Raw genomic sequence first — 72,089 nt, 5'->3', positions numbered from 1 at the left:
AGTTCATCATATAATCATCATTATTGCCTTTCACTTGCACGACCGAATAGTGTGAATAATAATAATAGTGCACGTGCATTGGACTAAGCTGGAATCTGCAAGCATTCAATAAACGGGAAAAGACAAGGCAATATGGGCTCTTTTATCAGATAAACAATAATGCATATAAGATCCACTTCAAAAATTTAATTATGGTCTTCTCCTATCGACCCCCAAAGAAAAGAAAAGAAATAAAACTATTTACATGGGAAAGCTCCCAACAAGCAAAAGAAGAACATGAAATATTTTTGGGTTTTCTTTTTAATTACTACTACAAGCTTGGAAATTAGACTGATTAAAAGCTACAACTAATTTTTTTTGGTTTTTTCTTAAGGTTTATTAAACACACAAGAAGAAAGCATAAAAAGGAAATTAAACTAGCATGGATGATACAATGAAAAAGTATGAGCACCGACATCTAGCAATGAGTGTGTGAACATAAATGTAATGTAAGTGGGAAATATGTACTCCCCCAAGCTTAGGCTTTTGGCCTAAGTTGGCCTATGGCCACGGTTGTCCTGGTGGATATCCATAATAGTAGTTGGGGTCGTACTGAGATGAAGATGAAGAAGGCTCCGATTGCCACTGGCTGACAATCATCTCCGGATCCCACTGATAATTAGACTGTCGTGAGGGATAAAATTGTGGTTCCGGCTCTGGCTCCTCGGCTAGTGCAGGGTTCCAGTAGGCTTGAATAGCTTTCAACGGAACAAGGTACGTGCCTGAAGATAAATCAAACAAAGAAGGAGCAGGCAGGGTAATAGTCTCAGGATGATGTTTATTAAAGAACAATTGATATTTAAGCTCTCTTGCCCTATTCTTAACAATAAAATAATGTGCCACCATACTTTTATAATCTAGTTAAACACGGGGCAACACCTTTTCTTCCTTCTCTAAATGCCTAATAGGTATGTTAAAATGTGCACCTAGGCGTGAAGCATAGATGCCTCCAAAGATGGGCCCCTTGGTATGGTTCAGACTTAACCGTTTGGCAATAATACTACCCATACTAAAAGTGTTATCACTGTATAAACCGTGGAGCAGAATAATAATATCAAGGATACTAAGGTTTCCACAGTTTCCACGACCAATTAAGCAATGAATAGCAAATAATGCAAAGTAACGTAAAACAGGAAAATGTATGCTAGTGATTCATGCATCGGAAACCTTCCTTGTTTCCCATACAGTGATAGTATCAATAAACCCCTCCACATCATTGCGATGTGGTTCTTTTGTATTGCCCTCAAAAGGGACTAAACAAATCCGACAGAAATCATAAAGTGACATCTCCTTATGCTTATCATATAAATGAAACTCCACCATAGGTGGCGAGTTCCTAGAATGGAAATGAAAGTTTTGCACAAAGGTATTTGTGAGTAAGAGATACTGATCGCATTGGTCATGGAGGAAAGCGGTGAGGCCTGCATTCCTAGCCATTTCATGAAAATCTTCATACATACCGGCTGCTCTCAAGAAATCATCAGAAGGCGATTCACACGCCTTAATCTCCGCGGTGCGCGGCAAATTATACTTAGGCTTCGGTGCCTTTTCCTTCAAGCTTTGGCTCGATGAGCCCCTCAATAATCTCCTCATCATTTTCTGAAAAATTCTGAAATTTTTAGTAACTTAAAAATAAAAGTAAACCAAACTCGATAATATCGATAGCAACTACTCCTACAAGTGCCTAGGGCCTATATCATGCATCAAAACTACTTTTGACCATATAAATTTGACATGCAAGCTCAAGAACAGGGTCACCTTAAGCAGCAAAAATTTGCAATGAATAAAGCACTAGAACAAAAACTAATTGGACCAATGGAGGAGTCACATACCAAGGAACAATCTCCCCAAGCAGTTTTGTGAGAGGTGCTTTGAGCAAGGAGATCGAAAATGGCAGCAAAGAGAGCTAGAACTCATGCTTGAGCTGGATATTCATGTTTGGGGGAGGAAGGAGTGTATGGGTGCAGGAATAAGTGGAGGAGGGCCACCATGGGCCCACGAGGCAGGGGGCGCGCCCAGGGGGGGTAGGGTGTGCCCTCCACCCTCATGGGCTGGTGGTTGACCCCCCTGCTGTGTTCTTAGTGCCAAATATTCTCAAATATTCTAGAAAAAAATCATATTTAAATTTCAGGGCATTTGGAGAACTTTTATTTTTGAGGTATTTTTATATTGCATGGTAATCAGATAACAGACAGAAAAATATTTATTTTAATTTTATTTAATATAAATAACAGAAAGTAAAAGTGGGGTACAGAAGGTTGTGCCTTCTAGTTTCATCCATCTCATGATCATCAAAAGGAATCCTCTAACAAGGTTGATCAAGTCTTGTTAACGAACTCATTCCGAATAACATGGAACCGGAGAAATTTCGAATAACACTATGTTACCTCAACGGGGATATGCACATCCCCAATAATAAGAATATCATATTTCTTCTTGACAGTAGGAATAGGAAATTCAAAACCTCCAAATATAATCGATGGAATTTTTCCAATAGAGTTGATACTATGAACTTGAGGTTGTTTCCTCAGAAAGTGTACCATATGCTCATTACCATTAACATGAAATGTGACATTGCCTTTAGTGCACTCAATACACTAGAAAAAAAGACACATCCGTGACATTTTGGGCCGAACGGAATTTTTTTCTGTCATACATATGACACTTCTATGACGATAATTGTGACAAAACCCGGTATCATCATAGATGTGGTGGGCTCCTACTTCGATGACAAAAAATCATGACAGAAAATGGGCTTTTCGTCCTGGGCGGGCCGAGACGCAGCTGCATGACATTCTTTGGGCCGTCCATGACGGAAAAAACCATGGTAGAAACGAGGGGGAGGAAAATTTTGGGGAGTTCCCGGTTACGGTGGGAGGTCGGGGGCCGAGCGATGCGCGTTTCTCTCATACACGTATGCGCATATGTGCGAGGCGTTGGCTCTAACTGAACCCGAGCGAGGCGTTGGGCTCTAACTGAACCCGAGCGATTGCACTACAGGCTACGCGTTACTGAACCCGAGCGATCGATCGATGGCTGTTAACTGAACCTGATCGAGCGATTCATTGGCTACTGCTGCTAACTGAAGCCGATCGATGGGATGAACAGTGAGCGTTGCGGGGGGGGGGGGGGGGGGTTGGATGAACAGTGAGCGGTGGCGTTGCCTCTAGATGAACAGGACCCCGTGGTGTGGTGGAGGGCTGGATGAATAGTAGACGGTGGAGGGGTGCCCGTGGAGGGGTGGATGAACAGGACCCCGTGGTGTGGAGGGCAGGATGAACAGTAGACGGTGGAGGGTGCCCGTGGAGGGGTGGTTGAACAGGACCCCGTGGTGTGGAGGGCTGGATGAACAGTAGAGGTGAAGGGGTGGTTGAACAGTAGCCGGTGGAGTAGCGCGCGGTGGAGGCTGGATGAACAGGAGCCCGTGGAGGCTGGAGGAGGTCGACGGTGGATGAACAGTAGCTCGTAGAGGCTGGAGGGGGTCGACGGTGGAGATGAACAGTATCCCGTGGAGTCCCATTTTGCGGTACGCCACACCCCTCCCGATGAACAGGACCCCATTTTCGACCGTAGCGCTCCAACACAAGTCCGTTTCCTCCGTTTTGCGGTACGCCACACCCCTCCCGATCAACAAGACTCCCGTTTCGACCGTAGGAGGTTCGTTTCCTCCGTTTTGCGGTACGCCACACCCCTCCCGATCAACAGGACCCCCGTTTCGACTATAGGAGGTCCGTTTCCTCCGTTTTGCGGTACGCCACACCCCTCCCGATCAACAGGACCCCCGTTTCGACCGTAGGAGGTCCGTTTCCTCCGTTGTGCGGTACGCTAGGCCTTGTTTCCATCGCCTCTTCCGTCCAAGCCCTCCCGATGAACACGACCATGCATTCCGTTCCGACCCATGAACACGACGACGACGCTGTTTCTCCGTTCCGACCCAGCCATGTACACGAGCCCTCGCTGTACGTATGCGCGAGTAGGCGTTCGAGACCCCGCCCGTATGTACACATATGTGGCCGTATTTTCTTTCTTGCACCCTGGCCGCTGTACGTACGTGTACATGCTACGTGCGCACGTCTACTACGACACGTGCGCGCCTCTACTACGACACGTGCGTGCCTCTACATCGACCATTATGTACGTACACGTTCGTGACCAAAATGTCAACGCGACATACGCTTCGACCAGGTGGGTCCCGACTGTCAGGCACTTCCTTGCCTGTGAAGATGTAGCTGGTGGGTCCCAGCAGTCAGGGGGGCGAAATACGGTGGTCCGTCCGGTGGGTCCCCGTTGTCAGGTGGAGGAATAATTATTTTGCATGTAATAAGAGCCACTTCCTTGCTGCGGCCGTGGACCCAGCTGTCAGCCTCTCCACGTATAGTCCACATCCGATGGAAGCCGTTCCTTGACCACGTTGACCATGCCGTGCCGAGAGCACCAGGGCGATGGATGACGGCGAGGCCTAGGAAGGGGACGACGAGGAGCCGGGGAAGACGCGGCAGTGGATGCCCACACGTAGAGGAGTACGAGGGCACTGGTTCGCTGCGGTGTGAGGCTGCCGTCACCGCAGAGTAACAGGGGGTGTGGGTGAGTAGAGGGATGGCCTGGCCAGTGGTGGGAGTAGTAGGGGGCGGTGAGGCCTCCGCCGCATCGCAGCCGGCCACGGGAGGCAGGAGCACGAGGCACGACCAGTGCTGGTTTGGGCGGCTGGAGCAAGAAGACCAGAGGTTAAAGAAGCACGACGGCCGTTGGATGGACATCGTACGGTCACTGGAGCTAGAATCGTGCATATTGACTAAGTTGACAAAGCCCTCCGTCCCCGTCAACTTAGTAGGCCCACAAGTCAGCCTGCCACTATACTGGGTCCCAGCTAACAGGGGGAGTATTCATTTTTTTGTGCGTAATAAGGAGGCACTTCCTTGCGTGCGAAGATATAGCTGGTGGGTCCGAGCTGTCAGCGGCGGTAACGTTTTTTTCGCGAAATACAGAGGCCCTTTCGGTGGGTCCCAGATGTCAGGTGGAGGAATCATTATTTTGCGCGTAATAAGGAGGCATTTCCTTGCGTGCGGCCGTGGACCCAGCTGTCGGCCTCTCCACCTAAAGTCCACTTCAGATGCATGTCGGTCGTTGACCACGTTGACCAGGCCGCGCCTAGAGCACCAGGGCGGTGGACGACGGCGAGGCCTAGGAAGGGAATGACACAGAGGCAGGGAAGACTCGGCAGTTGTTTCCCACGCGGAGGGGAGTACGACTGTATGAGGGTTTACTGGTTCATCTGCCGTCGCCGGAGAATAACAACAGGTGTGGGTGAGTAGAGGGATGGCTAGGCCAGCGATGGGAGTACAGTGGGGTGGTGAGGCCTGCGCGGCAGCAGAGCCGGCCGCGGGGAGGAGGGAGCAGGCAGTCCCGCCGGCGCCTGTTTGAGCGGCTGGAGCAGGAAGAGCAGAGATTGAAGAAGCACGACGGCCGTTGGATGGCCATCCAACAGTCACTGCTTGTGCATCAACCTTTTTTAGGAAAGCCTCAAATCTGTGGGAAACAACATACAGCCCATCTGCCATTATTTCTAATAATTTACAGCCCATTTGCTAATTATTAAGGTTTTTTTGGAGCCCATATTCTTTTTGTTAGCATTACAGCCCATATTGTGGCCACGGTTAAAAAATTATACGAAATTTTGCATATTTCGGTGCGGTCCAAACTGTTTTTAATCCCGAAATTTCGACTCACATTCAAACTGATTTTAAAAATAAATGTATATCAATATAAAATCCAACAAATTCTCCACGCATAAAAATTAATGTAATTTCAAATCTCGAAATGAAAAAAAGATATTTGAAACTAATTGCCGGTTTGATGTGTTCTAAAAATGTACAACCCATTTCTCATTACTGATGGGCCATTTTCTTGGCCAGCCGAATGAAAGCTCTCCTCCTCGTCTTGAAAGATTTGCAGCCCAACAGGCCTGACAAAGCGACTTACTTGGCAAATCACAAAAAAACTGGGCTGTGGCCGTGGACCCAGCTGTCAGCCTCTCCACGTACAGTACTCTTCCGATGGAATGTCATTGACCACGTTGACCATGCCACGCCGAGAGCACCAAGGCGGTGGACAACGGCGAGGCCTAGGAAGGGGATGACGCGGAGCCGAGGAAGACGCGGCAGTGGATGCCCACGCGGAGAGGAGTACGAGGGTTCACTGGTTCGGCTGCGGTGTGAGGCTACCATCCCAGGCCGCTAGCGCTGGGAGTAGTAGGGGCGATGAGGCCTCATCGGCAGCACAGCCGGCCACTGGAGGCAGGAGCAGGCGGTCTCCCCGGTGCTCGTTTGGGCGGCTGGTGCAAGAAGAGCAGCGATTGAAGAAGCAGCAGGACCGTTCGATTCAAATCCAACGGTTATTGCTGCTAGAATCGTTTGTTGACTAAGTTGACAAGCCCTGCGTATGCGTCAACTTAGTAGGCCCACAGGTTAGCCTCCCAACCGGTGCGCCCCAGATGTCAGATGGGAGGAATCATTTTTTCGCGTAATAAGGAGGCAGTTGATTGCGTGCGGCCAGGCCAGCGGAGGGAGTAGGGTGGGCCGGGGAAGCCTGGGCGGCATCATAGCGGGCCACAAGAGGAGGGAGCAGAAAGTCCCGCCGGTGCTAGTTTAGGCGGCTGGAGCAGGAAGATCAGAGATTAAAGAAGCACGTCGGCCGTTGGATGGACATCCAACACTAACTGCTGCTAGAATCGTGTGTTCACTGACAAAGCCTTTCGTAAACAAGTCAGCCTCGAAATCCGTGGCGTGCACAGCCCATTTGCTATTATTTTTATATTTTTTACTCATTTTCTAATTCATATGGAATTTATTGCAGCCCATTTTCCATTTTTAGAATTGTTGGCCATTTTCTGGTCAGTACCAGGGGTCAAAAAATTAACTAAATATGTGGGAAATTTTGAAAATTCGCAAATTTTTGCTGGGGAACAAAAATATTCTTAATCCAAAAATTAATAGCCATAGTAAAACAAATTTAAAAATAAATTAGTACTATGTCATGTTAAATCCAATGAAATACGTATAAGATATCAGTGAAGAACAAAAACAAAAAAAGAAACTTATATCCCATTTGCTATAATTTTTTGGAATTTTCAACCCCTTTTGATATTACTTTTAACAGACATTGACCATACTCTTAAGCTAGGCCGGAATGCATCCCTCCTTGTCTTGAAAGATTTGCAGCCCAGTAATTCGGAGAAAACAAATAGGCCTAGCTTAGGTATTCTTCAAAAAGAAATACTGGGCTAGCTATTTTCCCAAAGAACTGGTGCATGAGCATTTAGCTTTATTTATTTATTTATTTACTTATTTATGTTTAGGGACCATGAGCATGTACATGGGTCAGATTCATGTGAGAGCCTCCCTTCCAGTTAATTATGGGCTTCTCTATTGGGCCTTCATCAGTGGGCTGCATGTAATCAACAAGTGGAAAATGTGTTCCAAGTTTCAAAAAAAAGTGTTCCGTACGATAAATAGTATGCTCTATGTACGGTATGGGGCACTAAAGGATCGAACCATACAACGACTTCCAAAACATTGTGTTTGTCGTTCTAACAACACATTTATTCAACCAACAGACGAAATATACTACTGATTGTACATTGAAAACAACAACAGCAGCAAACAGACGAAATATACTACTGATTGTACACGTCCGCTTAGTAGGCCCACAAGTCAGTCACCAAATCTGACGGGTCCCAGCTGTCAACGGGATGAATAATTTTTTTCGCAAAACAAGGAGGCACTTCCTTCCATGCGAAGATACAGCCGGTGGGTCCCAGCTGTCAGGTGGAGGAAACATTTTTTTCAGCTTAATAAGGAGGAACTTTCCTTGCGTGCGACCATGGACCTCGTGGGTCCCAGCCGTCAGGCTCTCCACGTAAAGTCCTCTTCCGATGACTCTTGTTTGTTGACCAGGCTGCACCGAACGCAACGAGGCGGTGGACGACAGCGAGGCCCTGGACAGGAATGACTCGGAGATGGGAAAACGCGGCAGTGGAGTCGCAGATTGAGAGGAGGAGAAGGGTTATAACTGGTTCTGTTGCGGCGTGGGGCTGTAGTCTATGGAGAATAACAGGAGGTGTCGAGGGGTGGAGGGATAGCCTGGCCGGCGGTGGGGTAGCGCTTCGCAGCGATGCGTGCTAAGCAGAGCCGCTAGCCGCCGGAGGCCGGACCAGGCGGTCCCGGCGACGCTGGAGGAAGAAGACGAGAGATTAAAGGTGCATTCCGGCCATTGGATATAAATCCAATGGCTCTGGATGACACAATCATTTGTTGACCAAGTTGACAATGCCCTGCGTAGGCTTCGACCTATTGGCCCACATGTCAGCCTGCAAAAATGTGGCATATATTTAACCCATGTTTTCTAGAATGTACAGTCCATTTGCTGGGCTGGGTGAACAAATAATTTCGCGTCAATCAGGCCCATTTATATTTTCTAAGAAATCCCAGCCCATTTGCACTCCTTGAAATACACGTATTAGGTGGGCTCGTTATATATATGTATAATGTTATGTTAGAAGGAGCAATTAATATCAAAGAATAAACCGGAGAGGCACATTTTTTATATATATATAATTAAGAAATTAGCGAGTTATTGCTCAAAATAAAAATGAGCGCGTTATTATTAAATTAGTCCTTAAAATCTTCGCAATCACCAGGATTTTCCTTGCGTGTGAGTCAAAAACAACCAGGATTTTCCTTGCCTGTGAGTCAAAAACAACCAGGATTTTCCTTGCCTGTGAGTCAAAAACAACGAGGATTTTCCTTGCCAACTTCCGTTAAACATTTACTTTTATAAGTTGGGATGTTTTTATAATGTATATATAAGTCTCTATAAAATATACGATAATAGTAATAATATAAATATATATAATGTGGTTAGAAGGGAAAACATAAATTGGACACGACATTACTTTTATAAGAGACCTGCGTTTTATACCCCACAGTAGGCATACTAACAAGTTCACACACAAATACAACAGAAAAGGTAAACATTCATATCAAACTCAAGTTCACAGGACACGTTCATATCCATAGCCAACATTCACAATCAACAACTCAAAAGATTCATATATACACAAGCTCAGCATATCTATGCATCCAAATGATTGATAGATCACACGACAATATTCATACATAATTTACAAAAAGATTCAGATATACACATGTTCAGTATGTTTATGCATCCAAATGATTGAGATCACAGCCAATATGATCCATGGACGAACTTTAATTACCTAGGGTACGGACTGGTAAATGGTGTTCAATCGGAGGTACTTCTTGCTAAAATTAGTTCTTGTACGAGTAAACTTTCGAGTACATAAGAGGCAGCACAGACAATCTGAACTTTGCTTGTAGGTTTATCCTCAAATAGTGGCCTCGTGCCGAGGGAGGTTTGAGCAACTTGGCCACTACTTTCATCCAACCAGTTTACTGGCTCATCTTGGTCCTGTATCTCGCCAAAATTCTACATTGCAGACGAGAAAGGAGGCGGTTGAGAAAATGAACCACCCAAATTTTTTGTGCAGTTCAACTGAAATGGAGCATCCTTGGCGTGCAGACTGATTAAGTGCCAGATGAATATAAGCGTCAACCAACTTGTCTGGAATCTTTAGACTCCATGCCATATAGTTCGCTACCATATGTGCCGATAACCAAAAGGCACAAGTTGGGACCAAAGACTGGACTGCGTTTTTCTGGGCTATGCACCAAGCAATATTTTTGGCGTTCACTCTCCTAACACTTGGAGTTTGACAATTGGTTGACGCCGGTTGATACTCGAATGAATATAGGCACTTCTTGTCAACATCTGATCATTTTGTGCAGTTCTACTAAAATCACCCGATGTAATGATTTGCCTGCGAGTTCAGGCTCCAAATTACTCCTTTATGAAATCGGCAAACAGTAGCACAATACCAAATTACCAATACATATGACAGGCACAATAATCAGGATAAAGACCAGTACCAACCTGTGTGAGGTAGCATATCAATTACTATTTCCTTTGACTGGAAGCCGAGATAAGCCAAGCGACTGACAGCAAAGGAAGAAAGCATGCGGAGTTTAGCGACTGACAGGAAAGGACGGAAGCTGTCGAGGCAATGAAGCACCCAAAGTTTTTGTGCAGTTCCACCAAAATCGAGCATCCCTGTTGGCACATATATTGAGAGAGTGAGATTACTGTAATAGTGGGACTAGTTTATGAAACATACACTAACAAATAGAAGCACCCTCATTATCTTAATGGGTAAAGTTAGCAACATAGTAGTCTTGCTTAAAGAGAGGTATTAGTTTATTTAATCAGTGCCAATTAGCTCAACTCAACACTCAAAGCATTGCCATTTATCATAGGTTGCAAAACTTTAACGTGCAAAGATAAAGGAGTTTCTCATGACAGTAGCACGATACAAATAGAGATGACAGCAAACTAATATGGATGAAGGCCTTAGGCCCGTACCAACCTGAGAAAAAAAGCTTATTCATGTAGTCCCATAAGAGATGATAAAGCACTCACTGGAATCACACAATAGTATATATTTTTGTGCACTTCAAATGTATGGTTGAAATCACTCTTGTTTACCAGTGCTGAGATTATATCGAAAGATTATCAAGAACTTCCAGCAGAGTTAAAGCACTGGCTGGGATACAGTTCATTGTATTGTCTTGTGTAGTTCCATTTAATGTATGATTGGCACAACATGATCCCTGTTTGCACAAGTAGGAACAAGGTGAAACCTTCATTAGCTTAGTGAGAAAGGATAGGAAGACATTAGCATATTACTCAACCAGTAGCATCAAATTCATGATGGACAATACGCAAAACATTGCCTCATTGAACCAATGGCAATAAATTGACATGCAAAACAATAGCACTATTATGTCATGACACTAATAATATTCCCTCCCTGCTCCACCACATGATTCACCTCCATAGACAAACATACACACGTACATGATTCAGCATAGGGTCCTACTAAAGATTTGTTTAACTCCAACAGGAAAATTAGGCAGTAATAAATTAGTGGTACTTAAGTACTCCTAATTAATTAAGTGAGACAGCAGAAGTGGAAGGGCTCCCTGGAGGATCGTCTCACATGTAAGGTAGTCGTTGCCGGAGCCCTTGAATGGCCTCGACTTGAGGCCTCTGGCTTCAGCAAGATCGCCTTGGCACTGTTTATTCTTCTTCTTCTTCCTCTTCATGCTCTGTTTCTCTTTCTCCTCACCAGTTGGTGAAACCAAGTACATGATTGGCCTTCTAATTCAGAATTGGTTTTGTCAGTGAGGGAGTACAAGTGTACTAGTAAAAAACAGCATTATTTTCTCATGGCAGTCGGAAAATAGAGATGAACACATGCATTAAATATCATTCTTACCTAAAGGAAGGTTATGGCGCCAATATGGATGATGAGGATTGGAACACAGATCTCCCTTTGTGCAGTTCCACCAAAATGAACCAACTGTTCCATTCTGACATTCCAGTTAAACAGCACAAAAGTCACTTCTTTTAAGAAGAGTTTTGTGCAGTGCACCAAAAGGTCACAACAGCAACCAGGTGAATTGGATATCCCTGTTTGCACAAAAAGGCACAGAGGAAACAGTCAGAGTCTCAAACAATTACAGGCAAAAACATTTGGCTAAACTTGTCATGGCTTATAACAGTGGCATGGCTTCATTTTTACCAGGGACATTAGATTAAGAACAACTAAGGCTGCGTTCGGTTCACAGGTTTGGTGCAGGATTTTCGTAGGAACATATTCCTACGATATTCTTTCCCTTCCAACCGTTCGGAACACGGGAAAGGTGAATAGTGTTTCATAGGAAAGCTGGTCTGGTAGTACTGATTCCATAGGATTAGAAACATCCACGCGCTGCTCATTTTTTGGGTGGAAGCCCGAGGCAGGCGCTCGCTGCCATGCGTTAGACAGGTTGCTGTGCTGTGTTGCCGGAATAAAAAAATCAACCTATGTGTGGTACGTGAGGTGAGGACAAGAGTAGTCACTGTGCAGCTGAATAAACAAATAGCATCTCATACTGCCAAGCATGCTACTCTAAAAAAACAAATCTGTACATTTCATAGTCCATCCGAACACATTCTCTTGAGAGTTTCCTCCGGTTCGCTGTTCCATAGTTTTATACCTACATTCCTTTCCTATTCCTCTATTTTCATCAAGACCTATGTTTTCTGCCCCTTTATTCCGAACGGAGCCTAAATATTTGGTATAAGGGCATGGGACAGTGGGTGCACCAGCAGTCCAACACCATGTACGTAAACAGGGGCATAAAGTGGTGATTCATAGTTTGTTGCCCCGAGAAACAAACATCCAAGAAACATATCTGGGTTGGTCCCATTTTTGTTCACTCTAGCCACCTACTCCTATGTGTGGATAGCAAATCCAGTCCTGGTCATACCACTGTGTACAGCGTTGCCCGTGTATTTCCCTTTTCGACCAAGAGACCGGTTGGATGACCAGTCTGTACTACTTTCACCCCCTTTCCTTCCTGTTTGTACCAAGTCTGATGTACATACTACATTCCCCCACCCCCACTTTATTTCTTGTTTGAACCAAGTAGTACAAGATTCGACTCCATGAAGTAGCTTTACCTCTAACAATAGAAGAAAAAAATGTGACGTTGGACCATCCGATCGAGAGGGGCTGAGAGGTAGAAAATGATGCACATGCAGCGACGTAGCGAGCTGGGGAAGTAGAGCTAAGGCGGTTTCGAACGAAGATATACCTGAAGGTCGTCGGGATGTGGATAGGTGGGCGGCGGGAGGCCGGATCCGCCCACAGGCAACGACGAAGGGATCGGAGGACCTCCCGCGCCGGCGCTCGGCCAGAGATAACGGTGCGGCCGGCAGTGGGTCTCCTCCCTCGCTGTCGACGACGGCCTAAACACTGCCCCTCCTCCCCTTCACCGGCGGAGGGGGATACGTCCGGATCTGTAACCAACGGTGAGGATAGAAAGCCAGTGTTTTTTGAAGGGAGAAAGACAGTGTTACTACCCCTATCTTGTTTAGATCTGGAGAGGATGAGAGTGTGTGAATAGAGCAACCCTAGCAAGCAAGCGCGGAGGCTCCGGCCTATATATACGTAGTGAGCAACCCTAGCAAGCAAGCAACCCCTATCTTCATCAACTCGTACAAGACCGAGAAATTTGATTACTACAACGCCCTCTCCCTCGCGGACTGAGCTCCGGTGCCTTAACTGCACCTGCCTTTGGCTGCATGACAGGAGGGCCAACCACCTGTTGGGCCCACCTGTCATAGATGCAAAGGCAGGAGCAGTAAGTAGAAGCTTTCGCTACATGCTATCCCTCCCGCACGAGGTGGACGGACATGCAGCAGTGGATTCGATACTGTAGAAGTAGGAGTAACATCATTGTTCGTCTTCTCGAAGAGGCGAAGAGCCAAGCGCAACCCGAACGTGGCAGTTGCGAACGCTCGCGTGGTGCGGTTCCTTGGAGTACTAGCCAGGCTCTTGCATGAGACAAAATTGCTATTGTTTAACAATTAAACTCCATTATCCATTGGTTGATACTCATTCTACATAGGTCCACGCGCTTAGCACCGTTTCCTCCTGGGGTCACCAATGTTTATTTGCTAATTAATAGCATTGCATGCAATGAACTAGCCATTGCAAGTCATTAAAAGCATGCACACCTCTCATCTCTTATTGGTTGATATGTCAAGAAACAAGAAACAAGGTAGAAGTTAATGCACCGCGCCTAAGTGTTTTGGGACTACGTATTTGGTTTTCATAAGATGACTTACACACCTAGACGGAGGGAGTAGTATAGCCCTGTAAACCGGAAAGGAGTATTTGCCTTTCTAGAGATTTCAACAAGTGACTAGACTACACCGTGTGCAGTACTCCCTCCCTTCCGGTTTATAGGGCTCAAATCTCAAATCTCATGAACCAAGGCATTTTGCGATTGGAGAAATGTATCTCGTACTTTACAAAACTACCCTAATTAAACTCATGCATTAATTACGTAGTTCTCTCGTTTTCCTCTCCGCCTTGGTCGCGGTGCACAATATTGAGCACTCCTACTCCCTCCTTTCCGGTTTATAGGGCTTATCTCAAAATCTTAGTTTTTTCATTTTATAAGGCTCAATTTGGTTGTTCCCCATCACAAGTTCAGATTCCAAGGTGCATTAAATAATTGCATGCAGGTATTAAGAGAAAATTGACCAATGCATGTACTTTATGCATGCATGCATTGCAATTAATACATTGGTAAACATACATTTTTGAAGAAAACAAGAGCATTAATTGGGTGCTTTTGCAAATTACAAAAAGGATTCCACCACTCACCATCTACCTTGGTTGGTGAAAATTTTGAATTGAGCCCTATAAACGGGAAAGGAGGGAGTATATGACTAGCCGCTCTATCTACATGCGGGACATTTCAAAGCATCCGGGCCCGCGTGCCATCCACCAAATCACAGCGAGGTGCTACAGTCGAGACTCACATGTCACCCCGGTGTGGCCGTCATGACCCGTCATATCACAAAACCACACCTTTACCAGCAGTGGTAAGGTGGCCTCCAAGTTGGACTGGACGAAGCAACCATCATTTCACTAGAACGCTCGTTCAAGCCCTTTCTTCCCTTTCTTGAAGAAAACCTCACTCCATGCTACTCACTTCTGCCATTTTTCTTCTGTACCGACGAAGGAAAGGTGGGTGAATTAGTTATGCTGCTATATTTTCATTCCAAGAATCTTCTTTTTGTGAAGCACCGATCGATTCTCACATCCTATTCTTTTCCCGTTTTCATTGCGATTGTGGTTTCCTTTCGATTGCTTTTTGTTTGTCAGTTCATTGATGGATCCTGGAGCACAAGGCAAAGAGTTGCCGGCGGACAACCCACTGGAGACAGCGATCTCTAGGAAGCGAGCACCGACCAACGAGTTGACCATGTTGGCGGGCCAACCCATGGAGACGAAGAACTCCAAGAAACAAGCACTGGCCCAAGAGTTGAGGACGTTGGCGGACGAACTTCTCAAAGAAAGTTGGAAGAACAGCAATGGCCCCACCGTGCCTACCCAGGAACTCTGATTGCCACCTATGTGAGGCTCAAGACCGAGTTTGAGGAGATAGTCGCCGTTGAGAAGCAGTATTCCCCTGGCAAGGTGATGGCCCCCATCGAGGACGAGGAGATGGCCCCCGGAGGGATGAGATCCCCCGGTGAGCTGCACAAGGTAAAAAATAATGGCTTATTACCATAGTTGTGGTTTTTGATTATTTGCAATGTGCTTGCTAATATGTTAGGGTTGTGCAGGTGCCGGTGGACGTCCTTGATGATTCCGATGTCGTGGCCCGTCCTGTTGGCATCGCCCCAGAGATCGATTCCGATGCCGCTGTCCATCCTGTGGACATCGCCCCAGAGATCGATTCCGATGTCGCGGTCAGTCCTGCGGACATCGCCCCAGAAATCGATTCCCATGCCGCTGTCCGTGCTGTGGTCATTGCCCGAGAGATCGATGACAAGAAATAGTTGGTCGCGCTAATCCTTCAGGGTAGTTTGCATTGCCCTGTGTTTAATTACCAGAACGATGCGTGTTATCAAACCATCTTAGGGCTAGTGCACTGTCTTGTGTGGGCGGATCTTGCTACTTTTGTTTGATAGTGAATCATGCGAACCCTCTCCGAGTTATGGAAACAGATGTATCCTCACCAGCTTTTGATGTAATATATGGCATGATTAGATGTAAGTTTGAACTGTTTATCATATCAGCAGGGCTTGTTTGATGATTCTTGGTGTTAGTAGGCTAGCTACTGTGCGAGCTATAGTACTTGCAAAACACTCACCGAAGAGAAACGTTGGGGCTGATGAGCTCGTGGTACGCTTATACTTATCCCTCGTCGATCGACCAATAGCCCTAGCTCCTAAAATTGTAGGCTTAGCGATCGATGACCTAGGCGGGCTAGTTTGGCCTAGTGGGTTTCAGTGATATGACGTGCAACACAAAATCATAGCAGTGCAGAGACGTACTCCCTCCGTTCCAAAATAGATGACCTAGGCGGGCTAGTTTGGCCTAGTGGGTTTCAGTGATATGACGTGGTACAGTGCCGTCCAGTCTTCGCGTGTGGTAGCAGTATTGCGGGTACAGTAAGTTTTCTTGAAGGAGCAGAATTCAACGAAGTCATGATGGTTCCTTCGTCCGAACAACTTACAGTGGGAAAGGTTGGGCCTGCGATATGACCGGGGTAGACCAGGATAATTTTGTGCATGGCAGGTGGACCAGGATGGTCGACGTCCCACATGTCGGCGAATGAAAGTATTCTTTCCGATATAGAGGACGAGCAACGAGTATTCATTGTTTATTTTTGATGAAAGCTATTGTCTCCACTGTTACGATGGAGGAGTGTGAAACACGGCAGCCCAGTGAACTTGGCATGTGCACCACTCCCTCCTTCCTCATGTAATGCCCAGGTTACAGCTTTTTCTCACTTTCTCTCTATCTATTTCCTCTCAAATGTTTTTTACCTTTCTTTTTTTAGACACAATTGTTTTTTATGCCTTTTTTAGAATTATTTTTTATACCTAGGAGCACGTGTAGAGACGGGCTCTTGCAGAGCCCACTCCTTGACTTTGTCAATGCCTCTCTCTCCTCCACATAAGGAGTACTACTTGCTATGCATGCATGCGGCGGGCAGCTGGCGTCTTGAGGGGCTAGGGCGGTGAGAGTGGGCTCCGGAAGCGGTCCGGACTCTAGCATAATTTTTGGTTTTTACAGTATTTCTTTCTCCATTGACAGGTAGGCCCGCGTAGATAGATAAAGAACACGAGCTGATGAGGCGCATGCGGACTGTTTGACTAGTCAACCAGACAAATACAATCTATACGCTGAGCCAGTGACCATATAATCACCATATCTCATATATAATGATCAAAGTGAGCTACCAAGACAAGTTTGATGACCGCCAATGCATTTTACTCGGTAATAAATGACCAGGATTGAAGGGGAATCCAAATTTGCTTCGTCTTCTGTCCTTGAGCTCTTGACAAACCAATGCACTATACGGTTGTCCGGCCACTCCACCCCAGAGCTCTCACCAAGCGTCGTTCATGCCATCGCGCCGCACACTAACCGGTAAGGCAGCGATGGCATCCCGCCACGCCGAGTTCCTCGCCGCCCATGACCGCACACAAAATGGTAGGGAAGCGATGGCATCCCGCCGTGCCGAGTTCATCGTCGCTCGCGACCTCACAACTATGTGGGAGGAATTTGAAGATGCCAAGGCCGAATGGGTGGTAGAGCAAGAGGCGGCCAAAGCTGCACAGAGGGAGCGGAAAAGTCAGAAAGCACTCAAGAAAATAGAGGCCCGCCGACGCAAGAAAGAAAAGGACGCATGTGCTACTGCGGAGAGGTCGACGGAGATCCAAGCACGGTGGGGTGTCACCAACAAAGCCGGGAAGGAGAACGACGGTGTCTGGCCAGCATGTGAGAAGTAGTAGTACTAGTAGTTAGTGTGTGTGTGTCTGAGTACGAGCATGTACCAATACTACTAGTTACTACTGTAGTTTTTGGAGCAAATTACCAGTACATTAGCCTAGACTAAATGGAAAAATTCCTATCCTAAGCATCAAATGGCATCTCTTTCTCTACAGGAATTGAGATGCATGTCATCTCACTTCCTATGATTTTCATATTCCTATCCTATGAACGAAAGGAGGCCTCTGTTGTAGTAACTACTGTAGCTAGCAGTACTGCTGGTACAGTAGTTTTCTTCAAGAAGCGGAATTCAACGAAGTCATGATGGTTCCTTCGTCCAAGCAACTTCAAAGTGGGAAGTGGGCTTGTGATTTGACGGCTCATTAGTCATTGTTACTGCGGCGCGATGACCTGGGTGACTCCCTTGGAGTTCTGCGTGCATGGCAAGTGGACCAGGATGGTCGACGTCCCACATGTTGGCGAACGGAGTAGTATTCTTTCCGATATCGAGGTATAGTATCACTTCTAATTGGTTCGCAAAAAAATAGTATCACTGCCGATTTATAATTAATTTTTATTTCTGATGAATGCTAGTGTTTCAACTCTTACGACGAAGGGTGCCAAACACGGCACGTGCTGGATGTCCCACACGTCAGTGAAATGAGTGGGACATGAACAGTGTGGTAGAGCCCAGCGTAAAAAAACAGCATGGTAGAGCGTCTCCACTTCTTCCACTTCTGGGTCGGAGACCACACGTAGTAGTACTTAGTGGTATGAACGATACAAAGTGCGACCTGGAGACAAAGACACGTCTAGTTGGAAGGTCTTGGGGCATACACGTAAACAAATATAAAAGTTAATATGTGCCTCCAACTAATATAGTAGTAGTAGAGTACTTAGGCACGTACTCCATAACATCACCGTGCATTGCACGTACAACATTTAGTGGTAGTACGTAGTAAGAGACAAATTCCGCCCAAGAGTTCCCTTCTCGACCTACTTTTGGGTGTTTGGTAGAGTGTATGGAGGGTGCATGAGTCCACACTAGTTTAGCACAAATACACTAGAAGCATGCATGAAGAGAGCATGCATGAACAGGGGTGTTGAGTTGAGCATGCCTGAAGAGGGAACAACTATGCTGAGACGAGAATGCAACCAAACACACCCTATATGCCGTGCATGTTCATACGATTTGTGCCTTTCTACTTCACTTACTGCGCTACATTACTCAGGTTCGTACTCCACTCCTGGGTACATGTTCGTCTCGTAGTTCCAGTCCCACGTGTTCTTCATATAGATGGAACGATCCTTGCATAACACGTGCACCTTGATGCTAGATGTCTCGCGTGTTGGCAAAAGGATGAACAAAGCTCACGTAAAAAAATAGAGTGGAAGAACATAGATTCCGGACGACCGAGAAGGAGCAAGGAACCTCGTGGTGGAGCGTCTGCACTCATAATATTTAATATTATTCAGCGATATAAAATTAACCAATCATCTCCACAGTGGACTGGAAGAGTACGAAACACGGCAGCCAAGTGTAGTTACATCATACTAGTACATGGCTAACCCACGCTATCACCATATTTCTTGGCTTCCGTGCGACACCTATCTCTAGTAATCCAGCAGCCTGTATCGCTTCTCCCTCCTCGTCTCTATCAAAGTGCGGCGGGCTGGCGTTTCTGCCGTCTATTGAGGTCGGTTAACTATCACATGTTAGCGACATGCCAAGAGCATTCTAAAAAAAATTCCTTTCACGTTCCGTTTTCAAAAAGAAAAAAATCCTTTCACGTACGAATTTGCCTGTATGCTTTGAGCAACTTGCATGTCCTATACTGCTCCTGTTTGATACTCTAACTTAGCTAGAGGTTAGACTAACTCATGACTAACCCTGAACTAACTGTAGCCAAAGAGGTGTTTGGGTGACAGGGTTAGATTGACAATAAATGCACTTCATGGAGAGAGAAAAGTGATTTTTCAGTGGTCCCAATGAGAACTATCTCCAGTTTAAACCCTCATGGGTGGGATAGTTTTTTTTGGTGGGTTTGGTGCAACTTGCTCCAATTTAAACCCTCATGCTTGGATAGTTTAGGGCTATTTGAGCCCCAACTAGCTCAAACTAACTCTAACCTATGGATCCAAAAAGGGCCTATGGCCAGTCTCGACGCGGAGCAGTCGCGTGCACCGGGAAGCGGCACTCTCTTGGTCGTCGCGCCACTTCAAAGCCGGCGCCAGTGAGAGGTCGCCTCCGCTCCGGCCGGGCATTAATGCGGCACTGACGCTCCAGGGCGACGCTGACCGTTTCACGCGGGAAGCGCGCACTGGCAAGGGAGTATAGGTTTTGAACCGTTTCAGGTGTAGTACTGGTAGTTTGCAAAACTACTCAATTATTGCACTCGGTTTCCTAGGAAATTATGGTAAAAAATGTTACTCCACAGCCCGCTTCCCTTCTCCTTCCTCTTCCACCGCCCGCGCACGTCCGCGGGAAGCGAACGGTCAACCCTTATATAGGAGTGCTAGCACAAAAAGATGCATGCATGGCCACTAAAATTTCCATATTAAAGCACCGCTCCGGCAGAAGTATGGCGTATGTTGTTACCTTCGGCCGACCCATGGCTACCGAGTGACGGTGACCAGAGAAGAGGCAGAGGGAGGGGAATGAATGCAGCTACTGTTTGGGTTCGCCTTCCGGCTTAAATAAATGCGCAGCATCACGTGTACCCGCGGGTGCACAAATTGTAACATACGTGTCTGCTTAAGTGGGCGTCACGTAACTGGTGTGTGTGTGTGTGAGAGATTCTGAGAGACAGAGTGCGTGTGTGCGACTCTACTCTTCGGACATGTACTCAACCTTTTGCATCAGGATATAAGTATAATGGTATTAGTTTAGCTAGTGATTTACGTGGCCATGTTAACGTGGTTGTGTCAAAAAAATGTCACTTCCTGCTCGTGATTTGCGTTATATAATTACAAGCAAGATTCTCGTGCATTGCACGGAACATCAATATGCATTTTTTTACAGAACACCTGTTGTGATTGACCCATGCAGGAGTAATCCCATGTGTAAAAACTAATGATATCTCGAGAATTTTATCAGAAAACTGGTATCTCGAGAATGTCATTGAAAAAATGAAAGATGAGAGATAAGGCGAGGAGGAGTGGAGCGTGGTGGTGACTGGTAGTCGGAATGGGCGGAGGCATGGGGATGGACGGCGCCGGCAGGCGGCAGCGGCCACCATGCATGCTAGATTGTTCCAGAGACTTATTCCTTTTTTAATTGCTGAGCAATGAGGTTGCAGGAGATAATGATGTGGAGAGAGGTGTGGGTATCTTTTGTAAAATTATCATAGTTTGCTTTCTATCCTCAGATATAGATCATACGGTCTGTATTACAAGATGTCAGGCACACCATCACCACCAACTCGTTTTTTATAAGGGTACAGATGATAAGTTTGCTGACTACTAAAGTAAAGTGGAATTTGTCCATGTTATGCAAGTAAATAAAGTTGATTGTTCATCATACGGGTAAGGTTGGATGAAGGGTGGTAGGAACAAATGCTCCGCCTAGAGCATGTGTGTGTGAGATGGAGTCTTAGTGTGTGTGTGGGGTGTGTGTGTGACAGAGAGAAAGAGATGGAGTCTTAGTTTGTGTGTGTGTGAGAGAGAGGGAGAGAGATGGAGTCTTTGTGTGTGTGTGTGGGGGGGGCATGCGTGCTTGCGTGTGTGTGTGTTTGTGTGTGTGAGAGAGAGATAGATGGAGTCTTAGTGTGTGTGTGTTTGGGGGGGGTGCGTGCGTGTGTGTGTGTGTGTGTGTCGCGGGGTCCTCTGTGGCGGATGTAATTTAAGTGTCCATGGCTTTCATCATAGAGAGGTGATGTGTATGGCAGAGGCCACCAACGATGGGGTGCGAGAGAGAAAATGCCCGTAGAGAGGGAAGAGAAGGTGTGTGCGCGTGAGAGGAGTCGACTTCGAGAGAATGTGTTTGTTCGAGAGACATCGAGGAAGACTACTATATATCAATGGTGCATGTAGGTGGGAATTAAACTAATGGATGGTCTTATTGGTTTCAGGGATATAGGGGAAGAGTGAGAGGCGGGGGGGGGGGTAGCTAGAAGGAGATTGTTAAGTGTGAGTGTGTGTTTTACCCATCCAGGCGGAAGTTATGTGCACAAAAGAGGAGAATGATTCGATGTGGCATTAGGATTGTGGGTAATTAACTATGTATGGAGACATAGAGACCTTGAACGTGCATGTGTGAGAGGTATACATGTATACGTGAGATGTGTGTGTGTGCGCGCGCATGATCGAGATAAAAGAAAGAAGACATAAGTCATAAGATCAACGACATGGGAGAGACGGATCGGTATGACAATATGCATGCATGTGAGAATGCATGGAAGAAGTCCTGAAAATTGAGCATGTGTTTTTGTCTTTAAGAGATAGTGGCGTGGGCTGGAGCATGCATCCACTGCGAGCAGAGTGAGGCGCAATGATTGTGCAAAAGAGACCAACCTATAAATGCATATGTATGGAGAGACATATATAGTGTGGGTGATAGGAAGCAAGACTCCGTGCGAGAAAGAAATGTTGACGGAGAAACTACAGATAGATACAGAGATGGAGATGCTAGCTAGAGGGACATCCTCTAGTTTGGGTGTTGGAGATGACCGTCGGGTGGTTCAAAGGGTGAAGTTTATATATGTGTGTGAGAGGGCACTTGACTGCATGTAGAGAGAAACATATGTAGTGTGCGTGATAGGAATCAAGAGTGAGGGCGAGAAAGAAGGTTGATGGAAAAACAGATAAATAGAAAGATAAAGATGCTAGCTAGTGTGCGTTAGAGATAGGAGTATAGTGGATCAGAAGGCTGGGTTATGTGTGTGGGTGTGAGAGAGATAGAGAGAGGGTGCGTGTGAGTCACATACAACAGATATCAGAGAGAAATGAGATCCAGAGAGACGGAGTTTTGTGTCTGTGAGAGAGAAAGATATTTCACAACGAGAGTGATAGCTAGAGAGACATATGAGGGAACGCAAGATATCTCTAGGGAGAGAGGGTGTGTGTGAGCGACATACAAGAGAACAATGGAGAAATATGAGACCCTGGGAGACAGAGTTTGTGTTTGTGTGTGAGAAAGAGATATTGAAGAGGAAGAGTCGTAGGTTCTCATATCTAAGGAGCGAAAGACATCTCTGTATGAGGGGTGTGCGAGTGGCACACATGGGAATAGTAGAGAGAAATGAGACCCCGGGAGACAAAGTTTTGTGTTTGTGTGAGAGAAAGAGATTCCACATGGAGAATCATAGTTAGAGACACATAGCAGGGAGCGAGATATACTTAGAGAGAGATAGAGTGATGAAGGTCGAGGGAGAGAGTACCGTCAGTGTGTTACGAAGATAAAAGATCATTGTCGACATACAGGTAGCACGAGAGATACCTGAGAGACGATGAACGCGTATAGGTCCAGAGAGATAGTCCTATATAAGCATGAGTGATAGCTATATGAGACGAATATCTGGATTAAAGGGGATTCAAATATTTAAACTGGAGATCACGACATCGATAATATCATAACGCAAATTGGTGTATCAAACATGCATATTCATTTGAATTTGGGCACACGTGTAATGTTATATAGTTTATCAATATTGGTGATCCATAGATTCTTCAATTACAAACAATGCATGGTTTATATGCAATTAATGTCTAAACGGGATTACACTATATGTTGCGTGTGTGAAACACATTATACATGTTTGAGAAGTAAAAAAACCCGCATGAAACACACATTAATTGGAGACAGTTAGCGAGGAATGCATACATTGGATTTCAACCTAAAGTGGTTTCAAATATTTGAAAATCCAAATTGATGGATACAACCTTATGAATCTGAGATCATGCCATTTGTAAACCATATTTATGTATAAATGGTGTTGTGCTTTTGAAAGTATATATAAAAAAATGATGTATATAGAATGTAATTCCAATTGAAAATGGATCCCGCCCGGAAAAAAATAGAATGCAAACGGGATTCGAATTGAGTTGGCACGGTAAACGTGCACTCTGGAAAATTTGAACGAAGCGGGGAAAGTCGCAGTAACCGCCCGAAACCAAAATCTGCGAGATGGAAATCACTACTGCCTATCCCTGCCACGCAAAGCCTATATGCTGGATTTCTGTAGGTTTCGATAGGGGTAGGTTTGTAATTTCACCCAAACGTGACGTAACCGCCTCTCACCCGGATTCATACACGGTGGGCGCCAAAACACAGTGTGTCCTCGGCCGAAATAGACTCCCTCCCCGATTCATATTCATGAACGATGGGCGCCAAAAACAAACTCTCATCGGCAAATATTCGGTGTATGCGAGATTACCGTCCTATCCCCAACTGACTAGTGTTGCTGTGATGTAGTAGAAATTTGAAACGAGGGCTAAGTTTGTAAATTTCCTCGCATTTGAGACAAGCGCGCCCTGAATACATGGTTCCCCCTTCCTCTCTACCTCCCTTTTCCCCATTCGTACTCCGTGGGCGCCAAAACACCCTCTCCATCCCACCCTCCTCCATTCGCCGCCGTCCGCCACCCCATCCACCGCCGTCCTCCTCCACCATGCCGGAGCTGATACCCTGGCGCCGCCGTCCATTACGAGAGATCGACCTCTCTCATCCACGGCTTCGGACCAGGATCCTTGCATCCTGTCCTCTTGCTTCATCCCTGTCGTCGTCCACCTTGCTGGTGCCGCTCCTACGACCGTCTCGTCCACCGCGCCCCGCCGCCACCATCTACCCTCCTAGATCTGCTTCCACGCCGCCGATAGCCATTGCTACCGCAGCACCGTCAACTTCTCAGCAGATGCGTACACGGCGCCGCACCAGAGGGGGTACTCTTTCGTATCTGCTCAACTTATTTACCGCAACAAGAAAATAGATCGCCACTGCTTTACTATGATTTCTTGTCTTGGTTGCGAAGTTGCCTTTGTCTGGCTTGCACCTTCAGATCCACCATGGCACGCTCAATACCATGCTCGCAATACCCATGGTTTTCCCCTTTTATATTCCACACCAGTTAAATCACAGTAGACCAATTTTCAAAATTGGGTCAGTCGATTTTTCAGAGCTCGCCGGAGTTCGCCGGTGCGATCGAAAGGGCTCGGGTGGGGACGGTGGTTTTGGGGGGCGGGGTGGGGCCTCGTCGAACGAAGAAAACTCGACGCGGGTGGGGGCGGGGGTGGGGGTAGGGGTGGCGGAGGAACACAGGCGGTGTTGGAAATATGCTCTAGAGGCAATAATAAAAGAATTATTATTATATTTCCTTATTCATGATAATTGTCTTTATTCATGCTATAATTGTGTTATCCGGAAATCGTAATACATGTGTGAATAATAGACACCAACATGTCCCTAGTAAGCCTCTAGTTTACTAGCTCGTTGATCAACAGATAGTCATGGTTTCCTGACTATGGACATTGGATGTCATTGATAACGAGATCACATCATTAGGAGAATGATGTGATGGACAAGACCCAATCCTAAACATAGCATAAGATCGTATAGTTCGTTTGCTAGAGTTTTTCCAATGTCAAGTATCCTTTCCTTAGACCATGAGATCGTGTAACTCCCGGATACCGTAGGAGTGCTTTGGGTGTACCAAACGTCACAACGTAACTGGGTGACTATAAAGGTATACTATGGGTATCTCCGAAAGTGTCTGTTGGGTTGACAGGGATCAAGACTGGGATTTGTCACTCCGTATGACGGAGAGGTCTCACTGGGCCCACTCGGTAATACATCATCATTATGAGCTCAAAGTGACCAAGTGTCTGGTCACGGGATCATGCATTACGGTACAAGTAAAGTGACTTGCCGGTAACGAGATTGAACAAGGTATTGGGATATCGACGATCGGATCTCGGGCAAGTAGCATACCGATTGACAAAGGGAATTGTATACGGGGTTGCTTGAATCCTCGACATCGTGGTTCATCCGATGAGATCATCGAGGAGCATGTGGGAACCAACATGGGTATCCAGATCCCGCTGTTGGTTATTGACCGGAGAGCAATCTCGGTCATGTCTACATGTCTCCCGAACCCGTAGGGTCTACACACTTAAGGTTCGGTGACGCTAGGGTTGTAGGGATATGTATATGCTGTAACCCGAATGTTGTTTAGAGTCCCGGATGAGATCCCGGGCGTCACGAGGAGTTCCGGAATGGTTCGGAGGTAAAGAATTATATATAGGAAGTGCTATTTCGGCCGCCGGGACAAGTTTCGGGGTCACCGGTATTGTACCGGGACCACCGGAAGGGTCCCGGGGGTCAACCAGGTGGGGCCACCTGCCCCGGGGGCCACATGGGCTGTAGGGGTGTGTGCCTTGGCCTATATGGGCCAAGGGCACCAGCCCCAAGAGGCCCATGCGCCAAGAGATAAGGAAAGGAAGAGTCCTAAAGGGGGAAGGCACCTCCTAGGTGCCTTGGGGAGGAGGGATTCCTCCATTAGCCGCCGCCCCCTAGGAGATTACATCTCCTAGGGCCGGCGCCCCCCTAGGCTCCCTATATATAGTGGGGGAAGGAGGGCCTCTCACACCACACCTTTGGTGCCTCCCTCTCCCTCTCCAACACATCCTCCTCCTCCATAGTGCTTGGCGAAGCCCTGCTGGAGTACTGCAGCTCCATCACCACCACGCCGTCGTGCTGCTGCTGGTGCCATCATCCTCAACCTCTCCTTCCCCTTGCTGGATCAAGAAGAAGGAGACGTTACGCTGACCGTATGTGTGTTGAACGCGGAGGTGCCGTCCGTTCGGCGCTAGAATCTCCGGTGATTTGGATCACGTCGAGTACGCCTTCCTCATCCCCGTTCTTTGAACGCTTCCACGCGTGATCTACAAAGGTATGTAGATGCAATCCGATCACTCGTTGCTAGATGAACTCCTAGATGGATTTTGGTGAAACCGTAGGAAAATTTTTGTTTTCTGCAACGTTCCCCATCAGTGGCATCATGAGCTAGGTCTATGCGTAGTTCTCTTGCACGAGTAGAACACAATTTGTTGTGGGCGTTAATGTTGTCAACTTTCTTGCTACTACTAGTCTTATCTTGCTTCAGCGGTATTGTGGGATGAAGCGGCCCGGACCAACCTTACACGTACGCTTACGTGAGACCGGTTCCACCGACTAACATGCACTAGTTGCATAAGGTGGTTGGCGGGTGTCTGTCTCTCCCACTTCAGTTGGAGCGGATTCGATGAAAAGGGTCCTTATGAAGGGTAAATAGAAGTTGACAGATCATGTTGTGGCTTTAACGTAGGTAAGAAAACGTTCTTGCTAGAACCCTATTTCAGCCACGTAAAACTTGCAACAACAATTAGAGGACGTCTAACTTGTTTTTGCAGCAAGTGCTTTGTGATGTGATATGGCCAAAGTTGTGATGAATGATGAATGATATATATGTGATGTATGAGATGTTCATGCTATTGTAATAGGAATCACGACTTGCATGTCGATGAGTATGACAACCGGCAGGAGCCATAGGAGTTGTCTTTATTTTTTGTATGACCTGCGTGTCATTGAGAAACGCCATGTAAATTACTTTACTTTATTGCTAAACGCATTAGCCGTAGTAGTAGAAGTAATAGTTGGCGAGCAAGTTCATGGAGACACGATGATGGAGATCATGGTGTCATGCCGGTGACAAGATGATCATGGAGCCCCAAGATGGAGATCAAAGGAGCTATGTGATATTGGCCATATCATGTCACTATTATTATTTGATTGCATGTGATGTTTATCATGTTTTGTACATCTTGTTTGCTTAGAACGACGGTAGTAAATAAGATGATCCCTCATAATAATTTCAAGAAAGTGTTCCCCCTAACTGTGCACCATTGCGACAGTTCGTTGTTTTGAAGCACCACGTGATGATCGGGTGTGATAGATTCCAACGTTCACATACAACGGGTGTAAGACAGATTTACACATGCAAACACTTAGGTTGACTTGACGAGCCTAGCATGTACAGACATGGCCTCGGAACACAGAAGACCGAAAGGTCGAGCATAGTCGTATAGAAGATACGATCAACATGAAGATGTTCACCGACGTTGACTAGTTCGTCTCACGTGATGATCGGACACGGCCTAGTTAACTCGGATCATGTTATACTTAGATGACTGGAGGGATGTCTATCTGAGTGGGAGTTCATTGAATAATTTGATTAGATGAACTTAATTATCATGAACTTAGTCTAAAATCTTTACAATATGTCTTGTAGATCAAATGGTCAACATAGTCCTCAACTTCAACGCGTTCCTAGAGAAAACCAAGCTGAAAGACAATGGCAGCAACTATACGGACTGGGTCCGGAACCTGAGGATCATCCTCATAGCTGCCAAGAAAGATTATGTCCTACAAGCACCGCTAGGTGACGCACCCGTCCCACAGAACCAAGACGTTATGAACGCTTGGCAGACACGTGCTGATGACTACTCCCTCGTTCAGTGCGACATGCTTTACAGCTTAGAGCTGGGGCTCCAAAAGCATTTTGAGAGACATGGAGCATATGAGATGTTCGAAGAGCTGAAAATGGTTTTTCAAGCTCATGCCCGGGTCGAGAGATATGAAGTCTCCGACAAATTCTTCAGTTGTAAGATGGAGGAAAATAGTTCTGTCAGTGAGCACATACTCACAATGTCTGGGTTACATAACCGCTTGACTCAGCTAGGAGTTAATCTCCCGGATGACGCGGTCATTGACAGAATCCTTTAGTCGCTTCCACCGAGCTACAAGAGCTTTGTGATGAACTTCAATATGCAGGGGATGGAAAAGACCATTCCCGAATTATTTGCAATGCTGAAATCAGCAGAGGTAGAAGTCAAAAAGGAACATCAAGTGTTGATGGTGAATAAAACCACTAAGTTCAAGAAAGGCAAGGGTAAGAAGAACTTCAAGAAGGACGGCAAGGGAGTTGCCGCGCCTGGTATGCAAGCTACTGGGAAGAAGCCAAAGAATGGACCCAAGCCCGAGAGTGAGTGCTTTTATTGCAAGAGAAGTGGTCACTAGAAGCGGAACTGCCCCAAATACTTAGCAGACAAGAAGGCCAGGAAAACAAAAGGTATATGTGATATACATGTAATTGATGTGTACCTTACCAGTACTCGTAGTAGCTCCTGGGTATTTGATACCGGTGCAGTTGCTCACATTTGTAACTCAAAGCAGGAGCTGCGGAATAAGCGGAGACTGGCGAAGGACGAGGTGACGATGCGCGTCGGGAATGGTTCCAAGATCGATGTGATCGCCGTCGGCACGCTACCTCTACATTTACCTACGGGATTAGTTTTGAACCTCAATAATTGTTATTTAGTCCCAAGTTTGAGCATGAACATTGTATCAGGATCTCGTTTAATTCGAGATGGCTACTCATTTAAATCTGAGAATAATGGTTGTTCTATTTATATGAGAGATATGTTTTATGGTCATGCTCTGATGGTGAATGGTTTATTCTTAATGAATCTCGAGCGTAATGCTACACATGTTCATAGTGTGAGTACCAAAAGATGTAAGATTGATAATGATAGTCCCACATACTTGTGGCACTGCCGCCTTGGTCACATAGGTGTCAAACGCATGAAGAAGCTCCATGCTGATGGACTTTTAGAGTCTCTTGATTACGAATCATTTGACACGTGCGAACCATGCCTCATGGGTAAAATGACCAAGACTCCGTTCTCAGGAACAATGGAGCGAGCAACCAACTTATTGGAAATCATACATACTGATGTGTGCGGTCCAATGAGTGTTGAGGCTCGCGGTGGCTATCGTTATGTTCTCACCCTCACTGATGACTTGAGTAGATATAGGTATGTCTACTTAATGAAACACAAGTCTGAAACCTTTGAAAAGTTCAAAGAACTTCAGAGTGAGGTTGAGAATCAACGTGACAGAAAAATCAAGTTTTTACGATCAGATCGTGGAGGAGAATACTTGAGTGACGAATTTGGCACACACTTAAGAAAATGTGGAATAGTTTCACAACTCACGCCACCTGGAACACCTCAGCGTAATGGTGTGTCCGAACGTCGTAATCGCACTCTATTAGATACGGTGCGATCTATGATGTCTCTTGCCGATTTACCGCTATCCTTTTGGGGGTATGCTTTAGAGACTGCCACATTCACTTTAAATAGGGCTCCGTCGAAATCCGTTGAGACGACACCGTATGAATTATGGTTTGGGAAGAAACCTAAGATGTTGTTTCTAAAAGTTTGGGGATGCGATGCTTCAACCTAAAAAGCTCGAACCCAAGTCGGAAAAATGCGTCTTCATAGGATACCCTAAAGAAACTATAGGGTATACCTTCTACCTCAGATCCGAAGGCAAGATCTTTGTTGCCAAGAATGGATCCTTTCTAGAGAAAGAGTTTCTCTCGAAAGAAGTAAGTGGGAGGAAAGTAGAACTTGATGAAGTATTACCTCTTGAACCGGAAAATGGCGCAGCTCAAGAAAATGTTCCTGAGGTTCCTGCACCAACTAGAGAGGAAGTTAATGATGATGATCATGATACTTCTGATCAAGCTCGTACTGAAATTCGAAGGTCCACAAGGACACGTTCCGCACCAGAGTGGTACGGCAACCCTGTCTTGGAAATCATGTTGTTAGACAACGGTGAACCTTCGAACTATGAGGAAGCGATGGCGGGCCCGGATTCCGACAAATGGCTGGAAGCCATGAAATCCGAGATAGGATCCATGTATGAAAACGAAGTATGGACTTTGACTGACTTGCTCGTAGAGCGGTGAGCCATAGAAAATAAATGGATCTTTAAGAAGAAGACATACGCGGATGGTAATGTGACCATCTATAAAGCTCGGCTTGTCGCTAAGGGTTATCGACAAGTTCAAGGGGTTGACTACGATGAGACTTTCTCACCGGTAGCGAAGCTAAAGTCCATCCGAATCATGTTAGCAATTGCCGCATTCTATGAGATATGGCAAATGGACGTCAAAACGGCATTCCTTAATGGTTTCCTTAAGGAAGAATTGTATATGATGCAGCCGGAAGGTTTTGTCGATCCTAAGAATGCTGACAAGGTGTGCAAGCTCCAACGCTCGATTTATGGGCTGGTGCAAGCATCTCGGAGTTGGAACATTCGCTTTGATGAGATGATCAAAGCGTTTGGGTTTACGCAGACTTATGGAGAAGCCTGTGTTTACAAGAAAGTGAGTGGGAGCTCTATAGCATTTCTCATATTATATGTAGATGACATACTTTTGATGGGAAATGATATAGAACTCTTGGATAGCATTAAGGCCTACTTGAATAAGAGTTTTTCAATGAAGGACCTTGGAGAAGCTGCTTATATATTAGGCATCAAGATCTATAGAGACAGATCAAGACGCCTCATAGGTCTTTCACAAAGCACATACCTTGATAAGATATTGAAGAAGTTCAATATGGATCAGTCTAAGAAGGGGTTCTTGCCTGTGTTGCAAGGTGTGAAATTGAGCTCAGCTCAATGTCCGACCACGACAAAAGATATAGAAGAGATGAGTGTCATCCCCTATGCCTCAGCCATAGGTTCTATTATGTATGCCATGCTGTGTACCAGACCTGATGTAAACCTTGCCGTAAGTTTGGTAGGTAGGTACCAAAGTAATCCCGGCAAGGAACACTGGACAGCGGTCAAGAATATCCTGAAGTACCTGAAAAGGACTAAGGAAATGTTTCTCGTTTATGGAGGTGACGAAGAGCTCGTCGTAAAAGGTTACGTCGACGCTAGCTTCGACACAGATCTGGATGACTCTAAGTCACAAACCGGATACATGTATATTTTGAATGGTGGGGCAGTAAGCTGGTGCAGTTGCAAGCAGAGCGTCGTGGCAGGATCTACATGTGAAGCGGAGTACATGGCAGCCTCGGAGGCAGCGCATGAAGCAATTTGGGTGAAGGAGTTCATCTCCGACCTAGGAGTCATACCCAATGCGTCGGGGCCGATCAAGCTCTTCTGTGACAACACTGGAGCTATTGCTCTTGCCAAGGAGCCCAGGTTTCACAAGAAGACAAGGCACATCAAGCGTCGCTTCAACTCCATTTGTGAAAATGTTCAAGATGGAGACATAGATATTTGTAAAGTACATACAGACCTGAATGTAGCAGATCCGTTGACTAAACCTCTCCCTAGAGCAAAACATGATCAACACCAGAATTCCATGGGTGTTCGATTCATCACAATGTAACTAGATTATTGACTCTAGTGCAAGTGGGAGACTATTGGAATATGCTCTAGAGGCAATAATAAAAGCATTATTATTATATTTCCTTGTTCATGATAATTGTCTTTATTCATGCTATAATTGTGTTATCCGGAAATCGTAATACATGTGTGAATAATAGACACCAACATGTCCCTAGTAAGCCTCTAGTTGACTAGCTCGTTGATCAACAGATAGTCATGGTTTCCTGACTATGGACATTGGATGTCATTGATAACGAGATCACATCATTAGGAGAATGATGTGATGGACAAGACCCAATCCTAAACATAGCATAAGATTGTATAGTTCGTTTGCTAGAGTTTTTCCAATGTCAAGTATCCTTTCCTTAGACCATGAGATCGTGTAACTCCTGGATACCGTAGGAGTGCTTTGGGTGTACCAAACGTCACAACGTAACTGGGTGACTATAAAGGTATACTACGGGTATCTCCGAAAGTGTCTGTTGGGTTGACACGGATCAAGACTGGGATTTGTCACTCCGTATGACGGAGAGGTATCACTGGGCCCACTCGGTAATACATCATAATTATGAGCTCAAAGTGACCAAGTGTCTAGTCACGGGATCATGCATTACGGTACGAGTAAAGTGACTTGCCGGTAACGAGATTGAACAAGGTATTGGGATACCGACGATCGAATCTCGGGCAAGTAGCATACCGATTGACAAAGGGAATTGTATACGGGGTTGCTTGAATCCTCAACATCGTGGTTCATCCGATGAGATCATCGAGGAGCATGTGGGAGCCAACATGGGTATCCAGATCCCGCTGTTGGTTATTGACCGGAGAGCGATCTCGGTCATGTCTACATGTCTCCCGAACCCGTAGGGTCTACACACTTAACGTTCGGTGACGCTAGGGTTGTAGGGATATGTATATGCAGTAACCCGAATGTTGTTCGGAGTCCCGGATGAGATCCCGGACGTCACGAGGAGTTCCGGAATGGTCCGGAGGTAAAGAATCATATATAGGAAGTGCTATTTTGGCCGTCGGGACAAGTTTCGGGGTCACCGGTATTGTACCGGGACCACCGGAAGGGTCCCGGGGGTCAACCGGGTGGGGCCACCTGCCCCGGGGGGCCACATGGGCTGTAGGGGTGTGCGCCTTGGCCTATATGGGCCAAGGGCACCAGCCCCAAGAGGCCCATGCGCCAAGAGATAAGGAAAGGAAGAGTCCTAAAGGGGGAAGGCACCTCCTAGGTGCCTTGGGGAGGAGGGATTCCTCCCTTGGCCGCCGCCCCCTAGGAGATTGCATCTCCTAGGGCCGGCGCCCCCCCTAGGCTCCCTATATATAGTGGGGGAAGGAGGGCCTCTCACACCACGCCTTTGGTGCCTCCCTCTCCCTCTCCAACACATCCTTCTCCTCCATAGTGCTTGGCGAAGCCCTGCCGGAGTACTACAGCTCCATCACCACCACGCCGTCGTGCTGTTGCTGGTGCCATCATCCTCAACCTCTCCTTCCCCTTGCTGGATCAAGAAGAAGGAGACGTTACGCTGACCGTATGTGTGTTGAACGCGGAGGTGCCGTCCGTTCGGCGCTAGGATCTCCGGTGATTTGGATCACGTCGAGTATGCCTTCCTCATCCCCGTTCTTTGAACGCTTCCGCGCGTGATCTACAAAGGTATGTAGATGCAATCCGATCACTCGTTGCTAGATGAACTCCTAGATGGATCTTGGTGAAACCGTAGGAAATTTTTTGTTTTCTGCAACGTTCCCCAACAGGCGGTGGGGCTGGTGGTTCGGCCGGCGGCCCATGCAGTGTTCTGTATGGGAAGCACAGTATGTTCCTTATCAGGAAGGGGAGTAGGTACATCTGCAGTCTAACAGCTGATAGAGCTGGCCTGTACGTGATCGATAGGCTTTCAATTACTAGCGGCAATACAACACCGTAATTTCCAGCCAGTTCCACTTTCCCGATTTATATATCCTGGTTATGGTGTACCCCTGTTATGTACACTATGATCTGCCTAGTTGCTGTGTGCTCTTGTTATCATGGTTTGGCAATAAACTCTCTATATAGTATATTATGAACCTATCATCTGCCAATTATCCTTACTTCTGGAGCCTATTTTTTGTGTACTTGTGCCAGATTATATAAATGCACACACCATATTACAACACACATGAGCTCTCTCATCAGAATCTAGTGATAGCACACAAGTGTCTACATGGGCGCCCCTATATTAGAATATCATCTGCATTACAAAGATAATCTCACAACTATTTATGTTTTCATGGTTCTCAGATATCATACGCAATTACAGTGAATATCAGAATCCGCGCATCAGAAGAATATTGTGGAACACTGCAATGACTTACAAAATTGGCACCAAGGCCTTGAGTGCCATTCTGGAAGCAATGAAACTCGTACGCTCCCCACCTGTTGATGCTTGTTCAGAATATCATCCTAATGACTATTCTAACCTCGAGGAGTCAAAGGCAGATGGCCTGTCCTGTTCACCCATCAAGGTGCCTGTTCTAATTTGGCAAGGTTTTATTGATTGCACGTATCTTGCATATGTTGTCTTGCATTTCTTCTACTTTGTTGCACCGCCATCTGCTTAGTTTACTCATCATATATGTCGAGATGCCATGCCCATCCATTATCAGTACATATTCCATCTGTCATCGTACCATGTTTTTCCACTCAAATGCTTATATTAGTGTAGAATATATCCAATGCCAATGTTTTTATCAGTTGTTCACTCCAAATTATCTGATCTATATGAATGGTTACATTAGTGTAGAATATATCCAATGCCAATGTTTTTTTAGCTCTGCATTGTTCTTGTAAGTACATGCTGTCCTTTATCAGTGTACTTATAATGACAGGTAGGTGTTCATGTACCATCACTCTGCAGCTTATTTTCCTTTGCCCTCCATTTTCTACACATCAGATCTATATTTACTCTTACCATAAGGTTGGTACTGAAGAAGTTTAGCTGTGCATTGCTCTTGGCTGTACCTTTTGCCTGTATCGCTGCACTTACATTTATAGCTACTTGGTTATGTAGCATCACTCTTCATCTTATCTTAAATATTCTCCATTTTTTCGTATATTATCACATCTATATTTACTCTTAACAAAATGTAGAATAAAGGCAATGCTTTTGAAGAAGATTCTGTGGTAAACTTCTTGAATTGCCCCCCCCCATCAGCATGGACAAGGCCTTTATAGAGCTTGTCTTCACCAATAATGTAAGTTTGTCCATCTCAAGCCTTCAAACTTTGTTGTATATATTTGGTTAGGCATGACTGCAACAGCTTTTTATTTTTGGTGTTTGCATCAAATTGCTTGTTTAAAGTCTATTATATGTAGTTCATAAACAAAAATTCGTCCTTTCTCAATTTAAGTTTTCAGTTGTACAACCAAGTTCCTTCTTCATACCATGTAAATTAAACTATACAGAGCAAGTGGTCTTCTTTTGCACTACATGTATGCTTTTGTTCTTCATCCATAATCTAGTGGTGTGGTGAACCTACCCACTACAACACAATGTCATATTCTGCAATGTCTTAACTATGAACAATGTCATATCATTCTACTATTATTTAAACCGTCTCTTTATTTGCCAATCTAAAATGGTATAAATTGACAGCACACTAACCATTGATACTTATGAGTTCTTGATTTGTAATCCAGTGGTGTCGTGAAGCTGCCAACTCCTTCACAATGTCATTTCCTACCATGTCTTGACCTGAACAATACCATATTGTGTTAATGCAAATTTAAACTGTGTCACTTTATTCGTCAGTAAGAAATGTGATGAATTGTCAGCACTAATACTTTTATGTGCAAAACCTGTCATCTGTCTGCTTGTTTATCTTTCAGAGTGAGGAAGATATAAGTGTTGAACAAGCGCAGTCTCATCATCTTGCTCAGCTGCTTGCGCTGCAGCTCCCCAGCAGGGCTAACCTTTCTTGAACTCTATTTAAGTCATGTCGGTTTTGTATATTATTTTGTCGGCGTGTTTATTTGCACTGGTGGCGATCTTTGATGCCCAGTGTATGTAATCTGTTGTCTGCTTGTGCTTTATTATCATAGTGGTGAACTTTGATGCCCAGTGGATGTAATATGCCATAATTTCTTTATTGTATAGTATAGGTTTTTTCTTATTCACAATGCTGCAGTTATTTTGCTGTATATATATCCTGTCTTCGTAGTAAATCGGCCAAACCGTAAAATTACGGTACATAATCGGGCCGTCATGCAATCACAATGTAGGTTGGGCCTGAAACGTGCCGATCAGCTCATGGGCCGACAGCAGCCCGAAATGAACCCCGTCCCATGATTGTGTGAATCAAATCACGGGCTTTTAACAGGCCAAAAAATTGTCTCGGTCTTTATTTGGCCCAATCAGATATCGGCTGCGAGCAGGCCGGATGCAAACCGGGCCGTAGTTAGGCCCAACTATATGACGGGCTTTTAACAGGTTGAAATTAATATAGGATCGAAATGTTAAATGAGCCCTTAACAGGCCAAAACTAATATCAGGGCGAATTATTAAGTGGGCCTTTAGCAAGTGGGCCCAAAAGCATAGTGTCCAGTTGACGGGCCGAATCTGATACGGGCCATAATTGAGCCCAAAGCCTCTTAAAGGGCCGGACCTGATCTGGGCTGTAACTTGGCCCAAAACGTGGTAGGCCTTTAACGGGCCGGATCTCATATGGGCCACTATTAGGCCCGGAGCGTGGCAGGCCATTAATGGACCGGATCAAATATGGGCCGGCATTTGGCCCAAAACATGGCAGGTAGTTAATGGGTCCACAAAATCTTGTGGGCCTACAGCTGGGCCGGCCCGTTAATGTCGGTGAAATCTCGTGGGCCTTTAGCTGTGCCGACCCATTATGACCCGCAAGAATCTTGTGGGATTTACCTGGGTCGGCCCATTATGGCACAAAAAAAATCTTGTGGGCCTTTACCTGGGCCGGCCCTTTATGGCCCGCAAAATCTTGTGGACCTTTAGCTAGGCCAGCCCATTATGGTCCGCAAAATCTCGTGGGCCTTTAGCTGGGCCAGCCCATTATGGTCCGCAAAATCTTGTGGGCCTTCAGTTGGGCCGGCCCATTTAAACTTGATGGGCCGGTCCACGTGTCAACATATCATAGGCGCGTCTCGCCCATTGGATGAGTTGACACGTGTCTCCTCCAGCCAATGATGATTTTACACGTGGAAAATCCCCATTGGTCGGGGCTGTTAACGGGTTATCGGATCCAAAACCTGACCCGATAGCTTAACGACGTTCCATTATGGTGGATGCCACGTGTCGGTCACCCTTGACGAAAGAACTTCTTTGACGCGCAATTTATTGTCATGGAAGTGGACACTTCCGTGATGATAATTTTGGTAATGTCATGGAACACTTCTACGATGTGACGCCCTCGATTCAATCGTACACTAATCATACACGCAAATGTGTACGATCAAGATCAAGGACTCACGGGAAGATATCACAACACAACTCTAGACACAAATTAAAATAATACAAGCTTTATATTACAAGCCAGGGGCCTCGAGGGCTCGAATACATCAGCTTGAATACAAACGAGTCAGCGGAAGCAACAATATCTGAGTACAGACATAAGTTAAACAAGTTTGCCTTAAGAAGGCTAGCACAAAAGCATCTATGATCGAAAAGGCAAGGCCTCCTGCCTGGGAGCCTCCTAACTACACCTGGTCATCGGCGGTCTCCGTCACGTGGTAGCAGACGCCCTTGGTGTAGTAGCAGTCGTCAAAGGTGTCATCTGGCTCCTGGACTCCGTCATCTGGTTGCATCATCCGAGAAGAATGGAAAAGGGGAAAAGAGGGAGCAAAGCAACCGTGAGTACTCATCCAAAGTACTCGCAAGCAAGGATCTACACTACAGATGCAACATTATCAAAGGAAGGCTGTATATGTGGACTGGGCTGCAGAAATGCCAGAATAGAGAGGAGGCCTAGTCCTATCGAAGACTAGCATCTTCTGGAAACCACCCTCTTGCAGCAAACAGGAGGGAGTAGAGTAGCATAAAGTAAAGTAGTAGTAGCGTTATCAACCTCGGCCAGAGATCCTTTCTCGACTCCCTGCGAGAAAGAAATCCCAGAGCCGTACTATCCAATTATCATCACAATCCAATTCTCATCACCATCCATTTCTCATCACAAGTATCCAGTTCTAGTTATATCGATCGGGATACAACTCCAAGTGTCCGTTACCGTAGGACAGGCTATCGATAGATGTTTTCTTCCCTGCAGGAGTGCACCAACTTACCCACCACGCTCGCTTAACTCCGGCCGGACACACTTTCCAGGGTTATGCCCGGCCTCGGCCAAACAATACGCCGCAACCCGACCTAGGCTTAATAGAGAGGCCAGCACGCCGGACTAAACCTATGCCCCCAGGGGTCATGGGCCATCTCCCCGGAAACTCCTGCACGTTGCGAACGCGGCCGGTGAGCAGACCTAGCTACCTCCTTAAAAAGGTAGGTGCTTACCAGTCCAACCCGGCGCGCGCCGCTCAGTCGCTGACGTCTATTAAGCTTCGGCTGATGCATACGACGCAGAACGCCCATACTATGCCCACGTGATGGTTAGTGCTATCAGGCCAGAGGCCCCTCGGATCAAATATCCAAATCGTAGTGGATTAGGAACGCGCGGTAACAAGCAAAGACTCACGAAAGATGTGACCCCGTTGCCCCGTCTCGAGGACTTGCGGCAAGGGCTAAGAATGCCCAGCCACGCCTCATAATTATCTCTCGGGCACCTTCCAGGTCAACCCGACTCCACATCACTCGCAATTATGCTCGCGCGGGCACCCCTCAGGGTCGACCCGTCTTTAGTAACGTGGCTCAGTGTAAAGTCATAGTAACCATAGTAACTGTGTGTTTAAACATCAAGGGGAAAACCCGAGGAATCACCCTCGGTGAATTCCACTCAATGTAATCACCAAGGTGAACGTAAGAGGAATCACCCCCGAGGTTCACACTTGAGGGGTTGCACGACAGAGTCATATCGGAAGTGGTTAAGGTGGAATCACCCTCGATGACCACGACCGAATAGCTACACTACAGGGTTAACATCAGAAGTGCTGTAGAGGTCTCACCCTCGGCACTCGATAGTAACCCAGCAGTGTCGAGCAACTAAGGGGAAGGTGATGTGCGGTGCCGGGGCCTGGTCTTCAATCCCGTTGATCGGGTCTTCAATGATGAAGCAGGGGCAACAAGGACAAGGTGGGGGTCACTGATGGATCACTAACCAACCTATACTAAGCAGTTTAGGATAAGCAGGTAAGATACAACAGCAGATACAAAAGTAGGCTATGCATCAGAATAGGAGCATACAATAATAGTAGCAAAATCTAATGCAAGCATGAGAGAAAGGAATGGGCGATACCGGGATGATCAAAGGGGGGGCTTGCCTGGTTGCTCAGGCGAGAAGGAGGGGTCGTCGGTGACGTAGTCGATCACAGGGGCATCAGCATCGTCACGGGGTCTATCGAAGAGAAGAGGGGGGAGAAACAGTAAATACATAGCAAGCAAGTGCATAACAGGATAACAGGCAGAGCTAGACGTGTTCTAACGCGGTGCTACACGATACCGGCGAAGGGGGAAGTCAACCGGGAATGTTTTCCCGGTTCCGGACCTGTGTCAGACAGATGACCAGCGGGGGAAAGTTCCATGTTCAGATAGTTAGAGGCATCTGACAGGTAAACGGACCACGTGTTCGGATTCGTCATGTTTTTCTGAGCAACTTTCATGTAGAAAATATTTTCATCCGAGTTACGGATTATTTGATATTAATTTTCAAAGATTTAAACAATTTCTGGAATTCTGGAATATACCTAAATTCGAATTTAAACAGTGTATTAGTTTTTATACACCCAGGCAGCTAGCCCATTAGAATGAAAGGTGGGTCCATGGGCTGAGTAAGCATACACAGTCAGCAAGTCAACAGTCAAAGTTTGACCTGGTCAAAGTGTGAATAGTGGCCATGGGGCCTACTTGTCATTGACTGTTGTTTTAACTAAAGTGCTAAACAGATTTATTTAGCAAGGGGATCCACATGTCATCTACACATAGGCTAATGTAACCACTAATTATCATCTACTGGTCCGTCTAAACAGGGGCTATCCCCATCGGCCATGGCACAAGCCGGCCACTAGTGTGCTTGGGCATGCACGCATGGTGTGCTTGGCCAAGCCGGCCACTGGGGCACCACAGCCAGCAGCTACAACAGCAGTAGAGCAGCGATACTAGCGGCCGTATACATCAGCAGCAGAGGCGGCACCTAGCAGGGGTTGCAGCAAAGCAGCCGCACCGACGAGGCAAGCAGAGCAGCAGGTACAGGCAGCGGGCGACAGCAGTAGCGCACGGGAGTAGCAGGAAGGAGGAACGACAGCAGCGCAACGGCAACGGCAGGAAGCAGCAGCACACGCAAGCAGTAGCAGTGCGACAGCAACGGCGATAAGCAGAGCAGGAGGGTCGCGGGCGGCTGCGGGGGAGCACCTTGGACGCGGTCAAGGTGAGCGACGGCCAACGCCGGGCGTGGCGGACGCGCGCACAAGGGCGTGGGGCACCCGGGAGTGCGGTCGGGGCGAGGCAAGGCGCGGCCCGGGCGGGCGCGCTGGGGCGCAGTTGGTCGTGGCCAGAGGCCGGTGAGCGCGGCCAGGGAGTGCGAGTAGCGCAACTCCGGGCAGGGAAGGTCGGGCGGTGGCCTACGTCGACGGAAACTATGGGGAAAGGCGGGGGATTGGCGCTGCTCACCGAGAGGAGGTCGGTGGTGAGCTCGTACGAGGCCGGGATGGACGAGGTGATGCGGATCGACGTCGAGGCCGCGGCGATGTACAAGATGAAGATGGTGGCGATGGCGAGTGTACGGGCCTTCCCCGCTCGATTCGGTCCTCGTGATGGACGAAGTGGACCATGGCAGTCCTTCTGGGCGTCTTCTCGCGGCGCGGGGAGCACGGTGGTCGCGGCCATGGCGACGGCAGCATCGGTTTCACGCGAGGAGAAGAGAGAGATCGAGGGAAAGGGGGAAGTGGGGGGCTAGGGTTCGTCCATGGGCAGAGGGGAATCGGGTGGCATTCTTATCCTCGTGGGGGAGACGGCGGATGCTCGGCACGCGGCCATCTGAGCAATGGACGAGTGTTGTTCGTCCAGCACGCCCTTGTGAACAGAGATAGGAGAAGGTGCTGGGGTGGGCTGGGCCTGTGTTGTGCACATTGGGCCTAAGTGCACAGTGATCCACCTCATCTTTTCTATTATCTTTCTGCTCTCAACTGTTAGGCACTGTTTCACATTTTAATTAAATTCAAAAGAATTTTGTTGCACATGAAACTTGTCACATAAGTACCTTGCAATGCTTTGGGATCTAACCACAAAGTATAGGGGCATTTTGTAGCGTACAATTAATCCTTTATTTTTGAAAGGACCAATTTATTTGCTGTTGGAACACTTATAAAATTCCTAGGGATTTATCTGTGGGTCAAATGAAGTTAGTTCCACAAGAAAATGATCTGGTGTATTTGTAGAACTATTCAAACATTTTAGTTTTATAGATCGAGGGAAAAATAATTTGACTTGTCTTTTAAAAAATGAATTTAAGGTCGGTTTGGAACAAAGGGAAGATTAACAAAAATTAATTATGATGACGTGGCACCATTAACAGGAGTTTACTATAGCGTGACACCCGGGGTGTTACAAATCTCCTCCACTATAAGAAATCTCGTCCCGAGATTTCAGTGGGGAAGTAAAGAGTAACTTCGGGAGAACTGGCCCTTATAGGGTTAATTATCTGGTGAACAATCCAGGGAATGTGGCAGAAGTATCTCTCGAGTTGAAACTTAAGAAAACATCGAGAGCAAAATATGAAGGTACAATAGGAAGTTTCAAGCGAATCGACAAACAATTGATACCTGAACAAAGTGTGAGAAAGGGGTTCAGAGCATCGGGAATAGATCATCTCTCAAAAGGTGGCTCGTGACACGATGCGAAGCCAAATGCAAGAATATTTCGGAATCAAAGATATACAGGAGAGTCAGGTTTCGATCCTGTGGAACTGTGGGTTATAGGCCCACCATGTGGGTTAAAGGTAGAAAGGGGGATGACATCTTGCATGGTCATGATAGTAAGGCATATCAGAGAATAATCTGTCAGTTATGTCAACAACAACGTCGGTACCAAGGGCGAGGGACGAAGAGAACCATTTTCCTGATCGTTGAAACGAGACGGGCCAATAGGCAAAGTTCTCGTCCACCGGCGGTTACCGGAATGTTAACAACAATAGTAACAGGGTCTTACTGACAGAGTTGTACACCGAGGTGTTTCCATAAGCAGGGAATTATTTCTGCTTATAACATATATAGATCACAAGAAAGGTTGAGCAAACCAATGGAAAGGAAAATGTGTTTATTATGATAACCAGACCAATGGAAAGGAAAGATGTTTATACCCAAGTGTTAGAGTATAACTTTCCCAAGGAAAGGCAGAGCATGATAGGGCTCCAAGTATTAAGCCGTTTAGACAGGAGGCAAGGAATTTATGAGGTTTACCCATACAACGGTGTTTGGATAATTGATCAAGAAAAGTTAGCATTGCGCTCCCAATGTTCTTGTTGATGATCGGAGTACCACACACATGCTTCGGGATAGTGTTGACATGGTCATCAGGGAAATGTCAGACTTCGGATACACAAAGGATCCATCAGAACAACTTATAAAATAAGTCATACAATTTCAGCTAGGAAAAGATGAGGATGGGGCCCACAGGCTCAGCCACAATTCATCGAGGGGGCAAGGATGGTATTTCTCATCATGAATTCGGTTGATATCCTAGAAAAGTTTGGAATGATGATGATGATCACGAGACATTTATCGAGAGGTTTCATGAAGATGTAATCGATTAACGACGACATTAAGCAAAAGAAATGATGAAGTGTAAGGTTAATTGAACCACGAGTACGACACAAACTCGAAAGCAACCTTGTGTTCATGGCAAAATGGTATGACGAAGAAGATCGACATAAGCTTAGCTCGTCGTCGAAAATTGTGCTCCAGAAAGGACCTGGTAGCATAGTTAAAATTTAGCATGATAATGATATATTCTATCAGGCTAGAAATGACTTGAAGGATTATTAAACTCGTAAGCAACGAAAATTACTTACAGTTATTGATTTGCAGTGCATAATTGATTCACTTATCGGTGTCCTAGAGTGAATAACAGCTCAGAACCCAAGGGAAATTGGAATCGACGAGAAGCAAAACTCGATGAAGATTCATAGGAAGCAACACAGTTTCTTTGATATCCTCGAGATACTGGAGGGTAATACTCGAAGGAAGATCAAAATAGAGGTTGCGGAGATGTGTTATCGGTAGAAGACAAGTGCTTTAACTTGTCTGAGAAATGGAATCAAGGAGAAAATATTGTCGGAACCATGATTGCCAAGGATCAATTCACATATAACAGATGATATTATATCAAGGAAAAGTTATTATTACAAGAAGCTTCCATAATAGGATCTTCATCGTGTCCATGGGCATGAACACAAAGTTCAAGGTCGACTCCCACTTTTCCAACGCATAACCTTTCATTCACTTCTTGTTTTGAAGAAGGCATTAGTGTTAAAAGTTTTACCTGGTGAAATACCAGATGAGTAAGACCCGTGAAATCTTTCGGGTTCACACGGATTTATGGAAGGCATGTTCAACCCATAGGGGCATCTTAGGATCATATACCACAATCTTCAAGAGTAAATAACACCAACTCAAAAGCAGAGCATGGTTGACAAAAGCAGAGAATACAATTTACCAAAGGCATTATGTATCGAGGAAATAACTCACAAGAGTTTTGGATGTGAAGGACAATGTCGGATAATTATCCAACAAAGGATTTGGCGAACCGCAAGGAATCCGATATGAGTGTCGATGTTCAACCAGAAGAAGAAATAACGCAAAGGCATCAGATTATAGGGATATCTGAATAATTTCAAAGCTTAAATACGAAGGAATTATGATTACCAAATCGGGGGGGGGGACCAGAAGCAGAGGCTCTGATCAAAAGATAAGTAAGTTACAAAAAACATATCTCGACAATCAATCAAGGTTTGATTTGCCGAGAACAAGCTCATGTCTGGAGTGACGTCTGAGTCAAAAGGACGGATGCTAGTTTTGACTGGGGATTGCGAACATCTGCAACATATTGAATCAACGAGCTCAAAATGATAGTGACAAAGGATGCCAATAAGATTACTAAGCTTATGGGATTTAACCATAATGCAAGCGCGCAAGAATTTCAAGAGCAATAAGTTGCTGAGGATTTTCAGAAGATCGAATAGTATTTCGAAGACTTTTGTGAAACACTCAAACAACTGGGGATGAAGAATCCACGGTAATTGTGAGGAATTATTCGTAGGAGTATTCATGCAGCAAAGAACTTCAAGGCAGTTGCAGGAGGGGTTCTTAGAACAGTGGAGAGTATTTCGAGGCATCTTGTAAAAACAAGAGCAACTTGGGACGAAGGTATGAACAACAACTATATGTAGTTATCCATAAGGATATATCGGTGGGAAGGCGGTGGGCACAAAGTCTTGAGAGAACATCGAAGAGTATCTTCGTAATCTTCTGGTGCACCAAGTGATTGTCTGGACTGACGGGCTCTCCGGGAGGAAGTGTTTATGAGAACCTAATCTTAGGGTTTGCAAAATCGTTTAACCCGAAGAGGAGAGGTCAGAGTCCCAGAGTAAAGATGAGGAATAAAAGATCCTAATACCACCCAATAGCGATGTGGGCCCGTAAGCCACACAGCCAATGTTAGTAAAAGTTTTTCAGTGACTAGACTCAACTTTGGCCAAGGAGTTGGAAAGGGGGCTACCTACAGGCAGTCGGCTCTGATACCAACTTGTGACGCCCTCGATTCAATCATACACTAATCATACACGCAAATGTGTACGATCAAGATCAAGGACTCACGGGAAGATATCACAACACAACTCTAGACACAAATTAAAATAATACAAGCTTTATATTACAAGCCAGGGGCCTCGAGGGCTCGAATACATCAGCTTGAATACAAACGAGTCAGCGGAAGCAACAATATCTGAGTACAGACATAAGTTAAACAAGTTTGCCTTAAGAAGGCTAGCACAAAAGCATCTATGATCGAAAAGGCAAGGCCTCCTGCCTGGGAGCCTCCTAACTACTCCTGGTCATCGGCGGTCTCCGTCACGTGGTAGCAGACGCCCTTGGTGTAGTAGCAGTCGTCAAAGGTGTCATCTGGCTCCTGGACTCCGTCATCTGGTTACGTCATCCGAGAAGAATGGAAAAGGGGAAAAGAGGGAGCAAAGCAACCGTGAGTACTCATCGAAAGTACTCGCAAGCAAGGATCTACACTACAGATGCAACATTATCAAAGGAAGGCTGTATATGTGGACTAGGCTGCAGAAATGCCAGAATAGAGAGGAGGCCTAGTCCTATCAAAGACTAGCATCTTCTGGAAACCACCCTCTTGCAGCAAACAGGAGGGAGTAGAGTAGCATAAAGTAAAGTAGTAGTAGCGTTATCAACCTCGGCCAGAGATCCTTTCTCGACTCCCTGCGAGAAAGAAATCCCAGAGCCGTACTATCCAATTATCATCACAATCCAATTCTCATCACCATCCATTTCTCATCACAAGTATCCAGTTCTAGTTATATCGATCGGCATACAACTCCAAGTGTCCGTTACCGTAGGACAGGCTATCGATAGATGTTTTCTTCCCTGCAGGGGTGCACCAACTTACCCACCACGCTCGCTTAACTCCGGCCGGACACACTTTCCTGGGTCATGCCCGGCCTCGGCCAAACAATACGCCGCAACCCGACCTAGGCTTAATAGAGAGGCCAGCACGCCGGACTAAACCTATGCCCCCAGGGGTCATGGGCCATCTCCCCGGAACTCCTGCACGTTGCGTACGCGGCCGGTGAGCAGACCTAGCTACCTCCTTAAAAAGGTAGGTGCTTACCAGTCCAACCCGGCATGCGCCGCTCAGTCGCTGACGTCTATTAAGCTTCGGCTGATGCATACGACGCAGAACGCCCATACTATGCCCACGTGATGGTTAGTGCTATCAGGCCAGAGGCCCCTCGGATCAAATATCCAAATCGTAGTGGATTAGGAACGCGCGGTAACAAGCAGAGACTCACGAAAGATGTGACCCCGTTGCCCCGTCTCGAGGACTTGCGGCAAGGGCTAAGAATGCCCGGCCATGCCTCGTAATTATCTCTCGGGCACCTTCCAGGTCAACCCGACTCCACATCACTCGCAATTATGCTCGTGCGGGCACCCCTCAGGGTCGACCCGTCTTTAGTAACATGGCTCAGTGTAAAGTCATAGTAACCATAGTAACTGTGTGTGTAAACATCAAGGGGAAAACCCGAGGAATCACCCCCGGTGAATTCCACTCAATGTAATCACCAAGGTGAATGTAAGAGGAATCACCCCCGAGGTTCACACTTGAGGGGTTGCACGACAGAGTCATATCGGAAGTGGTTAAGGTGGAATCACCCTCGATGACCACGACCGAATAGCTACACTACAGGGTTAACATCAGAAGTGCTGTAGAGGTCTCACCCTCGGCACTCGATAGTAACCCAGCAGTGTCGAGCAACTAAGGGGAAGGTGATGTGCGGTGCCGGGGCCTGGTCTTCGATCCCGTTGATCGGGTCTTCAATGATGAAGCAGGGGCAACAAGGACAAGGTGGGGGTCACTGATGGATCACTAACCAACCTATACTAAGCAGTTTAGGATAAGCAGGTAAGGTACAACAGCAGATACAAAAGTAGGCTATGCATCAGAATAGGAGCATACAATAATAGTAGCAAAATCTAATGCAAGCATGAGAGAAAGGAATGGGCGATATCGGGATGATCAAAGGGGGGGCTTGCCTGGTTGCTCAGGCGAGAAGGAGGGGTCGTCGGTGACGTAGTCGATCACAGGGGCATTAGCATCGTCACGGGGTCTATCGAAGAGAAGAGGGGGGAGAAACAGTAAATACATAGCAAGCAAGTGCATAACAGGATAACAGGCAGAGCTAGACGTGTTCTAACGCGGTGCTACACGATACCGGCGAAGGGGGAAGTCAATCGAGAATGTTTTCCCGGTTCCGGACCTGTGTCAGACAGATGACCAGCGGGGGAAAGTTCCATGTTCAGATAGTTAGAGGCATCTGACAGGTAAACGGACCACGTATTCGGATTCGTCATGTTTTTCTGAGCAACTTTCATGTAGAAAACATTTTCATCCGAGTTACGGATTATTTGATATTAATTTTCAAAGATTTAAACAATTTCTGGAATTCTGGAATATACCTAAATTCGAATTTAAACAGTGTATTAGTTTTTATACACCCAGGCAGCTAGCCCATTAGAATGAAAGGTGGGTCCATGGGCTGAGTAAGCATACACAGTCAGCAAGTCAACAGTCAAAGTTTGACCTGGTCAAAGTGTGAATAGTGGCCATGGGGCCTACTTGTCATTGACTGCTGTTTTAACTAAAGTGCTAAACAGATTTATTTAGCAAGGGGATCCACATGTCATCTACACATTGGCTAATGTAACCACTAATTATCATCTACTGGTCCGTCTAAACAGGGGCTATCCCCATCGGCCATGGCACAAGCCGGCCACTAGTGTGCTTGGGCATGCACGCATGGTGTGCTTGGCCAAGCCGGCCACTGGGGCACCACAGCCAGCAGCTACAACAGCAGTAGAGCAGCGATACTAGCGGCCGTATACATCAGTAGCAGAGGCGGCACCTAGCAGGGGTTGCAGCAAAGCAGCCGCACCGACGAGGCAAGCAGAGCAGCAGGTACAGGCAGCGGGCGACAGCAGTAGCGCACGGGAGCAGCAGGAAGGAGGAACGACAGCAGCGCAACGGCAACGGCAGGAAGCAGCAACACACGCAAGCAGTAGCAGTGCAACAGCAATGGCGATAAGCAGAGCAGGAGGGTCGCGGGCGGCTGCGGGGGAGCACCTTGGACGCGGTCAAGGTGAGCGACGGCCAACGCCGGGCGTGGCGGACGCACGCACAAGGGCGTGGGGCACCCGGGAGTGCGGTCGGGGCGAGGCAAGGCGCGGCCCGGGCGGGCGCGCTGGGGCGCAGTTGGTCGCGGCCAGAGGCCGGTGAGCGTGGCCAGGGAGTGCGAGTAGCGCAACTCCGGGCAGGGAAGGTCGGGCGGTGGCCTACGTCGACGGAAACTATGGGGAAAGGCGGGGGATTGGCGCTGCTCACTGAGAGGAGGTCGGTGGTGAGCTCGTACGAGGCCGGGATGGACGAGGTGATGCGGATCGACGTCGAGGCCGCGGCGATGTACAAGATGAAGATGGTGGCGATGGCGAGTGTACGGGCCTTCCCCGCTCGATTCGGTCCTCGGGATGGACGAAGTGGACCGTGGCAGTCCTTCTGGGCGTCTTCTCGCGGTGCGGGGAGCACGGTGGTCGCGGCCATGGCGACGGCAGCATCGGTTTCACGCGAGGAGAAGAGAGAGAGCGAGGGAAAGGGGGAAGTGGGGGGCTAGGGTTCGTCCATGGGCAGAGAGGAATCAGGTGGCATTCTTATCCTCGTGGGGGAGATGGCGGATGCTCGGCACGCGGCCATCTGAGCAATGGACGAGTGTTGTTCGTCCAGCACGCCCTTGTGAACAGAGATAGGAGAAGGTGCTGGGGTGGGCTGGGCCTGTGTTGTGCACATTGGGCCTAAGTGCACAGTGATCCACCTCATCTTTTCTATTATCTTTCTGCTCTCAACTGTTAGGCACTGTTTCACATTTTAATTAAATTCAAAAGAATTTTGTTGCACATGAAACTTGTCACATAAATACCTTGCAATGCTTTGGGATCTAACCACAAAGTATAGGGGCATTTTGTAGCGTACAATTAATCCTTTATTTTTGAAAGGACCAATTTATTTGCTGTTGGAACACTTATAAAATTCCTAGGGATTTATCTGTGGGTCAAATGAAGTTAGTTCCACAAGAAAATGATCTGGTGTATTTATAGAACTATTCAGACATTTTAGTTTTATAGATCGAGGGAAAAATAATTTGACTTGTCTTTTAAAAAAAATGAATTTAAGGTCGGTTTGGAACAAAGGGAAGATTAACAAAAATTAATTATGATGACGTGGCACCATTAACAGGAGTTTACTATAGCGTGACACCCGGGGTGTTACATACGACAGCACATGTATGACTATCTTGATTCTGTCATAAATTTGTCATGGATGTACATGCATGACCAAAAAATGACCTACTGTGACAAACACGTATCATCACGGAAGTGTATTATTTTGTAGTGATAACAGCCCCTGCAGTATTTAAAAAGGGTCTTCCGAGAATAATAGACATACTATTGTCCTCGGGAATATCAAGAATAACAAAGTCCGTTAAAATAGTAACCTTTGCAACTACAACAAGCACATCCTCACAAATACCGACAGGTATAGCAGTTGATTTATCAGCCATTTGCAAAGATATTTCAGTAGGTGTCAATTTATTCAAATCAAGTCTATGATATAGAGAGAGAGGCATAACACTAACACCGGCTCCAAGATCACATAAAGCAGTTTTAACATAATTTCTTTTAATAGAGCATGGTATAGTTGGTACACCGGGATCTCCATGTTTCTTTGGTATTCCACCCTTAAAAGTATAATTAGCAAGCATGGTGGAAATTTCAGCTTCCAGTATCTTTCTTGTATTAGTAATGATATCTTTCATATACTTAGCATAAGGATTGGTTTTGAGCATATCAGTTAATCGCATACGCAAAAAGATAGGTCTAATCATTTCAGCAAAGCGCTCAAAATCCTCATCATCCTTTTTCTTGGATGGCTTGGGAGGAAAAGGCATGGGTTTCTGAACCCAAGGCTCTCTTTCTTTACCATGTTTCCTAGCAACAAAATCTTTCTTATCATAACGTTGATTCTTTGATTGTGGGTTATCAAGATCAACAACAGGTTCAGTTTTTATATCATTATCATTACTAGGTTGAGCATCATCATGAGCATTATTGCTAGTTTCAGTTTCATTACCAGATTGTGTTTCAGCATCAGAAATAGAAATATCATTTGGATTCTCAGGTGTTTCAACAATAGGATCACTAGAAGCATGCAAAGTCCTATCAATTTTTTCTTTTTCTTCTTATTAGAAGAGCTAGGTGCATCTATATTATTTCTCTGAGAATCTTGCTCAATTCTCTTAGGGTGGCCTTCAGGATACAAAGGTTCCTGAGTCATTCTACCAGTTCTAGTAGCCACTCTAACAGCATAATCATTATCTTTACTATTCAATTCATTGAGCAAATCATTTTGAGCTTTAAGTACTTGTTCTACTTGAGTGGTAACCATAGAAGCATGTTTACTAATAAGTTTAAGTTTACCTTTAACATTAGCCATATAATCACCCAAGTGTTGAAGCGTATTTGAATTGTATTTCAATTGTCTACCAAAATAAGCATTAAAGTCTTCTTGCTTAGCCATAAATTTATCAAACTCATCTAAGCATGGGCTAGAAAATTTAGTAAATGGGATTTCAGCTTTATTATATCTATAGAGAGAATTTACCTTTACTACCTGGTGTCGGGTTATCATGACCATGAGTTTCTTCAATAGGAGAAGGATTTGGATTATTTATTTCTTCAACAGGCGGTAAATTAAGACCATGTATTTCTTCAATAGGAGGTAAATTCTTAACATCTTCAGCTTTAATACCTTTTTCTTTCATAGATTTCTTTGCCTCTTGCATATCTTCAGGACTGAGAAATAGAATACCCCTCTTCTTCGGGGTTGGTTTAGGAATAGGCTCAGGAATTGGTTCTGGAGGTTTCCAATTATTTTCATTTGTCAACATATTATTCAATAGAATTTCAGCTTCATCTGGTGTTCTTTCCCTGAAAACAGAACCAGCACAACTATCCAGGTAATCTCTGGAGGCATCGGTTAGTCCATTATAAAAGATATCAAGTATTTCATTTTTCTTAAGAGGATGATCAGGCAAAGCATTAAGTAATTGGAGAAGCCTCCCCCAAGCTTGTGGGAGACTCTCTTCTTCAATTTGCACAAAATTATATATATTCCTTAAATCAGCTTGTTTCTTATGAGCAGGGAAATATTTAGCAGAGAAGTAATAATTCATATCCTGGGGACTACGCACACAACCAGGATCAAGAGAATTAAACCATATCTTAGCATCACCCTTTAATGAGAACAGAAATATTTTAAGGATGTAAAAGTAACCAGTTCTCTCATCTTTAGTGAATAGGGTGGCTATATCATTCAACTTAGTAAGATGTGCAACAACAGTTTTAGATTCATAACCATGAAAAGGATCAGATTCAACCAAAGTAATTATATCAGGATCAACAGAGAATTCATAATCCTTATCGGTAACACAGATAGGTGAAGTACCAAAAGCAGGGTCAGGTTTCATTCTAGCACTTAGAGATTGCTTACTCCATTTAGCTAATAACCTTTTGAGTTCATTTCTATTTTCGCAAGCTAAGATAGCGAAAGAAGCTTCTTGATCAAAAACATAACCCTTAGGAATAACAAGTGATTCTTCATCATCACTTTCATCAGTATCATCAGATTCAATATTTTCAATTTCTCTAGCCCTAGCAATTTGTTCATTAAGAAAATCACTAAGTGGCATAGTAGTATCAGGCATAGAGGTAGTTTCATCATAAGTATCACGCATAGCAGAAGTGGCATCATATCAGAACGAATAACAGAAGCAGGTGTAGGTGTCGCAAGCTTACTCATAACAGAAGGTGAATCAAGTGCAGAGCTAGATGGCAGTTCCTTACCTCCCCTCGTAGTTGAGGGATAGATCTTGGTTTTTGGATCTCTCAAGTTCTTCATAATGATAAGCAGATTTATATCCCAAGTGACTCAAAGAATAGAGCTATGCTCCCCGGCAACGGCGCCAGAAAATAGTCTTGATAACCCACAAGTATAGGGGATCGCAACAGTTTTCGAGGGTAAAGTATTCAACCCAAATTTATTGATTCGACACAAGGGGAGCCAAAGAATATTCTCAAGTATTAGCACCTGAGTTGTCAATTCAACCACACCTGGAAACTTAATATCTGCAGCAAAGTGTTTAGTAGCAAAGTAATATGATAGGAGTGATAACGTAGCAAAAGGTAATAGTAGTAAAAGTAATGTTTTTGGTATTTTGTAGTGATGATAGCAATAGCAACGGAAAAGTAAATAAGCGAAGAACAATATATGGAAAGCTCGTAGGCAATGGATCAGTGATGGAGAATTATGCCGGATGCGGTTCATCATGTAACAGTCATAACCTAGGGTGATACAGAACTAGCTCCAGTTCATTGATATAATGTAGGCATGTATTCCGAACATAGTCATACGTGCTTATGGAAAAGAACTTGCATGACATCTTTTGCCCTACCCTCCCGTGGCAGAGGGGTCCTTACGTAAACTAAGGGATATTAAGGCCTCCTTTTAATAGAGAACCGGAACAAAGCATTAACACATAGTGAATACATGAACTCCTCAAACTACGGTCATCACCGGTAAGTATCCCGATTATTGTCACTTCGGGGTTAACGGATCATAACACATAATAGGTGACTATAGACTTGCAAGATAGGATCAAGAACACTCATATATTGATGAAAACATAATAGGTTTAGATCTGAAATCATGGCACTCGGTCCCTAGTGACAAGCATTAAGCATAGCAAAGTGATAGCAACATCAATCTCAGAACATAGTGGACACTAGGGATCAAACCCTAACAAAACTAACTCGATTACATGATAGATCCATCCAACCCATTACCGTCCAGCAAGCCTACGATGGAATTACTCACGCACGGCGGTGAGCATCATGAAATTGGTGATGGAGGATGGTTGATGATAACGATGGCGATGGATTCCCCTCTCCGGAGCCCCGAACGGACTCCAGATCAGCCCTCCCGAGAGGTTTTAGGGCTTGGCGGCGGCTCCGTATCATAAAACGCGATGATTTCTTCTCTCTTGATTTTTTTCTCCCCGAAACTCAATATATGGAGTTGGAGTCGGAGACGCAACAAGGGGCCCACGAGGTAGGGGGGAGTGCCCTAGGGGGGCAGGTGCGCCCCCACCCTCGTGGCAAGGTGGTGGGCCCCCTGGCCTTCATCTTTTGCAGGTATTTTTCTTATTTTCTGAAAAGTGGCTCCATGAAGTTTCAGGTCATTCCGAGAACGTTTGCTCCTGCACATAAATAACACCATGGTAATTCTGCTGAAAACAGCGTCAGTCCGGGTTAGTTCCATTCAAATCATGCAAGTTAGAGTCCAAAACAAGGGCAAAAGTGTTTGGAAAAGTAGATACGTTGGAGACATATTAGGCGCCACCTCGTGTGGCTGCCTCCTCCTCTCCACTATGGCCCATTAACTTTCCCAGGGGGTTCCGGTAACCTCCCGATACTCAAAAAAAATCACCGAACCTCTTCGGAACCATTCCGGTGTCCGTACATAACCTTACAATATATGAATCTTTACCTCTCGACCATTTCGAGACTCCTCTTCATGTCTGTGATCTCATCCGGGACTCCGAACAAACTTCAGTCACTGTCGGTGTCAAAACCGGCGGATCTCGGGTAGGGGGTCCCGAAATGTGTGTCTAGGATCGATGGTAACAGGAGACAGGGGACACGATGTTTACCCAGGTTCGGGCCCTTTCTATGGAGGTAATACCCTACGTCCTGCTTGGTTGATCTTGATGAATATGAGTGTTACAAGAGTTGATCTACCACGAGATCGTAATGGCTAAACCCTAGAAGCCTAGCCTGTATGACTATGGTAATGAATATATGCTTTCTGTACTAACCCCTCCGGTTTATATAGACACTGGGGGGATCGAGGGTTTACATAGAGTCGGTTACATAAGAATGGATCTTCATCTTCGGTCGCCAAGCTTGCCTTCCATGCCAAGGAGAGTCCAATCCGGACACGGGTACAATCTTTGGCCTTCATGTCTTCACAGCCCATCAGTCCGGCCCATGGATAATAGGCCGGACGCCCGAGGACCCCTTAGTCCAGAACTCCCTTAATAGCCCCTAAACCTGGCTTCAATGACGAGGAGCCCGGCGCGCAGATTGTCTTCGGCATTGCAAGGCGGGTTCCCCTTTCCAAACTCCTAGTTGATCTTCAAATGTGATGATTGTATCCGGTCTGGTATACATAACCACAGAGCACATAATATTTCACGAATTCAACCCACTGATCATTTTTTGATAATATGACACCACGCCTGCCTGGCCACTACTTGCAAACCGTTTTAGCCGGCCTGTCGCCCCACTTCCTAAGACGTGGCCTTATAGGCGCGTCTTATCCAAGCGGAGATCGTGCCTCCCTTTTTAAGGGATTCCTGTCAACCTGGACGTGGGTAACCCAACCATCGCTCGGGTACAACTCCTTGGAAACAAGCAAGTTTTTGAGGCCCAAGGGGAGTCGTTTGATATCTGCAGCCTTTATATAGGGGAATAGACCCGTCTTTTTCTTCCACGCTTGCCTCTTCCTCGACCCCTGCAACCCCGAGTTCCAACACCCGAGTTTCGGTCGCCACAAGCCCCAATCATGTCCGATCCAGCCGTCAAGGCCAGTGGGTAGCTTCTTCTGTCACCGAGGAAGATATCGTAAAGCTTCGGGCGGCGAGGTACCTGACCGCAGAAATCCATCGCTGGCTTCCTGCCGAGGGGCAGGTTATTCCCACCCCCAGATCTGGCGAGAGGGTTGTGTTCGTGTCCCACTTCCTCCGCAGGTTAGGGTTTGCACTTAATCCCTTAGTCCGAGGGCTCATATTCTATTACGGGCTAGATTTTCACGATCTGGCCCGAGACTCTATTCTTCTTATCTCAGCGTTTATCATCACGTGCAAAGCCTTCCTCCGAACTACTCCGCACTTCGGCTTGTGGCTCAAGACCTTCGATGTGAAGCCGCAACTGGTAGAGGGGGAGCAGGCCGAGTGCGGCGGCGCTGCAGTGAGCAAGCTTACTAGCGTCGTTTGGCTGAAAGGATCCTTCGCTAAATCTTCCGATCTGTGGCAGCAGGGGTGGTTCTATATTACCGAGATCCGCAGCTCCAAGTGGGCAACTGTGCCCGTGTTTCGATCCAGCCCCCCAACTCAGCTTGCATCGTGGATTAACAAGGGGCTAGATTGGGGATCAACGAATGATGTGTGAACTCTGCAGAGTCACATCCGAAGCCTCATTGAGAGGGACATCGACATAGCCAACATCGTTCAAGTAATGCTAGTTCGTCGGACCCTGCCATGTCAGCGATGGCCTCTCCGCCTATGGGAGTTCAATCCAGAGGGTCGCAAACTCTTCAGCACTTCTTCAGCACTATGCACGAAGGAATGTGGAGATTATTCTTCGGGAAATGAAGGCAATGACCGGACATCACCGAAGATGTCGGCCTAGACTATAACCATCTGCATACCCCGGTAAGTATCCGTTTACCGAATACCTTATAGTCATATACCTAGTGTCAAGATGCCAACAGTATCATCCTTTTCAGGGCTGGATAAAGAAGGTGGAACTGATTAGGTGTCCGCTTCCCCTTCCCGAGGACTCAGCTACTACCGTGTTAACAAGGATGCTGGCCTCGGCGCCATACCAGGCACCAACAGGGGAGGGCGAGAAGACCCAAGATGACCTTGGTTCCAGAGGTAAGTCGGACACTGAGTCTGGAGAAATTGACCTTTCCTCGCCCGAAGACGGAGGCGGAAAAGGACCTAGTATCCCTTATCCAAACATGAGGAAAAGGGCCGCCTCTGAAGATTGGGAGGGGCGGTCTTCCAAGAAGGGCAAGATGCCACCGTCGAGCGGCCTATGTTTAGAAAGCGACGCCATTAAACAGCTCCAACAAGGGGACAAGCCCTCGGCCAAACCGTAAGAGAATCCGGAGTACTCCGATAACGTCCCGCTCTGTTGCTGTTACTGAAGATATACGTAACGTATTCATGTATTTTTATAGGTTGATACAGAGTTTTTCTGGGCGATCCTCTTCTTCGGGGAGTCTCCTCCCAGAGATGATGGAGAGAGAGAGACGCCTCCTCCAACCTCCTCGCCCAACAAGGCGGATGACTCTGAAATGTCATCGCGGAGGGTCCCTTTTGACCAACAAGTTACGCAGGGGACATAAGTTACTCGAAGGTGGAGCTTCGACCATTCGGGATTCCGAGGCGAATGATAACAAAGGCCCCAGACTGACTGGTTCGTAGCCGATAGTGATTCTGGAGACGGGTGAACAGATTCCTGCAAAGGATGATTGTGCTCCTGGAGCAGCTTCTGGAATATTGAGGGACATGTTGCGGAAGGCATGTGTCTCGGGGGAATAGCGTACCTTGATGGGTACAGTGATTGAGAAGATTTCGTCCGTGAAGAGCGGATTAAATGAAGCCTTCATGACCCTACTGAAGGGCTTCGAGGTTTGTGACATAATTTTTTCGGCTATGTTTCATTTGCAAAGATGCACCTGTGTATAGGTAGTAGCCCCTGATACTCGGGTTGGCTTCCACTGGGAAGCAAAACGGAGGATCGAAAAGGATCGTTTGAGGACTAACCTGATCAACTTTGAACACAGGCTGCTTCCCCCTTGGCCGCTTACCAAACTATGGAAATTGCCGATTTGCAGCGGGAGCTTGATGTGGTAGGGGATGATCTTGCTTTAATCAATATGCGTCTTGACGAGGCGCAAGGTATGTATTCGGGGCAATCCTCATACATTTTGGTGGTATAAGCATGATGCTGAGATTTAGATGCTAGAATATGCATGGCTGCAGATGGTGCTGCCGCCTTTGAAGTTCTTCAAGCGGAGCTGGCCCGGGGCCAAGGAGCAGGCCCGTCGTAGTAATGCTGCTGCCGAAAAGGCATCGGTTGAATTAAAAGCCGAACAAGCTGCATGGCGCCAAGATGAGGAGAAGATATCCACTATGACGCTCGAACTGGAGAATGCTACCGGCCGCTGTGAATTTCTGCAGAAGGAGAGTATAGCCTTAACGGCTGATCTGGACAAGGCCTTACAAGAGGCTAGAGCAGTGCGGTCGGAATCCAGAGCAGCCCGTGAGGAGGTTCGACAGGCGAGGGAGATTGCGGCTGGAAAGCCCTTTCTGCTGCAAACTAAGTTCGGTGACCTGAACTATGCCCAGCTTAACCAAATATGGAGTTCTCCGGACAAGTTCTTGGACTTGCCGAAGAGTTCTGCCGATGCGGCGCAGTATTATCAAGCGCGAGATGGATGTGCAACGGAGAAGATTTTTTGGTCACTGTTTGGCGCATCAAAGCGCCCTCTGTTGCTCAATGAACAAATGTCCCAATGGGCCGAACTTCATAGGATATCCGGCGCTGCCATGAAGGATGTCGTAATCCGGTTGTGGCCAACCGAGCCTGTTCCGAATAGCTATTTTGGTTTGGTGCAGAGGCTTGTTGACGCGGTGTTGCGTATCGATGCTGTGAAGCGATCATCATGCATTGATGGTGCGCGGATGGCTTTTGCCTGAGTCAAAACATTCTGGCTGAAGATGAAGGCCATCGATGTTGCGACGAAGAGTCCACCCAAAGGCAAGGACCGCCCGGAATCGGAGCATTATTTTGAAGACGTCCTAGAGGCCATCCGCTTTATAGAGGGTCAGTGCTCGAAAGACATAATGTTCGAGTGAGGTGTATGAAAATTGTAAAAGACAATTTTATAGTTAATCTATTTGTGTTTTGCTTGAAAGCTTTAATTCCTCCTGTGCGGCCGTTTTGATATAATCTGAAAGTTTTCCAGTCGTCGGCTTTAGCCCCATCGTAGGAAGTACGAGGGTGTTTGGAAAGGCATTTAATCACTCTTTATCCAATGTGTTGGTCCATGAAGGAGGTGATAATGCAGCGAACCAGCCAATCGGACTATAGGGCGTTAACGCTTTCACTTAGCCATAGGAGTTTTATTGTGGGGCTACAACATAGCCCCTGCTATGTATGTGGCGTATGATGCCTTACATATTTGATCTGAAAAAGATCCCTCGTGTGACACGGAGAATCGCTAAAGATTCCAAGAAGTCGTCAAGTGGTTGACCAGCTCACGCCGCATCATGACAGTCAGTTTTCGGCTTTCTCTACTAAGGTGCTTGTCCGGTTTAGACCAGGGCACAATCGTAGTAGTTCTCCCTTTACTACCCTAGCTGATAGAGCGGAACATAGGGTAGCAAGCACATGAGCCGGGCAACCCAACTATTGAACCAAGACAATGATTCGGAGCTGATGCATATAAGGCCAAACTTGCGATGCCGAAGTATGCTATAGAGCTGTTCGGACTTTTACAGGCAACTCATTTGTTCCCACACCCAGCCCCTGGCAGGTTATGCCAAGGTATTTATGTGAAATGACCATAGGAGCCATATTTGTTGGGGAAACAATGTAGATGATTAGTTCGGATATTGTTTAATGGGAACTGAGTGGTATGCCAATGATTACTTATGATATATATATATAAGCCATCCTCCCGGCTGTTTGACATGCTCGGGCTTGGAGGCGGAGGAATAGGCATAGTACAGGCTCGAGAAATAGAGAGTGCGGTCTACAAAAGTTATTTTGGACCTCCTATCGCACGTCTGCGCCGCCAGTCCTCGGTGGGGGGAATCCTTGATGGAAATAGCCCCTTAGGTGAGAGTACGGGTCCGGACTCCGATAGAGCCAGTTACCGATGTTCATCCTATTTGTCACCTGTTTTTAAAGGATAGCCAATAAAAGGAAAATAAATAATATTAAGAAAAGTTACTGGAGTGCTTGCAGGCTTGTCCGTATTATGCTTCCACCAATGCCCATGGTATCTTGAGTGCGTAATGATGTATGCGCGGTACAAACTTTGTAGGTGTTTGGAGTGGGCGGCGGAAGCCAGGTTGCTATTTCCATTCTAGGAGTAGTTGATCCTCGGGTGGAGACTGCTTCTGACCCCCGGTGTTTTGTTGGTGAACCTTTCCATCATCCCTGTCGCTTGGCAGCCTCCTCCCCCTGTGTTCGGCGTTGAGCTTGCCGGCTTCTTTAAAGACCCTGTAATTTATGTTGGTATGATTAGCTGGTTTACCGGGGTGACCATGAATCTGGCAGGGTCGGTCCAATATCCTCTCGAGGTTGGATGGTTCGTCTCGATTCGCCTTGAATGGCTTCTTCCGCTGACCGGGCTTGGGGTTGATGAATCCGGCGTTGACCGCTGTGTCGCCTGATCTTTCGCTGTCATTGCGACTGTTGTTTTTGCTTCCTCGTGGCTTGCCGTTGCCATCTCAGATTTCGGAGGTGCCCTGGTTGCTGGCGCTATTGCTTCTATGAGCGAGCCAACTGTCTTCTCCTGCACAAAAGTGGGTCATCAAAGCAGTGAGGGCTGTCATGGATTTAGGTCCTTCTTGGTCGAGGTGGCGTGCAAGCCATTCATCCCGGACACTGTGTCTGAACGCCGCAAGGGCTTCCGCATCCGGACAGTCGATGATTTGGTTCTTTTTGACTAAGAACCGAGTGCAGAGCTCCCTGGCTGATTCCCTGGGCTGTTGGACAATGTGACCTAGGTCATCGGCATCCGGTGGCCGGACATGTGTTCCTCAGAAGTTTTCGAGGAAGGCCTCTTCCAAGTCCTCCCAGCTGCCTATGGAATTTTCAGGCAGGTTGTTTAACCAGTACCGAGCTGGCCCTTTTAGTTTTAGTGGGAGGTATTTAATGGCGTGGAGGTCGTCCCCACGGGCCATATATATGATGTGGAGAATGAAATCTTCTATGCATACCGCGGGATCGGTTGTCCCGTCGTACGATTCAATATTGACGGGTTTGAATCCTTCGGGGAATTCATGATTCATTTCTTCATCAGTGAAGCAAAGCGGGTGTGCGGCGCCTCTATGTTGGGCCACACTGCGACGTAACTCTGAAGGAGTCCCTTTGCGGTTTTCGGCTCGGGCGTGGCGAGGTTTGACACGTTCGAATAGGTAGCCATCATTGCGTGTTGAAGCATGCTTTCTCGATCCGTAGATCGGTCTTGCGTGTCCTGCTCTATTGTCCAAGTCCCTCTTCAGGTTGTCTAGGTAATCATGGCCTGCGTTGTTCTTGCCTTTACATCGAGGTGGGGCGGTCTGGTGTTCGGCTTGAGTTGCCTCTTTATCCGGACAGAATTGTCGGCGACTTGCCGCATTGTGTGACGATGGTATGGGCTCCAACGCCCCGTCATCGGACTGGTATAGCAATCTGTGCTTTGGGTAGCTTTTGGCTAGGCCACTAAGGCCATATTCTTCGGCGTCCAGGACTTTGGTCCATCTGTCGTTGAGTAGGTCTTGGTTAGCATGAAGCTGCTGCTACTTCTTTTTCAGGCTCCTTGCCATGGCTATCAGCCCGCACTTGAAGCGCTCCTACTCGAGGGGCTCTTCGGGTACGATGAAGTCTTCGTCGCCAAGGCTTTCCTCATCTTTGGAGAGCAGAAGGTAGTTGTCGTCCTCCGAACCTTCGCTGAGCGGGTCCCGTTCATCGGGGCTCGCTTGCCCGTTTTCCTGTTCCTCCTGCTTGGATATTGCTCCCACAAGGTCTTCGTTACTTTCTGCACCGTCCGGAGTACTATTTTCTCCAGTGCCATCGTTGCTGCGGCGTGGCTTGGGGCGGCGTTTGGGGCGCCGGAACTTAGACTGTGTCTCAGGAGTTTTAACTGGATCTCCCTTGTCGTCGCCGCGAGGCTTTTTAAGTGTATCGATTATGTACACGGCATATGAAGGGGTGGCCGTTCCACGCCTGATTACTGGCGGGTTTTGGCCGTGCTCCTTATCGACATCGTCGTCTATACCGTCGATATCTTCGGAACTAGAAGTGGGCATGTAGGTTAAGTCCTCGACAGTGGCTATGAAGTGGGTGGCTGGTGGGAAGCGAAATTCTCCTTTGTCAGCCTCTAGCTCGAACTGGACATAGTTCGGCCGTGAGTCCCCCATCGAGGACAGGTTTTTCAACGAAATCAGCACATCGCCGAAGGCGCGCAAGGTTCGGAATTCATAGCCGAAAATGAGTCTGAAATTCCGTTGACACTAATATTGCCTGGTGTTGAGTTTGTGTGCGGCTCCGACGCCACGGACTCTGTGGCTTCGGATGGTGCAAATTGCTCCGGATCTAAGGTTGTAGAAGTTACAGGAACCATCTCCAGAACCTGGTCAGATGACAGATTTAGGTCATGTTCATTGGAGCGAGCGGGAGCGATCGCCGCGGTCTCAAATCCATTGAAGATCAGGTCTCCACGGATATCCGCGACATAGTTCAAGCTTCCAAATCTGACCTGATGGCCAGGGGCGTAGCTATCAATCTGCTCCAGATGGCCAACCAAGTTGGCCCGCAGTACGAAGCCACCGAATACGAAAATATGTCCGGGGAGGAAGGTTTCTCCTTGGACAGTGTCACTATAGGCGGTCGGAGGGGCCATCGAACCTCCTGTTGACGGCACAATGGAACTCTCAATGAAAGCACCAATGTCGGTGTCAAAACCGGCGGATCTCGGGTAGGGGGTCCCAAACTGTGCATCTAGGATCGATGGTAATAGGAGACGGGGACACGATGTTTACCTAGGTTCGGGCCCTCTCTATGGAGGTAATAACCTACGTCCTGCTTGATTGATCATGATGAATATGAGTGTTACAAGAGTTGATCTACCACGAGATCTTAATAGCTAAACCCTAGAAGCCTAGCCTGTATGACTATGGTAATGAATATATGCTTTCCGGACTAACCCCTTCGGTTTATATAGACACCGGGGGATCGAGGGTTTACATAGAGTCGGCATACGGTTCAGATTTTACATAAAGGTGCAAAACATTTGCGATGGATGATACATCAAACACGCTTCAGATTTTAGTTGCGTGTGCGATGAGGGGCATACAGTTGATCTGTATGAACTGTTTGTGATGAGACAGAACAACAGAAATGGGCAGTCAGATCAAGGTGTGTGCGATATACGGCATACAGTTCACTCCGATGAACCGTTTGCGATGATTGAGGTGAACACAAATGATTCGGCGTAACAAGATGTGTGTGATACCCGACAAACATGTCGGTAATCAGAATTGTGTGTGATCATTATAGACAGCGCATATGGTCCTTTTTGTGAATTGTGTGCTCGTCAGGACACACAGTTCAACAAACCAACCTGTGGGCGATAATGTAGAAGATCTCTGTTGAATACATATTACTAACCATCTGCGATGAGATTGACAGGATAAACAAAGATATATATAGTCTGCTTAATTTAGTCCTTCTTCTTCTTCTTCTTGTTGTTGTTGTTGTTGTTGTTGTTGTTGTTGTTGTTGTTGTTGTTGTTGTTGTTGTTGTTGTTGTTGTTGTTGTTGTTGTTGTTGTTGTTGTTGTTGTTGTTGTTGTTGTTGTTGTTGTTGTTGTTGTTGTTGTTGTTGTTGTTGTTGTTGTTGTTGTTGTTGTTGTTGTTGTTGTTGTTGTTGTTGTTGTTGTTGTTGTTGTTGTTGTTGTTGTTGTTGTTGTTGTTGTTGTTGTTGTTGTTGTTTTTGTTGTTGGATGGCCCCGTGACATCGCCTTGGCGGGGACGCTTCTTGCCGCTGACCGCTGGCTTTTCATCGCCGCCACCGTTGTCATCGTCGTTGCTGTGGTCGTCGTCCTCCTCCTTGTTCGACCATTCCTCCTCCTCATCGTTGTTCTCTTCTTCGTCCTCCGACGGCTCCTCGTCTGTCTGGTTGTCGTCTGGCGACTCCAAAGGCGGCGTCCCTTCCATGAACCAGATATAATCGAGGTCTGGGCTCGACGCCGGACTCATGGAAGACGAGCGGGATTATTCCGATGTTGACCTATCATCGGGCGCCAGACTGCTGGCCGAACTGTCGTCCTCGCTGTCGCTCAACATGGCCGTAGAGTGTGTGCCAGTGTGTAGCGCGGACTGTCAGGGACGCTGGAGATGGTGGACACTTAAGCGGGTATGCAGAGAAGAGGAACTGCCAATTGAAGCAGGGGGTGACGTATTATCTAACCGCTGATATAATCAACCGCAATTATTTGTACCCAGTCGCTCCAAATTCCCGGGGTTGTGCAGGACTTCTATTGGCTATTTGGCTGGTTTCCTTTTTCAGGACAAAAACAAGGAATGGGTTTTGGGATTATGCACTGGTACCGGTACGAATGGAGTAGGACAGTTGGCAAGCAATACATTGAGCTCTTCTTATTGATAAAGCCAGTAATGATCAAACTAGAAAGGAATAGAAAAAAGACAAAGAAAAATATCTGCACGAATCTTCGCATAACATCAATTGCATAGGACCAAGATGTGCATTACTTAGAGCACATCTAGGTGTGCTTTAGCAATACTGTCAAACAAAACCCCTAATCATCATTGCAAACAGCGCATAGAACATGGCTAATGCGACAACCACAACTACACATGCTAGTTCCTTCTTGTCTCTTTCTTTTATCTGTTGCTTGTGATTGATTATTTCTTTATTCATCGTACCGATTGTACATTCCAGATCAGCCAGTTTCTTCTTCAGCTTTACGTTATCTTCTGCGAGCTTGGTGATAACACTCCGAGCCCTGCCATGCCATTCTTCATCCAACCAGTTAACAAAGGCACAAGCCTCATATCTCTGCCAATGTTAAATAGTATTTTGGATGAGCGGTGGCATTAAATGAAGTAAAATGATGAACTTAATTAGCACTAACCTCTAAGGGGAAACTGAGAAACCGCCTGCCAATGTCAAATCTCTCTGTGCATACACGTCGAGCGGGAGTGTGCCCGTGCACACAACTCACCTTTTGGTACTTCTCGAGGGGGGGTCATTCAGGACGGATTCAGCAAGGAGCTATACTTTGGACATGCTAAAATAGATCGGGATAGATTGGAACCTGATAGGACGATTCAGATCCGTAGTACACCGGCCTTCTGATGACCTTAGGCAAGTGCTCGGCGGCAACCGCCGTCGTGGCGGCGATATGAGCAGGAGCAGCCGCACTGAAACCATCAGCACCACTCGTCCGCATTCCCCCAATGGCAGCGCCACGCGAGGGAATTTGGAGGCTATGTAGGGATTTGGGGGAAATGGGGAAACTGTGGAGATAAGCTAACAGTCGGGAACTACTTATGACACTATAACGACACAGTGTTTATACATGTTGTTTGTGTGTTAGGTATCACAACGTCACACACGATTTCTGCACCAAACCGTGTGAGAAGACAACGTAGGTTAGACATGGTCGCCATTACATAACCATATGTGATGTACTACCCTGTCCATATAATTGAGTTAGAACGAGATACCGTGTAAACAGCTGCTCTGCAGATATCCGTAAAAAAATAGCCGCTCTGCCTATAGAGATGGCGCCGGCGGCCTAGGCAGCGGCTACCGGAGAGGAGGTCAATCCTCGGTCGGTGGGTGGTGGCGGTGTCATAGGAGGTCAATCCTCGGTCTGTGGTGGGAGATAGGAGGAGCTCAACCATCGAGGTCGGAGGTAGCATGATTCGAGCACATCCATCGTGGTCGATGGCGGGATAGTGGAGGTCGAACTTCAGGCGGCGGCCACACTAAGCTTTGCTCCTTGACCCTGCTGTCTCGGCGTGCCACCGCATCGCGCTTGTCTGTCTGCTGGGTGGAGGTCGCCGCACAGCTAATTAATTAAGGTATTCAATTCCTAAGGGTAGTGTTGTACTAGTACTCTGCGTGTTAATTGACTGGCCATTAATTTTTGTCATTGCACATCTGCATAACAACATGGAGCACCCTCAGTAATTATTAAAATAAAACCTTGTGATTTATGCATGCATCTTTGGGCAGTAGTTAATCCGTGTATTAATGTTGTTGTTTTGTTTTTAATTACCATTCGTGTGCTGCAGATGGGACGATCTCGATGGATGAAGAATCGGAAAATCACAGATTTTATCAGTGGCATGATAGAGTTCATGAATTAGGCTAAAAGTACGAAGAGGAGAATTGTTGATGCGGATTACATCCTATGTCCATGTACTGATTGTGCCAATACAGAGTCACATGAAGTTCCAGATGTCCAGATGCACTTAGTCTCTAGGGGATTCATGGATGGATATACACGTTGGACCAGACATGGTGAAGAGGAGGTCATGGATGAAGATATCCAGGGCAGTGAGATGCCAAACCCCGATCAGTGTCACATGGATGTTGAATCTAATATCAGGGCAGAGGCGTCAAGCTACCAATGGAACACCGGAAAGTCGAAACGCCCACTAGAAAACCAAGACATCGACGCAGATGACGACGATCTTGATATGCCAGATTTTGCTGCTATGATTGTAGAAGGATTTGCCAACCATTGATGCGGACTCCAAGAAAGAATCGTATCCAGGTTGCAAAAAGAAATATTCCAGGTTGAGTGCCACCCTGGCGCTTCTCAGATTTAAAGCAGCAAACATCTATCAAACAAGGGCTTCACAGAGATGTTAGGTCTTTTCAAAGAAATTCTTCCGGAAGATAATGTGCTCCCCAGAAGCACAAATGAAGCGAAGAAAAATGTTTGCCCGTTGGAACTTGAAGTACGGAAGATACACGCTTGTGTGAATGATTGTATATTGTACCGTGGTGAGTACAAAGATTCACGTGCATGTCCCACATGCAAGTATCCACGATACAAGCGCACAAGAGCAAAGGACAAGTACAAATTGGACGATAAGATCATGACAGGAATCCCGTTCAAGGTTGTTTGGTACTTGCCTTCAATTCCAAGGCTGAGGCGTTTGTTTGCAAACCCTAGAGACGCAAAGAGGTTGGGTGGCATCATGATGAGAGAATTGCAGATAGGTTTATGAGGCACCCGAAAGATGGGGCTCAGTGGGAATTAATCGACAAAAAGTTTGAAAAACTTGCCAAGGATCCTAGAAGTATAAGGCTCGGGGAGTGTACTGACGGGATGAATCCTTTTGGCGATATAAGCACCAATCACAGCACATGGTCGGTGCTTCTGTGCATATATAACCTAGCTCCTTGGCTGTGTATGAAGAAAAAATACATTATGATGTCAATGATTATTGAAGGCCCAAAGCAACCTGGAAATGGCATCGACATTTACTTTCAGCTACTCGTAGAATAACTGCTGACAGTGTGGATAGATGCGCCTGCTGTAAAATGTTATGATGCTTACAGAAAGGAGATTTTCGATCTACATGTGATGCTGGTGCACACCATTCAAGATATGCCGGCATTAGGCAACACATTGGGGCAGCGAACAAAGGGGGATGTAGGGTGTGTCACATGCATGGATCGGAAAGCTAGTAGAAGACTTCCCAACTCGCGCAAAATAGTGTATTTGCGTCATCATAGGTTCTTGCGTAAAAATCACCCATACTGAAAGATGAAAGCTGATTTGATGGTACGGCAGAGGCAAGTGCGGGTGCGGGCCCAAGACCCTATGACGGGGAAGTGTTCCACAACATGGCTAAAAAATTAATGTTGTGCTTGGCAAGAACCACCCTTTGATGGTGAAACAAACACCCAAGGGTCAAGTGTTTAAGAAGAAATCAGTGTTCTAGAAATTACCTTACTGGGAGATTCTATGTGTACGTCACTGCATCGATGTCATGCACGTAGAGAAGAACGTATGTGAAAGCATCCTTGGTACTCTGCTCAAGATTAAAGGTAAAAGAAAGGATGATGACGGTTCACGGCTCGATATGCTTGCTGATCAATCAAAATGCAAGAGTGAAGCAGAAGATGATGAAAAATTCATCAAATCTTGCCAGAGTTACAATTTTATTACAAAAGAAGCAACATAGTTCTTCACCTATTTGTTGCCAGTTAAGACACCCTCTTCCTACTGCGCAAACATCAGAAGTCTCGTGGATGTGAGCTCAGGTAAAATGAAGTTGGGACACATGAAGTCACATGATCTCCATGTAATGTTGACACAAATCCTCCCGGTGGCCGTCAAGAATCTGATGGACAAAGATATAAGAAACACACTCATTGACCTCTGTGATTTCTTCAACCAACTATGGCAGAAAGTTGTAAATCCTGAAGAGTTGGATCATATACAAGATGATATTGCAAGAATATTGTATAACCTAGAGATGTTTTCCCACCGTCATTCTTTGATGTCAAGGTCCATCTCAATGTGCACCTTGTCGACGAGATAAAGTATTGTGGTCCTGTGTTTCTTCGCAACATGTATCCCTTCGAGCGGTTCATGGGAATACTAAAGCGCTTTTGTCGGAATCGAAACCATCCAGAGGCAAGCATCATACAAGGTTATACTGCGGAGGAGGTGGTTGAGTTTTGCACTGAATACATGAAACAAAGACCTATATATAGGTTTGCCCCTCTCTCGCCACGAGGGAAGGCTGAAAGGTAAGCTGGTCCTTGCTGGCATGCAAATGGCTGCACCCGGAGAATTGGCAGAGAAAGCCCATTTGACGGTACTGCTTAACAGCCCAGTTCTCATCGCTTATGCCGAAGAACACTTGGCGGAGATAAGCGAAAGATTCTTACCAATGGTGCTTTCATCAGATGTGGATATGAAGGAGCACACTAAGAACTACGCCAAATGGCTGAAGAATCGTTTGGCACAATGATCCATTGATGACATTGCTACATGGTTGGCACAAAAGCCATCACCTACGGTGTTGACGTACCAAGCATATGACATAAATGGATACACGTTCTACACTGAGGAACGTGATCAGAAGACCTCGTATCAGAACAACTCTGTTCGAATAGAATGCATGACTGTAAATGAAGCTGATAAAAGGGTATACTATGGAACCATCCAAGAGATTTGGGAGCTTGACAATGTGAAAGTTAAGGTGGCATTATTTAGGTGCACATGGATCCCTCTTAGTCAGGTAAGGATTGATGAGTACAGGAAGACCTGTGTTAACAGGACAATGATGGCATATCACGCGGACCCATTCATTCTTGCGAGTGATGCTACCCAGATTTTCTTTGTGGAAGACCCCTTGCATAAGAACGGCCATTTAGCGATGCATGGGAAGAGAAGGGTACTGGGTGTCAACGATGTTGCCGATGAGGACGAGTACGATGAATTTGATGAGTTGCCAGCCAAGGGATCACGCATCCATGTAACAGAGCAGCGTAAAATCATCAATAACCCCAAGTTCATTCGGGGTCAACTTAATGATCCCAGTTCCCCCATGTACATGGGAATTAAGCCATAAGACTAGTCTTTATGCCTACCCTGCAACTTAATTCGTTCAATTTAGAACTATCGCGTGTACTGAATTTGTGAGTTATGCCCGATTTTCTGTTGATGTAAGACCCGTTAATATGTTGACCCTGATATGCTGTCAGCTCAGGCAATGAATATGAACTGTTTTTTGTTATTATTATTATTATTATTATATCATAGAGGTAGCACACTCAATTGATCTCACTACAGTATGTGTGAACAAAAATATGCAATCTGGTTTGCGAATAGCACACGGTTCGTTGATGAAAGCCGTGTGCTGACCAAACCCCGCCACCCCGCCCACGATCCGAGTCTTGCTTTCTTATTTGCCAGAACCCAAACCCCACGGATCGTATGTCTGCACCGTTGGATGCTCGCAGATCGAACGGTGATCCTCATCCCTTTCGACAACACATGCAATTCTGGTTGTAATTATATTTTTATGCACAAAATGCATGTTAATCTCAAAAATGTCTTAAATATATCTAATGATACCTGAAATGCGCCAGAAAATCAAACCCGTGGTATAATGGTGATTTCATACCGTGGAAATTTTTATGAGGCCAAACGATGAAGTCACCAGCCACAGGAGTTTGAATTGACACGTCTCCTTTTGGAAAACCATGATCCTTCATGTGAGATGCTCTGGTTTGGAAGGAGCGGTCATCAGAACTTGTGCCAAACTTTACCAATTTTTTCCACGGGGTCGTGAGAGCACGCCACGGGCACACATCGATTTTGATGATGTCCGAACTCCATCCGAATTTCCTATAATTAAAATACCAACTAGGCCTATGCCAGTGGCCGCACCTCGCAGCTGAAATGTTTGAAACTTCTCCCCGCTTCTCGAACAAACAGATGAAAACTCACAAAGCGACGCACAAATGATATGTACACCTTCTTTGCTAGGCTGATAGTAAGGGGGTATTATAGCTAGTATCATGCATGCCAACTAGGCAATTTTGATGAGCTGTCGTACAATTAATTAAATGAAGAAAGAGAGGGTTAAGTATCATATCATGAAACCGTATCATAATAAATGCTATGCTACTATGTGTCATGCATGACAATATAAATAAAGTACTACATATGATACTAGCTACTCAATGATACTATGCATTAGAGCAAGTACACAATAGAGTGACATAAGACTAGCCACAATGGGTAGTAAAATAGAATGTTACTAGTCTATGTTACTACCTCTATAGTGGGGAGTAACATATGTGTGGTAACATGCAATACTTCATTTGTTAGGCTATAGACTCATCTTGCCTTGATATGTGTGATGTTACTCATACTAGTAGTAGTAACTAGCTATGTTACCACATGCCTCTCTTTCTTCATTTATTGCTTGCCACATCATCTATTCTATCTAGATATGTGTGATGTTACTACCTATGTTATTCCCATTGTGGGTAGTCTAACATATGTGTAGTAACATGCAACACTTCATTTATTAGGCTATAGACTCATCTTGCCTTGAGATGTGTGATGTTACTCATACTACTAGTAACTAGATATGCTACCACTTTCCTTTCTTTCTTCATTTATTGCTTGCCAAATCATCTATTTTATCTAGATATGTGTGATGTCACTACCTATGTTACTCCCACTATGGGTAGTCTAAGCAGGCTATGAGGAATAGAATAATATATATATGTGCTTATTAGTTGGAGGAAAGAGAAGAGAAGCAGGCTCTTGGTTAGTAGAGCCAGCTGCAACACGAGACCCAAGACACTTTATGAGGATGTAAGGTGGGCCAACTATTGATAAACTAGTACGTATTTAAAACTTATTATTGTACATGCCTGCTAAGAGGTTGGCTGTATATGACATGGCAACTTCTTATAGCCGACCCTTGGCTGTATTATTAACCATGCTCTTAGTGAGGTAGCTAGTATATCATAGACGACTAGCTAGTATCAGACTAGCCACCGTGTGAGTAACTTCAGCAGTAACATCGTCTCCAACTCAGCAAACTTTCTTATGTGGCAATAAGTTAATGAGGAGAGAGATAGTTTCAGTAACTTAGCTAGTTACTATAATTAACATCACATGTCCCAGTGCAATATGAGTCTATAACCTAATAAATGAAGCTTTGCATGACACTACACTTATGTTACTACCCACTATGAAGGTAGTAACATATTCTAGGGATATGTGTATGTTACTAGTGTATGTTACTCTCCATTGTGGCTGGTCTCATACTCCCTCCTTTCCGGTTTAGGCTGGTTGTAATGGTAGTATCATAAGAGGTATCATGCATGCCAACGAGACTTTCTGGATGATGTGGCACACAATTAAATGAGGAAAGAGAGGACGTGGTATCATATCATGATACCGTGTCATATTAAATGTTGTACTACTACTTTGTGTGATGCATGACAATTAATAAGGCAACCTAAGATACTAACTTATGATACTATGCATTACGGAAGTAGCTAGTATCATACACTATCATATGCATGATACTAGTATATGATAATCCCCATTACAACCAGCCTTATAGGGCTCAATTCAAAAATCTCACCAACCAAGGTAGATGGTGAGTGGTGGAATACTTTTTGTAGTTTGCAAAAACATCCAATTAATGTTTTTTTCCTCAAAAAAATATGTTTTCCAATGTATTAATTGCAATACATGCATGCATAAAATTACATGCATTGGTCAACTTTCTCTTAATACTTGCATGCAATGATTTAATGCACCTTGGAATCTGGACATGTGATGGGGAACAACCAAATTGAGCCTTATAAAATGGAAAAACTAAAATTTTGAGATAAGCCTATAAACCGGAAAGGAGGGAGTATATATGCATGATACTAGTATATGATCGGCAATACCTCCGTAATGCGCGCATGCATAGTATCATAAGTTAGTATCTTAGGTTGCCTTATTAATTGCCGTGCATGACACAAAGTAGTACAACATTTAATATGATATGGTATCATGATATGATACTACACCCTCTCTTTCCTCATTTAACTGTGTGCCACATCATCCAAAAAGTCTAGTTGGCATGCATCATACCGCTTGATATTCCCATATTACGACCAACCTTATTAGGGTGGCCATAGTGGGGGTATCATAGCCGGTATCATGCACTCGGGAATATAAAATATGATGATGTGGCAAAGAAGCAGTAACATAGGTAGATACCGTAACATATGTATATATATAATAAATGTTATACTACTTTGTGTCATGCATGGCCATAAATATGGTCATCTATGATATATACTACTCTATGATACTATATATGCACTATGAAGGTACATACGTAGTATCATACACTAGTACCATATGCATGACACTATATGTATATATTATATGATACTCCCCACTATATAAGGCTGGCCATAGTGGTGGTATCATAGCCGACGATGTCATGCACTCGGAAATAGCAAGTATGCTGATGTGGCAAAGAATTAAATATATATAAAGAGGGTTAGAGTAACATATAGGTAGACACCGTATCATGTTAAATGTGATGCTAATTTGTGTCATCATGGCAATAAAAATGATCTATATATGATACTATACTCTATGTATTATACTATGCGCTATAATTAATTAAAGGTAGTATCATACACTAGTATCATACACTAGTATCATATACTGTATATTCATGATACTAGTATATGACACTCTCCACTATACTCGTGATTTCCTACCGTGGAAAAATTGGAGGCGAAACGACGAACTCATGTTTTCATTCAAACAAAAATATGATGTTAGGTAATGTAAATGTTTTCAAAGAGCACACGGTTCACTCACGAAAGCCGTGTGTCCACTAAACCATGGCCGATGCACCCCACCCCTCTGCCACGCGCGCAATCTGAGTCGTGCATTTTGATTGGCCAGAACCCAAACCCCATAGATCGTGCGTCTACACCGCTGGATTCTCCTTGATCGAACGGAGATCCTCATCCCTTTCGACAAGACATGTAAATGTTTTCAAATATCCCCTCCCAAAAAATGTTTTCAAATAGCACATGGTTCACACACGAAAGCCGTGTGCCTACCAAACCGTGGTTGATGTCCCCCTTGCTGCGTGCGTGATCTGAGTCATGCGTTCTGATCGTCCAGAACTCAAACCCCATAGATCGTACGTATGCACCGTTGGATGCTCCCAAATC

The 72,089-nt window shown here is 45.9% G+C and overlaps 2 protein-coding genes across 4 annotated transcripts; both read right to left on the bottom strand.

Moving 5' to 3' along the window:
- Nucleotides 1–37,249: 37,249 nt before the first annotated feature.
- LOC123154091 (uncharacterized) lies at nucleotides 37,250–40,869 on the bottom strand. 3 transcript variants are annotated; one of them, XR_006476668.1, is made up of 3 exons: nucleotides 40,520–40,856; nucleotides 39,150–39,248; nucleotides 37,250–37,544 (listed from the first exon to the last, which is right to left on the bottom strand). XR_006476668.1 is itself a non-coding variant. In XM_044572884.1 (3 exons), the coding sequence occupies exons 1-3, from the start codon at nucleotides 40,747–40,749 to the stop codon at nucleotides 37,447–37,449; spliced, it is 402 nt and encodes a 133-aa protein (XP_044428819.1). In that variant the 5' UTR covers nucleotides 40,750–40,851; the 3' UTR covers nucleotides 37,250–37,446. The 3 variants fall into 3 exon arrangements, 2 of the variants coding, with proteins under 2 accessions (XP_044428819.1, XP_044428820.1); XM_044572884.1 differs by having other exon boundaries at nucleotides 39,175–39,248; nucleotides 40,520–40,851; XM_044572885.1 differs by lacking the exon at nucleotides 39,150–39,248 and having other exon boundaries at nucleotides 40,520–40,869.
- Nucleotides 40,870–44,849: 3,980 nt separating this feature from the next.
- On the bottom strand, nucleotides 44,850–48,332 carry LOC123154090 (uncharacterized). The gene is made up of 3 exons (XM_044572883.1): nucleotides 48,020–48,332; nucleotides 46,675–46,748; nucleotides 44,850–45,045 (listed from the first exon to the last, which is right to left on the bottom strand). The coding sequence occupies exons 1-3, from the start codon at nucleotides 48,247–48,249 to the stop codon at nucleotides 44,948–44,950; spliced, it is 402 nt and encodes a 133-aa protein (XP_044428818.1). The 5' UTR covers nucleotides 48,250–48,332; the 3' UTR covers nucleotides 44,850–44,947.
- Nucleotides 48,333–72,089: the final 23,757 nt, after the last annotated feature.

The sequence above is a fragment of the Triticum aestivum genome, chromosome 7A (assembly GCF_018294505.1).
Source record: "Triticum aestivum cultivar Chinese Spring chromosome 7A, IWGSC CS RefSeq v2.1, whole genome shotgun sequence".
Taxonomy (NCBI): Eukaryota; Viridiplantae; Streptophyta; class Magnoliopsida; order Poales; family Poaceae; genus Triticum; species Triticum aestivum.
This window is presented reverse-complemented; position numbering and strand designations above follow the sequence as displayed.

Excerpts from the sequence above, each read along its gene's own strand:
- LOC123154090 (XM_044572883.1), bottom strand. The coding sequence starts at position 48,249 with ATGCTGCCGTCGCCATGGCCGCGACCACCGTGCTCCCCGCACCGCGAG. Across the intron at positions 46,749-48,019 it reads TCACCACCGACCTCCTCTCA|ACCCCGTGACGATGCTAATG; the intron begins GTGAGCAGCGCC and ends TCTCTTCGATAG. Across the intron at positions 45,046-46,674 it reads CTTCTCGCCTGAGCAACCAG|ATGACGGAGTCCAGGAGCCA; the intron begins GCAAGCCCCCCC and ends TGACGTAACCAG.
- LOC123154091 (XM_044572884.1), bottom strand. The coding sequence starts at position 40,749 with ATGCTGCCGTCGCCATGGCCGCGACCACCGTGCTCCCCGCGCCGCGAG. Across the intron at positions 39,249-40,519 it reads TCACCACCGACCTCCTCTCG|ACCCCGTGACGATGCTGATG; the intron begins GTGAGCAGCGCC and ends TCTCTTCGATAG. Across the intron at positions 37,545-39,174 it reads CTTCTCGCCTGAGCAACCAG|ATGACGGAGTCCAGGAGCCA; the intron begins GCAAGCCCCCCC and ends TGATGCAACCAG.